At 43.7% G+C, this 60121-nt stretch overlaps 1 protein-coding gene across 1 annotated transcript; it reads left to right on the plus strand.

Moving 5' to 3' along the window:
- Positions 1 to 528: 528 nt before the first annotated feature.
- Positions 529 to 35278, plus strand: LOC134610908 (P2X purinoceptor 4-like). The gene is made up of 12 exons (XM_063454247.1): positions 529 to 749; positions 3570 to 3717; positions 21653 to 21724; positions 23248 to 23320; positions 24934 to 25030; positions 25650 to 25730; positions 28611 to 28752; positions 29655 to 29791; positions 30255 to 30348; positions 32230 to 32295; positions 33370 to 33468; positions 34452 to 35278. The coding sequence occupies exons 1-12, from the start codon at positions 610 to 612 to the stop codon at positions 34482 to 34484; spliced, it is 1182 nt and encodes a 393-aa protein (XP_063310317.1). The 5' UTR covers positions 529 to 609; the 3' UTR covers positions 34485 to 35278.
- The last annotated feature ends 24843 nt before the right edge of the window (positions 35279 to 60121 follow it).

A 60121-nucleotide genomic window follows, 5' to 3' on the forward strand; every position in this document is an offset into this window, starting at 1 on the left:
AAGGAACTTAAAACGTGGAATGTAAAATGTGTCTATTTTTGTGTAATAAATGTTTTAATAATTCACTTGGCTTTTTTTATTTATGTAATTATTTATTTAACTAAAAAAAATCAGGGCATTAGAGAAGAATATCAAATTCCACATAAAAACTATAACGTATAAGAATACCGAGCCACACTGTCAACCAAAGAAACATGCGCAGACACTAAATGATATTTCGCAATAGTTCTAGTATTTAATGATAAAATGCATTAAAACATATGGTAAAATGTTCCTTGCGGTTTGACAACACCTTTATTTGTGCATGGACCTGGAGTGTGCCCCAAGACAAAAATATTCAAAGCTTCCTCTTAAAAGCACGTCTTGAAAATGTTCTTTCAAGAGAGTTAAATTTTTTTTAAAAAGATTAACTTGAAACAGGTTTTATGAACTTTATAAACTTGTTGTGACTTTTCCTTGTTCCGTTTAATAGTGACCGTTAGGTGGCGCTGACGGGACACATTTTGCCCCTCCCCGGCTTATCCGGTCTTATTCCCAGCAGGCAGACAGGTCATATGATCTGAGCAGTTCAGGATTCCCCGTGGTTGGTACCTGGAGCCCAGTGGAGCCATGGCGAGCAGGGGGTTCTGCCGGGAGCTGTACAGCTGTATCTTTGATTACAGCACCCCGCGTATAGCGCTCATCAAGAGCAGGAAGGTTGGTGTCATGAACAGGCTCATCCAGCTGGGAATTCTCGCCTATGTGATTGGGTATGGAATGACACATTGTATCTGTTAACGTTCTATTCCATTTACCTTGTGACCTTGCTGCTTACAGTGATCATGTTAATATATTCATTAATTAATTGGCAGAGGTGGCAGTTGATGATACATTCACGTGGCTTGTTATCTCTAATGATTCTGAATTCCTGATACATAAAACTTTGTCTAATGGAGATGTATTCAGAATCGAACCCACTCTGCGCTTGGGATTTCTCCAATCTCACGGTTGCTAAGTTTGCCATATGTGTACCGGTATCTGGCTTACTGTAATGCCATCAGTCTGCTCTCGGTACCTGCCCAGGGAGACCTTGCTGAGTACAGTCATTTCACCCTAGCTCAGCACCGGCTGGGGTTTGTAGGAGTTTAAATCAGTTGTGTGGGTGTGTATCATTTTACAACTTGTTTGCAGATTAACTAAACGCTTCATTATAGTGAGTTAAAAATTATAGAAGTGAGGTTCGTCAAGACAAAAGCAAGTGCAGTTCTGGGGCAACGGAGCAATCACCGTGGAAACCAATAGACTGTCTGTCAACATTTATCACTTTGCACCCAAATTGGCACATTTGATAACTCTCCCCCAAATATGCACAATTAAGGATACAATGACTGATATAAAAAGTTCTGATGTATTCGTAACTAAAATTCTGTACTCTAAATTATTATTACCCATTGAGGGAAACATTGTTGTATTGCCTTTTATTTGTTTTTGGGTGGGGGCGGCATACCATCCTCATTAGAACTTGAGAAACCATAGTCCAGCATTAAATATGTCTCTCTGTAAATTAAGATGAACAGTTTGAATAATCTCTTATTATTGGGTTTCTTGTAAACGGTGAAATAGTGCCTTGAGTTAAACGTGATGAGTTTGCTATCTTGCCATATGTTATGTTTTTCTACTCAAGTGATGCCAGCCTGCTCTTTGTACCTGCCCTGGGAGAAATGACTCTGTACAGTGAATGCAATGTCACTTTTGCCCTAGATCTAATCTGCTTGTAGAAGTGTTTGAACTGGATTCATTGTCCAATAACTACCTGGATAGCAGCTAACTAATGCCACATAGATATGTTGCTGTGTGGAAGGGTCTGATTAACTAAAGAGTGAATATAGTGCATTAGCAAAAGCACACCCTTAAGGCTAAAATGGCTGGTTTAAAATATACTGTACTGCTGTATTCCTAACTTACCATATATACTCAAGTATAAGTATATTTTTTTTGTGCTGAAAAAGCCCCACTCGGCTTATATTTGGCTTATACTCAACTTACATTGCCATAATGCAGACCAGGACCGCCAGGCTCATTACAAGCCCAGCGGTCCTGTTGGGGGCTGGCCGCGAGCTCTTACTTACCTTTGTAGCAGCTCCTGTCAACTCCGTTCAGCTCACAGTGTAAGTCTCACGCAAGACTTACACGGGGAGCTGACCGGAGCTCCTACAAAGGTAAGTAACCGCTTGCTCCGCCCATCCAGTGGACCGCCAGGGAATGTTACAGCCCCCTTCCCTGGCCAGGCAACCAGCAGGGAGGGGACTAAAATAAATAATTAAATATAAAAATAATTGAAATAATATAAAAAATTTAAAATAATTATATTAACATAATATTACAATAATACAAATGCCCTCCCCCCACCCAGTTTATATATATATATATATATATATATATATATATATATATATATATATATATATATATATATATATATATATACACACACACACACTGCATTCATTATATATATATATATATATATATATATATATATATACACACACACACTGCATTCATTATATACAAACACACACTGTAAATACATATTCGTTTAATGTAATTTTATTGGGATCTAATTTTATTTAGACATTTACCAGTAGCTGCTGCATTTCCCACTCTAGGCTTACTCGAGTCCCAGTTTTTTGTGCTAAAATTAGGGGCCTCTGCTTATATTCGGGTCGACTTATGTACGAGTATATACGGCTAACTGGTTTTATTTTAAACATACTGAATTTTAGCTGCCTAGGGAAAAAGTGAAGTGTTGTAGCATTAAAAGGGAACCGTCTCCTCTCTGGGAACTGCACCATTGAATAATATCACGTTATGGCACAAAAAGGGAACCGTCTCCTCTCTGGGAACTGCACCATTGAATAATATCACGTTATGGCACAAAAAGGGAACCGTCGCCTCTCTGGGAACTGCACCATTGAATAATAACCTCACCAAAGGTCAAAAAGCAAATGAGGAGGAGAAACCAAAATATTGGGGAAGGTTTATTAGTGTCCTATTCTTAAAAACTTGTGCATTGTACTAAATGTGGGGCAGTCACCATGGAAACCCAACGGAACCAGCAAGTAGATTTCATTAGTGATTCCTAATAGGTGTGTTGGAGAAACTCGATTTCATCATCAAACATGCTTGTGATTTAAGTATCCTCAAGGATGTGCTGGTGGTAAATTAGCAAAGCTGACCCACGTATACATTAACTAATTAATGCATTTTGCATTTCTGGGCACAAATAACTATAATATTCAGGTTTCCATTAGCACCAATCTTTAGTTAAAGGAACACTATAGTGTTGGGAATATAAAGATGATTATAGAGCATTATGGGAATTTCAGTCCAATGTAGATTAAAGGACAGTCAATTAGAATTCAGTCTAATATTATGAACATTCTCTCTGCTAGTGTTGGATAAGCTGTGTGTGTGTGTGTATATATATATATATAAATGACCTGCTGTTTCCTAGTGACATTCCAAAATATATATAAGTCCAATATTATAAACACACGTTTAACTTTCTTGTCTGCATATATTCACAGGTGGGTCTTTGTCTGGGAGAAAGGCTACCAGGAGTTTGACACAGTAGTCAGCTCTGTGACTTCGAAAGTGAAGGGCGTAGCAGTGACCAACACCTCAGCGTTAGGCACAAGGATCTGGGATGTGGCTGATTATGTTATACCGCCTCAGGTACATTTACTATACACTATACTAATGTTTACTTGGCTAAGTTGATGAAAGTATTAACACCCTTTAAATTAATAACAAGTTATGTTGAGGAAGCAGGAAGAGTACTATAAGTTTGCTCATTGCATTGGTTATATTTTCAGGATTCCTCTGTTCTGGTCTCTTAATCCTGTTAAAGGAACACAAACATAGTCGTAAAAACACCGTCTAGCATTCCTTCTCTCCCTTAAATACAGTAAAACCTTCATTTTATTCCAGTATGTAGCTGCTGGCACTGCCTCTGATCTGCCTGATTGGATGACATAATCAGATGTCTTGTTCTGAGCCAATCACAATGCTTTCCCACTGGAAAGTATTTGATTGGCTGAGACGGTCAAGGGGGCAGAGCCAGCACAAGCCAAACACAGCCCTGGACAATCAGCATCTCCTCATAGAGATGCATTTAATCAATGCGTCTCTATACAGAGTGTGAAGACACTGACTGTCACTGCCCCAGGAAGCACCTCTAGTAGCCATATGAGGAGTGGCCAGTGGAGGTACCCAGGGCTGTAATGTAAACACTGCATTTTTCTGAAAAGACAGTGTTTCCTGCAAAAAGCCTGAAGGGAATGATTATACTCATCAGAACAAATACAATAAGCTGTAGTTGTTCTGGTGACTATAGCGTCCCTTTAATTTGCCATAGTTGCCCACATCACCCAACTGTATGATGTCAGAGAGACAGTGTAGCTTTCTTTGTCTGTATACCTTTTGCATGGCATCCAGTTGTACTCAGTGACCCCTATAGGGTTTCTCATGGAATTTGATGAGCGGTACAGCAGCTCAGTGCAGTTTCATTCATGACAAAATATGAATGGCTTTTACGTGGGCCAACTATCAATGGTTTGAGTCCAGGGAAACCACAATTTCTGTTGGTATTGAGGTATCGGCACAGCTGGTTTTTATCATAGCAAGTCCTACTTTATTGGTAGGATTCCGGTTTGTAGGTTCTATCCAGCTGTCTGGACAGGCAGAAACTGTAAACTACCTTTCAGTGTACTGGGAACACAAACTCCATGGCCTGGTAACAATGTGCAAGGACTGGGAATTGGAGACGTGAGTATTTTATACTTGTTCCAAGCTAAGGAACAATTTCAGATACAAAGGGCTTGCTTTTCATTTATTTATTTATTTTTAAATTTAGGGGGGATGCACTTGTCCTTAAATAAACAACTGATGGTGTAGATAAAACTTTATATATGGGGACACTGTAAGCACTAAACCAACATTGGACTGCAGGAAAATGATCTATACACCGAAACAACTCCATTAAGGTAACGTTGTGTTGGTGTTTATAGTGTCCCTTTAAAGGGCACCTGTCATGCCCCAAAACACATGCTCATTAGGTTGAGTAGAATATTTTATCTATACGTTGTGCTTCCAGTTTTGCTAACAAATGTTTTTTACAGCCCTATAGTAAAGCACCTATCGCCCATCGACACGGTACGACCCATATTCACCCACCGCACACAGCCTGTATACCCCCCCCCCCCCACACACACACACACACACACAGTCTATATTACCTCTACACACACAATGTGTAATCCCTGTCCACAAACACACTACTGCCACTATCTAGACATGTACCAGACTGCAGCCCTGACAGCCCCATTCACACCATAAGTTGTCTACTCTGACACATAACACCACAAGCAATCTATACCACACAAACGCACACTTTTAACCCTTTCCCTCTTTTTTGTCCTCTGGTGTCCCACATTTAATGAAATCAGAGACAGGTCACAGGTCTTCTGCAGGGCTCTGCAAATGGGCTGCCATAGAGTGACATCGAACAAGCACAGCCACTTTGGGGTGCATGCCTATGATGATGCCAGTGCCCCCAACTATTGGGTTGCTGTGCCTTAAAATGCCCAGGCTGAATTTTTGTCCCATTTTGTCCCGGCTCATGGACACACATACAGGTACACATACAGAGATGTACTCATGGACCTACAAATACAGACACATAGTGACAGATGTACTTATACGTTTTTAAGTTTAACAATTTCCTAGGCTGCACATTGCGCAAGAGAATGCAAACATAAATATTCCATAAACCTCCACAACTTACTTGTGTCTCAGCCATATGCCAGAGAGAGAGTAAATAAAACCGTACAGGCCTCCAACTACTTAAAATCGTTACGGCTCACATTCTTTATGGCAGCAGGAACAAGTGACGATAGAACCAAACTAATCAGGGGGTGCCTCTTAAGTTGTTATGGTACTTTTTGAAAGTAAACCAAAATGTTCAAAGTCTATCTGTTCCTGTCCAAATCAATAAAATTAAATTGCGTATATACGCTGAAGTAATTAAGTCTGACACACGAGGTTCAGGTTAAAATAACTTCGAGAAAGTTTATTGGCAAGTGAAGTAAAAGCGGGCGCGCAGGCCCTTTTAAGAGGCATTTTGCGTCATCATTGATTATTAGAATATCAGCAAATAAACATCATCAATTGGATTAATTGTTAAGTGACGGAGTTAGTGTCTTACCTATTGGTTAGTAAAATTAAGAGGTTAGTCCCGTGCCCACCCATCAGAGGTGGGATTATTCTGGACACGGGTGGGGGACAAGGGGGTCCTAAGCGTCATTTTACACGGTCAGTGATATCAGGCTTTATGTCCAGGTGCAAGGTCTCTTATGAATAGAACATTTCATTACTACTGTGTTCTGTGGCCTTCAAACTATACTATCTTACAAGCTCTTAAGGAGTAGCCAGCAAGTCTTAAGGAGTAGCCAGCACCTCCTGGTACTTGTCCTTGAAGGAAACACGGTCTTTGTCTACTGTATTAATTGGGTTGAGAAGTTCAGTCACGTAATGTAGTTTTAAAATGAACAAGTTAAGTCATGAGGACAAAATGGAGGATTGAAGAAGTCAGGTTAGGAGGACAAAATGGAGGATGAAGTCACAGTATAAAGTTAAAATGGAGTTAGTACGATAATTCAATACAAGCACAATAAAGATTTTTAATAATTCCACATCAGTCCCCCCTATGAAATGTTAGATTCTAAGAGATAAAACTTTATTATATTAGTATCAGAAGACGTGTTAACCCAAAGGCACAGAAACCCCGTGGCCGCTAGCTAGGTGTTAATGCAAAGTGCAAGGCTGTCCCTAGGTCTGACCCTAATAGGCTAACCATCCGTCAGTATGGCTCTCGAACGCTTCACACCCAAGGGTATCCCATGGCAGCTAACCCACCACTTCTCCACATGGGGCCTTTACCATTCACTGACAGATGCTGTCCCTGAGCTAGTCCCTTCCTAGAATTCCTGCACTTTATCGACAAAAGGGAATGTTTGCAGCGGCAGACAGGGTGAGTTGATGTCTTGGAATTCTTGGTCATCAACTTCGAGATGGGTCAAAGTGGGTGCTGCTTGGTCAACAGTCTTCATGAGGGATTTTCTCAGACATGGGAGGACACAACAAAAGAGAAGAGCAAAGATAAAAAGAAAAATTAGTATAGCCATACCAATCTGCATTAAAGCCTTTTGCCATCCTGTCATCCAACCAAACCATCTTTCCCAGGGATCCTTTATCCCAGAATTCCTTTTTAACTCTTCAGACAGGTCATTTAATTTTTCTATAGCTAGTGTGACTTTACCATTAGGGCCTGTGTTTTCTGGGATGTAGGTACAACATGTCATAGTGTCGGGCAAAATCTTACAAACCCCTCCTTTTTCGGCTAAGATCATATCTAGGGCCATTCTATTCTGGAAAGTCATTTGGGATGTGGCCTGCAACTGTTCGGCCAACCCCTGGAGGGCGTCTCTGGTGTAATTGACAAAACGCTGTTGATTATAATAAATGTAATTTATCCAATTTAGATTCTTGTTTGCGGTAACTATGGTAAAAATTGATTCAAATCCTGCAGCAACTTCATCCCTAGCTTTAAACTCATTGGGCACCCCCCTGGGCACTCCAATGGCATCAATATATACATGAGGATCAAAACTTCCTTTCACTGGGGCGTCACGTTTAACCTTAGTGTGGCTGAACTCATGGGTGTTGAGGTGTGTGTCAGAAATAATATGTATAGGCATAATGGCCTTAGTCAAAGTACACTCTCCCCACCATTCTGTGTCCATTCTGGATCTTAGCTGTAAATCCCCACACAACCAATAAATGTCCCCTAGTGACCTAGTGTGATGTTGCAGCAGACGTACAGGGACAGTTCTGTATGTAGCACAATAGCCTTTGGAAAAGTTACCCACAAATTTACCAATACCATCGTACATGGCATAGCAAGTGTAATTACCTTTATATACGGTAATACCATCAGGGGGTTTGACATCGTTGGCTAGGAGAGGATACTCCTTTGTCCATGCAATACATATGGACCTGTTAAAATTATAGTGATAGGCAAAAAGGCTTAAAATACATTCTTCTATATCTACAGGTAGGATTAAAGGTACGGTACCCAGGTGAGGCCGGGCACCTCCACACACGTAACATGCAGTTCTATTATGCTTATTAGCGTTATATTTCATCCATTCTAACCATAAATTTACATCATTAAAACCTGTTTCAGCGGCCATGGTATCTTCAAAAGTGGGGTTAGCAATGGCCATCATGTCTTGAAAGGTCTGGATATGAGGTTTTAATGGGTTAGGGACCATATGGGTGGCCCCTTGCCACTCAGAAGAGTTGCACATATCTTTAAGGTAGAAATGCCCTAACTTTTGGTAGGAACCCTTTTTCCAATACATTCCCATCACATACTGGTCTGCATCTGTTGGACTTGGATGCTCAATGTTAAGGATTAATTTCATTGGTGTACTCCCCCCAGGCTTTCTCAAAGTCATTCTCTGGAGGAGCGATCTACCATGATCATCTACTTTAGCTACGGCACTTTTTGGTTTGTAACCCCAGGCAGGCCCGGCATTCCATCCCGCCGCCCCCCAATGGTCACAATTGTGCCCCCATTGTTTGTCAACTACACAAACATATGGGTCTTTCGAATGAGGGATATCTCTATAGATGCTCTGGATTTGTGGTGTGGGAAATGGGCATTCTACAATATCACAATAGTCAAAGGTATAAGTAGCCACCTGGGTGCATGATGAATTATACCAGAAGGTGTACCCACTAATGTCTTTGGTAATGGCTACTTGCTGGGCCTTCATAAGGCTAATTAAGGAGAAGATGTACCAGAGATACATGTTTGTGCGATATTCGCTTCCTCTGGGGCAGGAGATTTCTTGCAGTGGGAAGCGTGGATCCAATTTGGCCTACCGGCCAATTTGACGGAGGTTGCGGTAATCAGGAGAACTTGGAATGGACCGTCAAATCTCGGTTCTAGGGTATTTTTCCGCACAAACTTCTTAACCAGGACCCAATCTCCGGGGAGTAGGTTATGGGAACCTGTATCCAATTCGGGATCTGGAATTGAAGAGAAAACTTGGGCATGTATTTTGTTTAGGACATTTGCAAGTTCAGTTACATAGTCTACTAAAACATCTGATTGGAGTTGCAACTGCTGCGGATAATAACAACCTAGTCTGGGTGCTGTCCCAAATAGAACCTCATATGGGGACAGTGAATGCTTCCCTCTAGGTGTGTGTCTAACACTAAATAGAGCTATTGGTAGGCTTTCTGGCCAGGGCATCTTTGTTTCTTGTGACATTTTTAACATTCTGGTTTTTAGAGTGCCATTCATGCGCTCCACTTTACCACTACTTTGTGGGTGGTAAGGGGTATGGAAGGCTAGAGTCACCCCTAGAGCAGTCCAAATTTCTTTAGTCACAGTTGCTGTAAAGGCTGGGCCTTGATCACTCTCAATAACTTCTGGGAGTCCGAATCTACATACAATATCTGTAAGTAGGCGCTTTGCGGTTGTTTTTGCAGTGATATTGGCCACTGGGTATGCCTCTGGCCATCCTGAGAACATGTCCACTATGACTAGTGCATATTCATGGGGCCCACTCTTGGGCATTTGGATGTGGTCAATTTGAATTCGTTGGAAGGGGTACATGGGCTTTGCCAGGTGTTTCGCAGGCACCTTAATTGGTCTTCCTGGATTGCATTTTGCACAGATGACACAGGCCTTGCAAAAGCTATTGATCAATGTTGTGATTCCAGGTGCTTCATAATACTTCTGTATGAGGGCGGCCATCAATTCTTTTGACAGGTGCGCAGGCCCATGTGCCCATTGGACCACTGCTGGGTATAAATTTCTGGGAAGACAAAATTTGAAGTTGTTGTAATATATTCCGTCCTTTTGGACAGCTCCTTTCTTTTTCCATTTCTGGATTTCCTCAGGAGTGACTGCAGCTTGTTGTTCTTGTAAGATTCGCAAATCAGTAGGAAGAGTTTGCAAAGCAAAAATAGGGACTTCTTCTTCTTCTTCTTCCTGTCCGGACACTTCTTCATCCACTTCCTGCAAATCCCTGGCCGCTAACTTAGCAGCTTGATCAGCCAAATGGTTGCCCTTTGCTTCATCTGTATCCAATTTCCCATGGGCCTTGACTTTCAAAACGGCCACCTCTTTGGGGAGTAGGAGGGCATCCATTAGCTCCTTGATTGCAGTGCAGTGTTTGACTGGTGTACCGGCGGTGGTAAGAAATCCTCTAGTCTTCCAAATAAGGCCGAAGTCATGTGCCACACCCAGAGCATATCTTGAATCTGTATAGATGTTAGCACGTTTTCCTTCGGAAATTTTGCATGCTGAAGTCAGAGCCTGTAATTCAGCTTCTTGCGCAGACATTGCTGGCGGTAAGGATGATGATTTAATGACTTCATCTGTTGTGGTTACGGCATATCCTGTGTGATATGTTCCTCCTTCATCGGCATATCTCGATCCGTCCACAAACAGGGTAAAATCCGGATCTGGTAATGGGTTCTCATGCACAGTTGGTAAGTGCACTGTTTCCATTTTCATCTGTTCAAAACAGTCATGAGGTGTTTCTGGGTCATAATCATTCTTTATGACTAGATCTTGGAATTCCTTCTCCAGGAAATGGCGTGGCCATGCTTCTAGAAGGTCAGTTGTTGGGTATTTGACAATACCATTTTCCTGTAGCTGTTCTTCGTTCATGGTGGCCCATAGTTTTGCCATAGGCCCAAGATCATTCCATGACCTTGTCTTCAACTTGGTAACAGGAATATGTGGGATAGCAGTATCCCAATGACGGTAAAGGTAGTTAAGTTGTTGAGGTAGCTGGATCAAGACCATGCTATTGCCTTCAGAGTCACAATAGAAGTCTTGTGCAGTGAGCTTTACATCGGTCCGGTGGTAAAGCTCATCTTCATAGCAAGGTTCAGGAGTAATGTTCGGTTTGTACCACATGGTACAGAAGGCGTGATCTGGGCCCTCACAGAGAGGTTTTTCGCCTTCATAAAATGTCAAATGTGGATGCATGACTTTCTTGATACATCCACAGAGCAGGTGAATGTAGGTTTCATCCGTGATAAATCCATAATAGATACCCCCCTCAGGGAGTGGAAGAAGAGTGGACGGATTAAGCACTTGACATCTTTGGATGGAAATGTTGTCAGGCAAAAGAAGATGACACTGTAGGCGCAGATGTCTGGCTGGAGACACGTGCTTGAGCTGGACTTGGTTGACGATGGCAGAGATGTCATGAGGGGCCAAAACAACCAGAGGGTGGCCAAGGACCAGGTCTGAGGTCCTTTCAATGAGTTCTCTTGCAGCAAAAACAGCCCTGAGACAGGAAGGAGTCCCTCTGGCCACAATGTCCAGTTGACATGAGAAATATCCAATAGGCCTCTGGCGACCTCTTAAGTCATTAGTTTGGGTGAGTACTCCTGTTGCGTGGCCTTGTCTTTCAGAGACAAACAATTTAAAGGGTTTGGAGTAGTCAGGTAGGCCCAAGGCAGGAGCAGAAGCAATGGCCCGTTTTAAAGCATCGAAATTGGCCAGGGCTTCATTGGTCAGACAGAACGGGTCAGACTTAAGAGCATCATAGAGAGGTTGCATAAGCAGAGAGGCTTCAGGGATCCATGCTCTGCAGTAGGAAATGAGGCCTAGGAAGGCATGAAGAGACTTTGAAGTCCTTGGAGGTGGAATGTCCAAAACAGCTCTCACCCGGTCCCGAGTAAGATGTCTGGTACCTTGAGATAGGCAATGTCCAAGGAAGATCACTGAAGATTGACAGAATTGTAGCTTGATGAGTGAAGCTTTGCATCCTTGTTCTGCCAAATAGCAAAGGAGACTAAGTGAACACCTTTCAGTAGTGGGTACATCATCTCCACATAGCAAGAGATCATCCACATACTGAAGCAGGACAACTTCTGGGTGCTCAGCTTGCCATGGGTCAAGGATGGTGCCCATGGCCTTAGCAAACTGACTTGGAGAATTTTGTGCCCCTTGGGGCATGACAGTCCAGGTATACTGTTGCATTTCATGAGTGAAAGCAAACAGGTATTGACAGGATGGGTCCAGTGGGACACTGAAAAAGGCATTGGCCAGGTCAATAACTGTAAAGAATTTTGCAGATGGTGGGACTCCAGAGAGCAGAGTATGAGGATTTGGTACAAGAGGGGTGTCCAGGACGGTAGCTTCATTAACAGCACGGAGGTCCTGGACCATCCTGTACTTCTCTGGTTCACCCTTTGGAGTTTTCTTTTTCACAGGAAATAACGGGGTATTGCATTCAGATTTACATTTTACCAGGGCACCCTTCTCCAAGAGTGCCTTGATGTGGACAGAAATTGCAGCGGACTGTGCTGGTTTTAATGGATATTGTGGTTTCCTTGGTAACTTAGCTCCTGAAATAAGCTTTACCACCACAGGGGGAACATTTAGGTGACCTATGTCCTCTGGGCCTGAGGACCATAACTTAGCGGGCACCTGTGTTTTTAATTCCTCTGGGAAATTAGACCTTAATTCTGCTGCCTCCTCACGGGGCTTTTCTAAATGCAGCATCAGAGGCAAAGAGCATAGGGCTGAAGTGTCTGATACAGACAGAGGTGTAAACATTTCTACCTGCCCATCCGGGGTAAAGGTGATGGATGCTTGCAGGCGTGAGAGAACATCAGCACCTAACAGGTTAATGGGGCATGTGGAGGATACTACAAAGCGAGCAAGCAGGCTAGAGCCAACTCGTAGTGGAGTTGTTAAAGGGCTACGTCTTGGCTGGCCATCCACTCCAACACAAGAGACATCAATACTGGACAGGAAGGATGGGTCTGGCAGGTCTTGTTCTCGTAGAACACTACGGGCTGCACCTGTGTCAACTAGAAATGTAGTAGGATGGTCTTCAATGGGCAAAGTCACTGTGGCAAGTGGCCCTCCCTTATCCCCTATAGACGCTGCCATTATAGGGGTTACAGACACAGGCTTGCCAGTTTCCTAATCATCTGGTTCTTCAATAATTGGAATCTTTTTCTCGGTCTTGGGGCCTGGGGCAGGCTTAGAGAACTTTCTGGGTGCCCCGGGTTCCTTTTTAGGTTCCGGACAATCACTTCTGTAGTGTCCCTGAGCCCCACAATTAAAACAAGTTACATCCTCTAACCTGGCACCCCTGGTGCCAGAGGTGATGGGGGTAGCGCGGGCCACCATGAGTGGAGCTGGATTGGGTCTTCTTGGGGTCTGAACAGATTCCAGACCTCTAGCAACTAAAAGCAGGGTATCCAAGGGAACAACCTTGTATTCAGGACGTGCGGCAATGATTCCTTTGCGTATAGAGTCTTTAACACCTTGGACAAACGCACCTGACAGCATTTGTGAATGAATCTTATCTGTAAGATCAAACCCCAAATCTGTGAACATTTGATACAGTCTTGCATGAAACCTTTCCACTGATTCTCCTTTATCTTGAATAACATCAGTAAGGCCAGCAGCCTGATCTGCAAGTTTGTCCTTAGCCCATTCTCTTAATTGGGTGCAAAAAGTTACTCCAGAGGGGTAATCAACATCACTGCTGAGCAGATCTGTACTGAGGTGTCGGGCCATACTTGGCCAATACGCATCCCCTGCTTTGATAGCACAAATGCTCAGTAAATCACGCCATGCGGCGGAATAAGTCTTTTGAATTTGAACTATCCCTCGGTAGAAGGGCATAGGCTGCTTTTCTGGGTCAGGGAGTGATTTCATTAGAGCACTAGCTTGAGTGGGATTAAAAGCAACATATTTAGGAGGGGCCTGTTCTCCCCGACCCTTGTGGCCAAAGGGGTCATCGATAGAACGATGAGTTGGGGCTCCCGCGGCAAGTTCCGATGAGACATGGGACACCCTGTCCATCTCGTCATCATCGAATTCTATGATATTGGCTCTTTTGCGCGGTGCAGGGCCCGCATGAGGTGAAAGGATCGGTGGTTGGGAACGAGCCCCGGATGCAGGGGTGGCTAGCGAGTCATAACCTGGGGATAGGTAGTCACCGGGAATTACCGGCATCAGGGCCGAACTGGGGGCCGCCATATTGGTGGCCGGAAAAGGTGTTACATTAGGGTTAAGGGAAGGAGTGGCGGCCATGTTAGATGTGGGCACACCCGGAGCAACCTGTGCCGGACTGGGCATAACCGGAACTTGGGGAGTGGCTTGTGGAAGGGGTAGTGGATATCCGGGATAGGGCAGGGCCATGGAATAAGGGAAGGGGTAGGGCCAGGCTGGGGAGGGAAAGGAGGTGGGGTATTGGGCTGGGGCGGAGATGGGAGGGGACGGAGAGGGATTGGTAGGGGTGGGTGTAGAGGGAGGAGCCGTGGTGAGGGTGGACGAGGTGGTTGGCTGGGCGGATGCAGAGGGGAGGGGATCATTAATGGAGAGGGATTGTAGGGAAGGGATGGCAGATGAAATGGTAGGGGAAGGTATAGCAGGTAGCGTAGGGATGGATGAGGATGATGGGAATGTCAAAGATGGGGAAGGGGAAAAGAAAGATCCATCAGAATTCAGGACCGGGCAGACAGGGGAGGTAATGGGATGGGTGTTAGGAGGATTGGGAGTGGGGAACATAGTCGGCTGGCTATCACTTATGGCTGACTGAACCTTGGGGATAGACATTCCCTGGGCGCCGGTTTTGGGCGCTGGCTGAGGGTAGACCCCAGCAACACAATTATTATGATACACAAACAATTTCACACCTTTGTGATTTATCTCTTCCTCAACCCAACCTTCTAGCTGAATAGCCTTCGCTACTCTATACCATGCTTCAGCAGTTTTTAATAAACCATTATCTGTAAGCTTGCCTTTCTTTTCTGTCAGTAACCTACGCCAACTTTCTGGTTGCAATCTTCCACATGTCGGTACAGCAATTTTACATACTTTTGCAATCTTTTCAACACCTTTAACCATTTCCTCACCCTCTCTGTCTTCGACTAAATCACATGCTAACCAGCCCTTACTGGGCTTGCTTAAATCCTGTCCCATAATCCCTTTACCCCTATACCAGCGTCCTAGATATAGGGAGAGAGAAGGAAAATTGAACAAGAACGTCTACAATGCTCGACTGCCACCCGAGAATCGTGGGACTTTCTCAGGTGCGTCTTCCCAAAACGTAGACTAGTCACTGAATCCGCCTACCCGGGGTGGTAGACACGGATTGGAGCGAGGTGAGAAGTGTGTGACCAATCACTTCTCTTTCAAGAGAAATGGGAGTGGATAGTATAATAATATAGGAAGTTTAGAAAAGATGAAAGGCAAGGAAAAATCCTTAGAGACAGACACAGGAGTTCATGAGACTCCTAATAAAACAGACAAGACAACAATACAATTGAAATACAGTGCATGCATTACAGTTCAAATAAAATCAACAATAATCCCTTTCCTTCTACATGTGCTTACTCCAAAGTCACCTTTCTCAACCTCGTAGTGTCCCCGCTCGGAGAACGATTTTCATAAGTCTCACTACCAGCGGCCAAGGATAACAGCTAACACCGGTCAGAAATCCTTTACAGCCTCCCTCTACTCTGCAGTCCACAAGAATGTGGCCACGTCTATCCTCACTCCCGTAGTGCCCCTATAAAACCCACTTATAAGTCTCACTACCACGTGATGCGAAAAACAAGCAATACCTGCCTGAATTCCCCCAGGAAACAAAGTCCCCTGCCACAAGGCTAAGTCTCCTACCACAATTAAATAATCGGTGGGCCCTCAGCTCAACTAGAGCCGAAGGGTCCGGGTCAGGACGTCCCCAACTCAACTAGAGCTGGATGGTCCGGGTCAGGACGTCCCCAACTCAACCAGAGCTGGATAGTCCGAACGCGCACAGTGAAGCTAGCTAGGCTATCAAAGTGACACAAAACGGGATCACAGGGAAACTGTGATTCTACACAGATCCCACAGTTCCACAAACTTCTTTTTCCTTACAGCCACAGCCACGAGGCTCCTAAAAGAAGTAAACAGGCAAAGAAGACCCCCCAGGAACACATCCACGGGTCAACCCCTCTTTTTCCTTACAACCACAGCACCGTGGTTCCTAAAAGAGGTAAAACAGGCAACAGAAGACCCCCCAGGAACACATCCACGGGTCAACCCCCCTTTATCCCAAAAGAGGTAAAATACAAACAGACAGACACACTGAAGACCCAGGCAAGTCCCCTCAGGTCCACCCCCCTTTATCCCAAAAAGGGGAAAACAAGCAAGACAGAACCCCAGGCAAATCCCCTGCAGGTCCACCCCCCCTTTATCTCAAAATGGGGAAACAGGCAAACAATTCAAACACAATTCAAACACACCCAGGCAACAGATAGACTAAAATGCAGGTAAACAAATGAGTAACGAGACACCGGGCAAGATATTACCTGTCTTTGATGTCCTCCCGGGAAGCAGTCACAGACACGTGGACGGGTCAATCAAAGGGGCCGGAACGTACCGGTGGCTCTGCAGAAGTCTCTACCGTGTATCTGGAGGTGATCAGTCTCCCTTCCTTCCCCCTGGATTCCTCCGTCCACCCTTGTCTTCCTTAGGACGGCTCACCGGCCGGACATAGCCCGGTGCCCCACGTTGGGCGCCAAGTTGTTATGGTACTTTTTGAAAGTAAACCAAAATGTTCAAAGTCTATCTGTTCCTGTCCAAATCAATAAAATTAAATTGCGTATATACGCTGAAGTAATTAAGTCTGACACACGAGGTTCAGGTTAAAATAACTTCGAGAAAGTTTATTGGCAAGTGAAGTAAAAGCGGGCGCGCAGGCCCTTTTAAGAGGCATTTTGCGTCATCATTGATTATTAGAATATCAGCAAATAAACATCATCAATTGGATTAATTGTTAAGTGACGGAGTTAGTGTCTTACCTATTGGTTAGTAAAATTAAGAGGTTAGTCCCGTGCCCACCCATCAGAGGTGGGATTATTCTGGACACGGGTGGGGGACAAGGGGGTCCTAAGCGTCATTTTACACGGTCAGTGATATCAGGCTTTATGTCCAGGTGCAAGGTCTCTTATGAATAGAACATTTCATTACTACTGTGTTCTGTGGCCTTCAAACTATACTATCTTACAAGCTCTTAAGGAGTAGCCAGCAAGTCTTAAGGAGTAGCCAGCACCTCCTGGTACTTGTCCTTGAAGGAAACACGGTCTTTGTCTACTGTATTAATTGGGTTGAGAAGTTCAGTCACGTAATGTAGTTTTAAAATGAACAAGTTAAGTCATGAGGACAAAATGGAGGATTGAAGAAGTCAGGTTAGGAGGACAAAATGGAGGATGAAGTCACAGTATAAAGTTAAAATGGAGTTAGTACGATAATTCAATACAAGCACAATAAAGATTTTTAATAATTCCACATCAAAGTTAACCGCAGCCCTCCATTAACAATGCCCCTGTATGGGTTGAGTGGCTTAACAATGCCTAGAACTCCAAGATGGCATTATATTCCCTAATACCTTTATTTTTTTTCTGCTAGTAAATCCAATTGTGACCAAGGGTATTGCTCTTTGATTTGCTCCATTGGGCATGCAGATTATTTAGAAAGATAACTTTTAGTTGGCGGGACCTCATCCATGTCTGTGCCCCATGATGGCGTTTTTATTACTAGGAAAATGTGGTACGTATGACTTAAATTGCTACCAAAGCTGTCTCCACACTGAGCAGACTGTTAAGAACATCCATTGCTTAGTACAGGGGTCCGCAACATATGGCACTTTAGGCTGCCAGAGCCAAACCAGCTGTGGCTCATCTGGAGTTCAAGTGTAACTTTAGATATCTGCTAGTGCAACGTGATTGCAGGTGGTGAGGGGCAATCCTTAATATCCACATTTTAGCACTTAGAGGAAGTGATCTCAGAAAACTTCCTCCCAGCACTTGTCAACAGGAATTTGCACTGGAGTATAGCAGCCCACAGGCCTGTCCTTGACCCCGGGGAAGGCACCCACACTGCTAGATATACACAGAGCTGGCAAATAAGACTCCCTACAAATATTACAAACAGCCCACACACAAACACACCGCTGACGATCCACATACATGCACACAAACCCACAAGCAACCCCAAGCATACACACAATGTGACCTATCATCCACACACACGATTCCACAAGCAGCCTGCATACACAGCCCACATTCATAGGTGTAAAGCACAATACCACAGACTACTCGTGAACATATACAATAAAACTGCTCACAAACACACAAATAGAACATTACAAAGCAAATACAGCACCCATAATAAGCACAATTCAGCAACATGTACACAATATTTAAAAAAAAGAAATAGGACCAGCACACTAAGAGCTTATTTTTGCACGGTACTACTAAAATATTGTGTGAATGTGTTAATGTAATATTGGCTTTAAGGTACAGCAATGCCCTGCTCTACTAATGAAAGTGGGTACTGTCAGTTGTATAGTGCCTCTTTTTATCACTTCTTTAGGACCTACCTCTTTCTCAATTTTAAATCTGGTGAGACATTGATTTGATTTATAATTGTGTTTTAATGGGTACATTTTAAACTCTGCTATATTGCCAAGGTATAAAGGCATGTCCCCTTTTGAAGTGAATTTGTAATTATAAATATCTTATTTACCCTTCATCAAATCCTTAATTAACACTGGTTAGGTGTGCCTTCAGGAGAGGGTTGAGGAGCACTGCACTGAATCAATGCATCTCTATGGGGAACGTTCAGCATCATACAGAGCATGGAGACGCTGAATACCAATACTGTGCACTGACATAGGAAGAACCTCTGGTTGCCGACTAAGTGACTGTCACTGGAGGCGTTCCTAGACAGCAATGGGAACGGTATAGCTCTTTTAAAGTGAATATAAGGTACAAATTTAGGGCTCCTATCCCAACAAACCAGAGAACTCTGGCACACCATTCCTTAATGTGCTCTTCCTCCACACCCTAATCGGTTAATAATTGGAAAGTGTGGCCAGAACTAAAACCCCAGATTGTGGTAAACACGGAAACCATGCTGATGACACAATACGTGTTACATTGAATAGTTCACTTTCTAGAGAAACGGCAACCACGAGGACTATTGCATAACTCGTCCTGTTCTACTCTGTTCAGGGACCTCCAGTTATCACCCACTACTGCTGCTGTAACATATTGGTCATACTTCAAACTAGGGAAAACTGGGAGATAAACCATTTTGTGTACAAAGCGTATGGCCACGCATTTCATCTGTCTGTGAGAAATGATACTCAAGAATTCTAAAGCCATTCCTGCACATTTCCTCATTGTTTGTCTATAGGCTTCTTTTAAATGTGTAGCCCATACAAAACGTCTTCTTCTCGGGAAGATATGCAACTAATCGTATGTCATAGCAAACAGTTTGCCTTGTAGCACTTTTACATTGCCACTAAAAATGGATTTTTAATATTTGCTTATTTGATAGAAGAAAAGGTTAAAGGGAAACTCCAGTGCCAGGAAAACTATCAGTTTTCCTGGCACTGGAGGGTCCCTCTCCCTCCCACCCCCCAATCCCCAGTTACTGAAGGGGTGAAAACCCCTTCAGTCACTTACCTGAGGCAGCGGCGATGTCCCTCGCCGCTGTCTCCTCCTCCGCGCTGCTCCTCCTCTGTATTGCGTCGGCCGGTGGGCGAGACTGATCCCGCCCACCGGCCGAGGAGACCTAATGCGCATGCGCGGCAATGCCGCGCACGCGCATTACGTCTCCCCATAGGAAAGCATTGAAAAATAATTTCAATGCTTTCCTATGGGGAAATGATCGACGCTGGAGGTCCTCACACAGCGTGAGGACGTCCAGCGTCGCTCTAGCACAGGTTTCCTGGTTTATAGAAAACTGTAATAATTACACTTGCAGGATTAGGACTAGTGGGAGTTGGCACCCAGACCACTCCAATGGGCAGAAGTGGTCTGGGTGCCTGGAGTGTCCCTTTAAATAAAATGTAAAAAAAAAAACATTGCTATCTGATGGGTGGAAAACTGACATGCATATTTGTAGGTAAATACTGTTTTACATTGCTCACGTACCAACTGACCACATAGTCGCACGTGCCAACCAATCATTTGTGGGATTGGATTACAGGGTAATGAAGATAACCTTTCTATCTGCTTCCCATGGATAGATTGCCTTACCAGGAAGGATTAAATTCACCATCTGTAACAATAGCATATCCATCACCTGTTTACACCCCCTCCCCCAGTTCAATATGTTCACTATATACTCCAAAGTTGGTGTAGTGTATATAAACTGTGACTGCCCTACACAGTATTAATGTTGCACATCCCATTGTGCAAATATTGAAATGAGAGATGTACAAAAACAATGTTTGCCTCAGAGATTAGTTATTGGTTTATACTTTGTTTGCTTAATTCCAATCCAAGTCATATGGTTTTTAAATTTAAAAAAAAAATCCTTCCCATAATGTAGTACACAAGTCAAAATCCATTGCAATTCGACATTAAACACTTGACGCTCAAGTTAGCTCATTTTACAGAACTCATATTGCATATTGTTATTTGATCTAAGGTCCTGTTTCTCAAGATTTGTGTAAGTGCTCTCTAATTTATTTTTTATTTATTTAAAAAAAAAATATTCTATAAGTACAGGCATGTAAGTACACAAATGCTGGTAAGAAAAGCCGACATAATTGGCCTGCACATTTTACATATAAACATATGTACATTTTGTTTAGATCAACAAATGCGCCCAGGGTGTAAGCACTTTAGTCCATTTTAGGGCCAAAGAAACATAATATCTCCCGAATTGTGAGGATGACAATAAATCTGTGACTTGGATTTGCACAGCTGCATAGCTTGATAAACATAGGCCTAAATCACCTGCCTTAGGCCTTAAAGGGAAACTCCAAAACCATAACGCACTGTAGCTTGCTGAATTGCTTTGTGTAAAGTGTCCCCTTCTTTTTAATTTCCAAAAATGCTGATTTCAATAGAAATACTATGAATTCTGAATTAACCTTTTTTACAACTCCCCAGCTGTCAATCAGGTAACCTGTCCTGTTACTTCCTGGTTTGGTTAGTTCAGTGAAGCTAAACTCAAGTCATCAATTACCCAGGTCACATGCCTTGCAAAGACTTCTCATTGGGAAGTCTGTGACTGGACAGCCACAGAACGTCTGGGCAAGGTTAGAAAGGGAGGGCTTGCAAAGGCAGTGGATAAGGGAACTGCATGCATGCATTTTATTTTTTTAATTTTATTTTTTTATTGGTAGTATATCTACTAAACAGTGTTTTAATTTTGGGGCTGTACAGTGTCCCTTTAATGTTTAGTATTCTGGGGATTTTACAATTGTTAATGGATCTAGTTACAAATATTGCACCAGTGCCATAATTAAAACAGTAAAAACACATAAAGGAGATTAAATACTCAAAGTAACTGCAGAGAGACCATTATTGTGACTGTCTCCCGTTCTCCTACATTATGTTGTGGTTTTTGGTTGTCTTTTTGTGTTAATCAATGAGGTACGTAACGTGGATGTTGACAAGTCTCCAATAAACGGTAAAAACAAAAAATCTTTGTATTGTGACCTTTTTATTAAAGCTCACACTAATCATGTACTTGTTTTGTATCTAGGAGGAAAATGCCTTCTTTGTGATGACCAACCTCATTCTTACACAGAATCAGACTCAAGGCCACTGCCCTGATGTAAGTTTAAAATATGTCTGTCTGTAGATCTGTGAGTGGACATGTGAAAGGCTACTCCTCTGCGTTGTTGTTTCAGCCTCCCTGATCCGTTGTCTTTGGCAGTGACTTTGACTGATTCTGGATACAGGATACATTAGTCAGTTGTTGGGAATTTCGAACAAAGCTATTACATGGGGCTCTGTTTGGATACAAAAACATGGCTGTATTATGTAATACTGGAACCTTGACCCATTTGGGATTAATCATTGTAGAGACAGTTGACATATTGTCTCTCTCTCTTACTAATATAAACGTATGACACAAGTGAGTCTACAGTGTCTGAACATGGAGCTCTGATACCACTGAGCAACCTCATGTGCATCATATACAGGGTCCCAAAAGGACCCCTGTAGTAATGCTAGTCTGGCAAATCTATATAATCCATGAATTCAATGTGCCCAAGTGGCAGTGTGAGGGATGAAAACTCACATTTTCAAAAAGAATTGGGAAGCAAAAGATACGATGTTGCTTTATGGGTGTCTTTTTGTCACAGTATGATGAGAACTCTCAGATCCCACTTGGGGTTGAGCTAAAAACGCTATCATTGTGTGTATAAATGAAACCCAGGACACATACTAACTACAGATACCCTGGTACTTGTTAACAAAGCTAATCATACTTGCATCTCTGCCGCAAGATATCAAGCAAAATTAACTTATTTCGAAATCTCCCACGGATGTACATGGTTCAGGCACTAATTTTGATAATGGTCTGCTATATTGAAATAACAGCATCTGTGTCTCTGAGATAATCCCTACAATCTAATCAGACCAATAAATGAAAGGAGCAAAGCTACCAGAAAGGCAGTAATCGTTTTCAATAAAAATACTATATATGTATGTATACACATACGTTATTTTATTTTTGTTTTCTATGTAATTTTATACATAGTTTTCACTTTTGTAAATAACCATCAGGATTTCAAAGTGAATTTAACATTTAAGGCCAAAAAATAGCTAAACTGTAATTTTATTTTGAATTCCCTGCTTGTCTTACTGGTTTGGGTTTATAACTACATTACACCCTGTAGGGCAGATCCCGAGATGTTGTTGAACCACAACCTCCCATGGTGCACCCGCGCACCTTCCTTTTGGGCACATTGTTTTAAATTGAAATCTAAATGGTAAATTCAAGTTAAAATAGAAACGCTGTGACTTTAGATGAATTGGAGAATTTTATTCAGATCCGCTATTTTTCCCAAAATGTTGCCATTCCGATTTCTATTGACTACTATTCAGGATATAGTGAATTCATAATTATATTTATATCGGTGTATATTTGTGGTACTCTGCTGTATTTATATATTAATTTGGCAAATGCCTTACCCTAGATGTGTTCTTATTACATTATTTGTAATAAAGGCAGAGAAAACGTGGCTGTGATCTCCTGCCAAAATGCGTTGATTACTCCAAATAAACATTTCACCAATTGCATAGCTATAGAAACACAGCAGTCAAAATACATTTTGTGTTATCTCCTTCCAGTTACCGGACCAGTCAACCATATGCAACTCCTCACATGACTGTATTCCTGGATTTATAAGCACGCACAGCTTTGGTATGAGTGGCACATATTTAGTAATGTTCTATTTTGGTCTTTACGCTTGATAAGGAACATGACCAAAGATGGTTTGATTTTAGTTTGTTTTTTGAAGATTTCTTGTAGAATTAGTAAAAATTTGTGATTGAAGCAAAAATGTCAAACTGTTGCCACCTGAATAGCTTTACCAAGCACAAAACTTAGATGCAGACTGCTTTACATCCCTCACCCCATGAAAGCTGTTCAATTTGAGAGGGCAGACTGGGCAGACAGGAAGTTAAAGGACCACTTTAATGCCATACTCGTTTTCCTGGCTCTATAGGGTCCCCCTCCCGCTGGGCTCTAGGGTGAGGAAGGGGTTAAACACTCATCTCTCTCCACGGCCGTGCTCCCTTGGCGCTGGGGACTTTCCTCCTCCGCCTTTCCCGTCATCAGCTGAATGAGCATGCGCGGCATGAGACGCGCGCGCATTCAGCCAGTCTCATAGGAAAGCATTCTCAATGCTTTCCTATGGACGCTGGCGTCTTCTCACTGTGAAAATCACAGTGAGAAGCGTGGAAGCGCCTCTAGCGGCTGTCAATGAGACAGCCACTAGAGGCTAGATCAACCCATTTGTAAACATAGCAGTTTCTCGGAAACTGCTATGTTTACAGCAGAAAGGGTTAATCCTAGATGGACCTGGCACCCAGACCACTTCATTAAGCTGAAGTGGTCTGGGTGCCTATAGTGGTCCTTGAAATTTTCTCACTTTTGGGGTGCAGATTGAGTCATGGGATCTCCCATTCTATCTGTGTACTTTCAACTGTATGACACGGTACACTTTAATCTTTTGCGCACCGGTTGACTCGGTTTCTCTTCCCTTACCTACCAGTCCCTCCCTCCCCTCAAATGCTTGATTCTGTTTTTCTCTGCCTTTTATTTTCTCTTTTAGTCCAATAAGTGAGCCCCCTTGTACACCCTGGACATCCTATATCTTATTACTTTGCCAGGTGGGTGGCATTCCCTCCTGCTCTGCAGTAAAGACTCCCTGCTTATTTTGTGAAGCATTGTAAGGATTTGTTACCTTTTTTCATTGGTGTGTGATTTTCAAACTGTACCTCTTGACTTATTTCACAAAATATCAATAAAGACTGGGGAAGGGAATAAAAAGTATCACTCCTGATGCAGTCTGAGAAACGGACATGGGATCTGTTTAGAATCCCATATTGTGATTCCACGTAACAATGACTTTCCTATTGATTAAACGTCTCTAAAACAACCTGCGTGATTCTTTTTACATCATGGAAGCACTGTACTTTTTATTCTGACTAGTTGCATTTTGTTACTAATTAAAAAATAAATTAAATAAAAATCTAAACATTTATCTGCTACTAATCGTCTCCATTCTGCAGCCACGGTTTCCACTGTCCCCTCTGTGCAATAATTGAAATGTAAAGGTACATCTGTTAGAGGAAAATTGCATTGCAATATTGGAGACAAAATGTTTCTGAACTATATCAGCTTAGTTTTTTCTTTTTTTTCTGGTGTCAGTGTAAATAGGGAGAGAATTCCATATGATGAAAATGGCTACAATTACTTCTAGGAGAGAGAGAGTGGCAAGCTATAAATATTTTTTTTTTTCTGTTTTATAGGAGTTCAGACTGGACAATGTGTCGCTTATAATGAAACTGTAAAATCCTGTGAAGTTTATGCTTGGTGTCCAGTAGAAAATGACACAGAATTGCCAGAGTGAGTAGCCTTTTGATCAGCACACACTATCACGAGAGCATACCTCTCAAGTGTCTTTACGAGGGTCAGTCCCACCTTTTGGATCTAAATCCCTCCATCCCTCTTTTCTAGGATCTCCATATTGTTGGCGTGTCTGAGTGTACAGTAAAAAAAATACTCCCAGTAATGTGTCTTTAAACTACAATACATGTGTTTAGAACTCAGTCTGTGTTAATAAGATTAATTGTTCTTGCTCTAAATTAAATTTTAGTTGCATAAATTATTCGTAAATCGCCTAAAAAGAAGTGCAACACCCATGGACACTGCCCATTCACATGCCTAATATTAAAGTGTTCCTGTTTGTCCATTTGAAATGTTGGGGGGGTATGTGAGAGAGGAGATTGGAATCTACCTGGGATACTGCAGGCATTTTTACCCAATACTGCTTTATCAGACATTGGAACCATTGCACAATCAGAGAGCCCCTTTACAAAATGCCACAATAAATACTGTGCATACGGTACATCAATCCAAATGTAGAGTCTATTCACTAGATAACACAATCAGGGCTAATGACGGAACCTTTTGCATTCATTTTGAAATCTGACCTTGTTTTGTTTATTTTTGTTTTTTGTTGCAGACCTGCTTTTCTCAAGGAAGCTGAAAACTTTACAGTTCTTATTAAAAATAATATTTGGTTTCCAAAATTTAATTTCTCCAAGTAAGTGTGAAGTAGGCATACCTTGTTTTTTGTTTTTTTTAAATGATTAAATTAGATCTTCATTTCTGTGCTCCGTGTTTGAAAGCCATTTTTTTATGTTAGAATTTCCAGATGTGTAATTGTAATGTTTAATTCTCCAACTGACATGAGTACGTATTTTACTGAAATAAAAATACTTATGTAGGTAAAAAAAACACAGGAGTGTAATGCCCTCTGAAGTTTAAAATTAACCATATTATTTAGATATGTTTTTAATGCCATTTTGCATGCATCAATGCTATTATCACCATTTTAAACTTTCAAATTCCCTAAACTTCTTCAGCAGACATAAACAAAGAACAGAAAGGTTTGTTTATATGAATTTTTAACTGGTAACACAACCAAGACATTTGAAGTGAATAACCCTTATCTCATTACAATGGCACCTGTCAAGGGGTGGGGTATTGGGCAGTCCTTTAATTTTTTGTTTTGGTAGCAGGCAAGCAAAAACGATCTGAGTGACTTTGACAAGGGCCAAATAGTGATGGCTAGATGACTGGTCAAAGCATCTCCAAAATGGCAAGTCTTGTGGGGTGTTCCTGGTATGCAGTGGTTAGTACCTACCAAAAATGGTGCATGGAAGACCACACATGAACCGGCGTCAGGTTCATGGGCACACAAGTCACACTGATGAAGGTTAGCCCATCTTGTCCAATCACACAGTAGTAGCTCAAGTTGCTGAAAACTTAATGTTTGCTATGATAGAAAGGTGTCACCACACCCAGTGTATTGCAGTTTGCTGTGTATGGGGCTGTGTAGCTGCAGATCGGTCAGAGTGCCAATGATTCCTGTCCACTGCCAAAACCGCATTCAATGCGGACATGAGCGTTGGAACTGGACCATGGAGCAATGGTAGAAGTTTGCCTGGACTCCTGAATCACAACTTCTGTTAGATCAAGTGGATGGCTGGGTGTGTGTGCATCATTTACTTGGGAAGAGATGGCAGCTGGATGCACTATGGGAAGAAGGGAGGCTGGCAGAGGCCGTGTTATGCTCTGGGCAATGTTTAGCTGGGAAACCTTGAGTCCTGGCATTTCTAGGGATTTTACTTTGACACGTACCACCTACCTAGAGATTGTTGCAGACCACACACATGGTAATGGTGTTACCTGATGTCAGTGGACTTTTTCGGCAGGATAATGCACCCTGCCACTGCAAACTTTGTTCAAGAATGGTTTGAGGAACACGACCGCGTTCATGGCGTTGCCTTGGCCTTCAAATTCCCCAGATCTCAATCTGATTGAGCATCTTTGGGATGTGCTGGAACAACAAATCCGATCCTTGGAGGCACCACCCCATAAGTTGCAGGACTTAAACGATCTGCTGCTAACGTCTTGGGCCAAATAAAAAATACAACAAAAACATGTTTAGAGGTCTTGTAGAGTCCATGCCTCCACGCATCAGAGTTTATAAGGTTTTATTATGATCGCACATAAAACAGTGTAGCACTAAACCAACAGGCATTCAAGAGCGCTACATATTCAAACATAAAAAGTTAGACTGTGTCTTGACACCATAGTCTGTGCTAAAAGCATAAATATGTAGTGTTGGTATATTTTCCCTAGTTGTATAGATTTGTGCAGGAGAAATGTACCATTAATTACACTCCACAGCACTATGCAAACAAAAACTGAACACCGATAAAATGTGTGCATATTTCCAGATAAAAAAAAATGCGGAATTAGTAAGCATACAGAAAATGTAAACTGTAGCATGCTGGGTAAATATCCTGGACGCACATATGGTACAATTATATGCATGTTAGCAAAATTTCCAGCTAAGAAATATAGAATCCCATTATACTGTTGGGGTAAATTTAACTCCAAAGTCACAAGAAAAAAAACTAATAAAAAATTGTGCGATATCCACATGAGTTTGGTGTCATCACCTTCCTGGGGCAAGGGTGCTAGACCTGTGGGGAGTGGGGCATAAAACGTGCCTTGGCCACAATGTTGTAGCTGGTCAGTGTATCATTATGTATAATTTCAATATTACTAGAGGAGCAGTTTTAATGTCTAATGCATATGGTGTTGGCCATTATAATTACATGTAAACAAGCCATTTAACAGTAATATATGGAAGGAGGGGGAGATGTTTTGAAGTTTCTCCACTTGCAGCAACAACAAATCCCAGATGCTCACTTTTTTCCAGATCTTGCCAACATACAGCCTGAGTTGCACTATTGAAAATGAAAATGTAAAGTATGTGTGTGTGTGTGTGTAATATATATATATATATATATATATATTTTATTTTTATTGCACAAAAAATGCTATTGCTATACAAGGCAGCCCTTATCACCCTGTTCCAGGTGATAAAGCATTGCAATATGTGGTGAAATTGTCTGACACTTTTTTTGTGGTGTAAATAACTAGAACCAAAAGTGGGATAATTCACTAAACTGTAAATTGTAGTGAATTAAAAATATTGCAAAATTTAGGCACAATTAGCTTGTGAAGAGAGGGAAAAAAAAAGAAACCTCAAACTCCACTATTAAACCATCTTTTCTATTTTGCCTGTTTTTTCATTTTAGCTTTGTTTACTACCATGTGCTGTTTGACAAATCTACCTCAACATGGCTGCTGTGGTTTTTATCTACAGTGAGCAAACACTGAGATAATTTAACCTCCAGAAAGGTTTTGTAGAACCTATACATCCTGTTTCTTTTATTGCACTTTCTATCATAATGGTTGTTTGAATTTCAACTACTTATATTGCTGTGTGTGTTTGTTTTTTGTTGTTGTTGTTGTTGTTTTTTTTTTTTTTTGCAGACTTATGCAGTGTGAATAACCAAGAATAAGACCATAATGCACCTGTTTATTTTTCCTCCCCTCCCCCCAGGAGAAACATTTTGCCTAATATCACCACCAGTTACCTGAAGAACTGTCTATATGACCAAATGCACAACCCTTTTTGTCCTATATTTCGCTTGGGAAGCATAGTAAGTGAGGCAGGAGAATCCTTTCGCGATATGGCTATACAGGTAAGGAGAAGATGAGCTACAGTCTGCATAAACCTAAGTCCAATATAAACTTACAATTGATATATCATGGACTGCAATATTAAAGTTCGGAGTGTTTGTTTTTATTTGTCTATTTTTCTAAAACCTTGATTTTCAGCAAAATAACTAATAAAGTTATGTGATATTCCACTCCTAAATCTTTATTTTATTTTTTAACTTTTATTTTTTATTTTGGAAGTTGTGTTTTTAGGCAACATTGAAAACACAACTTGAAATTAACCAAAGTGAGAATTCAAAGTCAATTTAAAATTTTAAGGTCAAAATAGCCAAAATGTAACATTCTCTAAGCCAGGTATGCTTCCAATTCTGCAAATTCCCACAAAGCAGCGATACTGCACTCAAAAGAGAAGAAAAAAATATGTATATTGATCACTGTACTCAAAACAAAAAATAGGGGAACCTACATCACTGGTAATATTTCCCTTTGTTTGGGATTTGGAGGGAATGTTCCACGTCTACTATAATCACAGCTTTGCCATTCAGATTTACATTCCTTACGACAGTCCTGCATGCTGAGGTGGAGAATTCTGTTAAACCAGCTCTTTCACCTTTTTAAGGTGTTTCCAATGAGGACTTTGCCACTTCCTGTGAGGTGGCTGTGGGGTACAGGGAAAGATGAGTTTTACATACATGAACATTGTTCTGCTGGTCCTCTTAAGCTCCTGATGCTTTATCTTCCAGGAGCCGAAATTGGTGCTTTACGATGTGAGGCTGAACCTGACACACTTTTTTATTTATTTTTTTGCAGCCTATGTAACTATAATATTGGGAATATATTAAGACTATTACGCCCACAAGATATCTTGGTTATGGAAGGATTTTTTTTTATTCCTGATGAATAAACGTTTAAATTTTTCCCCCAGGGAGGTGTGATGGGGATTCAAATTAGGTGGGACTGTGATCTGGACAAAAAGTTCTCAAAATGTGTCCCAAGGTATTCTTTCCGACGACTGGATAGCCGAGAATTGGATCACAATGTGTCCCCTGGCTATAACTTCAGGTTAGCATGGAATGTACCATACCAACACTTAACTGTTAAAGTGGGCAAAATGCTGTGAAATCAGATGAGGTTGGAAACTGTCTGCATTAATACCTTGCAAATGTGTGTAATTATGAAATGTATTATTCCTGTTTGGGTTGGTGGAACAATTTTCGCTTGCCATAGAAAGCTACAGTGGACCTAGCAGGTCTGCTTTGTAAATAAAGATAAAGTATACCAGTATTATGATCGGATTTGTGTGTACACATAGGTCTCGAAATACCCTGGGCTTTATTCCCTAATTTTGGAATTGTGGAGAATGGGGGGGGGAGGGGGGGGTTGTTCGACATAACAATTTTCCATAACTTCCAATTTAGTGACCTTACCCCATGGTGTACTTATTTTAGTGTATTCTGCTGTGTGCAGTGTATTTGAACTCCCTGACTATAGCAAAACCAATCTCTTTATTTCCTTTTTCCTCCAGATCTGCAAAATATTATAAGAACATTAATGATGTGGAATCAAGAACGCTAATGAAAGTCTATGGGATCCGTTTTGACATCCTGGTTTTCGGAACAGTGAGTACATGTTGGGGGGGGGGGGGGGGGGGGGGGAATAAATGTGTGCGTGTCTATATGTCTGCGAATAACATTGATTTATATTGTTACAATGGCACCTATCAAGAGGTGCGTTATATTAGGCAGCAAGTCAAGTTTTGGATTAGGGAAAAATGGGAAAGTGAAAAGATCTGAGTGACTTTGACAGGGACCAAATAGTGATGAATGGGTCAGAGCATAGCCATACCAGCAATTCTTGTGGGATGTTCCCAGTATGCAGTTGTTAGTACCTACCAAAAGTGGTGCAAGGAAGGACAAGCGGTGAACCTGGGCAGGGTCATGGGCGCCCAAGTCTCATTGATGCACGTGGGGAGTGAAGACTAGCCCATCTAGTCTGAACACCGAAAAGCTACTGTAGCTCTAATTACTGAAAAATGTAGTTCTGGACATAATAGAAATGTGTCAGAACACTGCCTATGGAGCTGCGTAGCCGTAGACTGATCAGAGTGCCCCGATAACCCCTGTCCGTTGCCAGAGATGTCAGAACTGGACCATGGAAGATGGTTGCCTGGTCTGATGATTCACATTTTGTTTTAGATCAGATGGATGGCCTGGTCCATGTGTGTCGTTTACCTGGGAAAGAGATGGCAGCATGATGCACTATAGAAGGCAGGCCGGCACAGGCAGTGTTATGCTCTGGGCAATGTTCAGCTGGGAAACCTTGGCCCTTAGCATGCATGTGCGTGTTACTTGTACCACCTACCTAGAGATTGTTGTAGACCATGTACATGACCGTGGTGTTTCCTGATGGCAGTGGCATCTTTCAGCAGCAAAATGTACCCTGCCACACTGTGGAGTTCGGGAGTTGTTTGAGTAACATGACAAAGAGTTCAAGGTGTTGCCTTGGCCTCCAAATGCCCCTGATCTCAATCTGATTTGAGGATCTGTGGGATGTTCTGAAACAACAAATTCAATTCATGGAGGCTCCACCTCACAACTTGCAGGATATAAAGGATCTGCTCCTAATGTCTTGGTGCCAGATACCACAGCACACAATCAGAGATCTTGTGGAGTCCATGCCTCAACTTATAGGAACCGTTTTAGCAGCTTGAGGGGGACCTACACCATGTTAGTCAGGTGGTTTTAATGTTGTAGCAATGTTGTGCCCAAAAACACAGAACTCCTAAATTACACATTTTATATAGTGCATCGAATTTATTTTTAATTTTCTGTTGTATAATAGAGAAACCTTTTTCTTATTGAAATCTAAAAAAAAATATTTTAAAGGGATACTATAGGCACTAAAATGCATCTTAATGAGGCAGTTTTGGTGTATAGATTATGCCTTTGCAGTTTCACTGCTCAATCCTCTGCCATTCAGAAGGTATATCAATTTTGTTCTGTTTATGCAGCCCTAGCAACACCTCCCCGGGCAGTGACTCACACAGCCTACATGAAAACATTTTCATTTTTAATTGGATGTTAACTTGCTTTAGAAGTTTTTATCTCATTCTCTGTAAATTTTACTTTAATCACACACAGGAGGCTCCTGCAGTGTTCGGCTAGCTATTAAAAGAGCAGGAAATAATAAATTCTGAACTAAACAGATTGTTCAATAGAGGAAGTGTAAACATTAGATCTCGCTTTACAGTAAATGTTTAAGAAGACTATGCAAGTCGTATGTAGGGAGTTGGGGCTAGGGCTGTATAAACAAAGTGATTTAACACCTAAATGGCAGAGAATTGAGCAGTGAGACTGTAGGGGCACAATCTATACACCAACATTGCTTAATCAAGCTATGACTGATTTGGTGCCTATAGTATTAGTTTGTAAATGTATTGTATTTTTTATTATTTACATTTTTTTTATAGAAGTGGTGAAATCAAGTTTTTTATTTTTCAGGCTGGAAAATTTGACATAATTCCAACAATGATTAACATTGGTTCGGGACTTGCGTTGCTTGGAGTGGTGAGGTTTTTCTTGTTCTATGCTATTTTTTTTTATACAATTTGTCTAACTTGTGATTTCTTAGTTGTAATACAGGGACACTCTCTCTAAGCACCAAAACCACTGCATCCTAATAAAGTTGTTTTGGTGATTTGAAAACCTTGCCCTACACCCTGAGGAATGGGAACACTGCTATTGTAAGAAAAGGCATGCTAACATTAGACCGTTAAAAAGTGGTCACCAGACCACCATTAGAGACAATCCTATGTGAAGACTTTCAATAACAGAAAGTCCTCATAGTCACCATCACCAAAAGCTTTAATGCCCCCTATAGGGAAGAATTAGATTCAATGACTCAGAGGAGCATCTTATTGGAGGAGTGCAGCACAAGCACAGATCGGTCTCCAATGTTTTCTTGTTTTTTTTTTATTTTTCACGAATGGGACTTAATCTAAACTTCTTCAGGAACACTAACATTTAAAATAAATCACATTTTTTATTGTTGCTTTTCTTTTAATTGCTTTGTTGATCTTTAGCATGGTTTTTATCTAAAAACCATAATCCCAAAAATTTTATATATATATATATATATATATATATATATATATATATATATATATATATATATATATATATATATATATATATATATATTTTATATTGACACTTGGACCACGTTAATAATTTGGGGGTTGGGGGCGGAATTTATTTTGTGAATCAGGTAATTGTACTAAGTGATTACATAATGTGGAGAATATCAAATGTGTGTGACTGAGCTTATCATAAAATGATACTGTAGTGATGAGAGCTGGAAAGTACTAAAATCTAATGTTAAATGATGAAGTGGGCCATTATTTTTGTCTTGTTTTTATAACAGGCAATCAAATACAACAATACGGGTTTGATCAATGTATGTCAGGACATGGTTTTCATAGGCCTGTAGGTTTGCAATATAATTGGAGGGGAAAACGCTCTTAAACTTGAAGGATGAAGAAAAGTTCAATTATTATTTTGTATTTTATCTTTTTCATAATAGCAGAGGATTTTTTTTTTCATGCCTCTTATTTTTTTTTTATTTTTTTATTTTTATTATAGGCAACTGTTCTATGTGACGTCATTGTCTTCCAGTTCTTTAAGAAAAGATATTACTACAGAGAGAAGAAATTTAAACATGTGGAGGATTATGACGAATTGGTAAGACTTCTCATGGGCTTGATCTTCGTGTTCTGGAGGAGTTGTACAGAATGTGCTAGATTTTTCCACATGTTCACATCATATCATACTGCTGTGTGATCCTAACTTCCTGGTTGTATTAATCGCCCCTTTGTTGTTTATATTGGTGGCTTGAGCTGATTTGATGTCCTTTGTCCACTAGACAATCTCGTTGAAGGGACTCTGTAAACAAAGGACTATCATAGTATGTCTGACAATGTATTTTTCCATAGTTACATGTGATCAAGGGTGGAGGATGAAAACTCAAATCTATTAATAGTTGAATTACAAAAATCAATCTTCTCTCTTACTCTGCGTTGCTGCTCTGCTTCAGCGGTTATTTGACTTGATCTGCACTTCCAATCGGTTTCAGGTCTCACTGGGGGCTTGCTCTGCATTACAGAATCTATTCACATACAGTAGATGGTTGAAACAACAGGTCACACCAGTTCAGGTCACTCCTTCCTTTTTGCTGAAACAAAACTGCTTAATATGTTGACAGTCTACATATAATAAAAAAAGTATACATAGAATACACACAAGACTAATAAAGTTCAAACTTTGATATATTAATATATGCTGTTGACACCAAAGTAGACTTTAAAACCCAATTTGACCAAACTTTCAATTGTGCAGTAAAAAGGAATTATTTACATTGTGAAACGTTCCCATCATCCAGCTGAACATTCTGCTAAGCTTTTATTTTATTTTATTAATTTTTTTACCAGTTTTAAGTATTAAAACTGAAGATTGGTATGCTGTGTGTGTTTTTGTAGGATACTTTGCATTTTTAACGTTCCAGTTACTCCTTGTTGCTTCTCCGATTTGCACGTATTGAGTTGGGCTTTGCAGAAACAGCAAATTTATTTTCTTTTTTGAATAAGATAATCGGGAACATGATTTGCTTGATTATTCTATGGTCTACCAGTTATGTTCCATTTAAGAAGCACACATTTTCGTTACAGAGTGGTAATGAAGAAAATGGGTCAAATCCTTGATGAAAAGAGCACTTGCCTATTCTGGCATGTTCATTTGCAAATACAATCGTTTACAAGCCTTGGTGGGCTGCTGCAGTGGACCTGGCCATCGAACATTCCACAAGCCACTTACTCCTCTTGTTAAATATGCTAGACCGATCTGATTGTGATAAAACCCACTAATTGCGGTGTCAGTAGCAACGTGTAGTGCAATTGGCTTCTGTAAAAGGGAAATCCAAATACTGCATCCACAAACTTATTTTATTTATTTTTTGGACTATGCGAAATTAAATTGTTTATGCTCTGATCATACAATTTATTTATTTTTATGCAAGAATGATCTGTCATATTTGTTCTTCATCCCAATACACTGCAATGTGGACAACCACAAAAGAAAGAAATCCCCCCATCTGTTGTCCAACAGGAAGAACTGAGGGGATTTTAGGCATTACAAGAAATAAACCTGTATTAAAGAGCACACACAAACAGGCATTGTTCCAAAAGGGAAATTAATTCACAAACCACAATTAAGAAATGTTTGCTGTTCCAAAGTCTGCATTCACTCCATGTCTTAAAATATGGTGTTTTTATTGCGTGACTTGATTTCATTGCACTCTTTGATAAAACTCACCACCAACCAAAATTGCTTAATTGTTCATCACAGAAAGACTGCCGAAGTTTCAGAAGGAAGCTAGAAAGCTAAAAACAAAAACATATCAAACGTAAAATTAGACCAGCACTTTTTCTAAAATCTTCAAATGTCTTTCTCTAGCATTTTATTTATAATTATTTAAATGTTGTCATCCTTTCAGAGATTTACATATTTTTCTAATCTTGGAATAAAATCCTGCACATTTAAAGTCTCTTGGTTTTGGTGGTCTTTTACTGTATTGTATTTTCTTTTTCTAGTAATGGTCTACAGAAAGATAAGTACATGGTAATGTAAAGGTAAAATACCCAACACTCCAAGCTACACGTTTGGTCAAAATAGTACTAGGAAACTAATAAACAGGATAATCGTGTATTACCAGTCTTTAGGAGTGACCAGGCTTAACCAGGGCCAGGAAAGCAGAAATCACCATTTAGCTGCTTTAGCCTCAAAAACAGACTGATGATAAAGAATTACAGAGAGACTACAAAATGATAACACAAGCAAAAGATCAAAAGACCACTGATGACTGCATAGCCAGGAACAAGCCAAATTAAAATCAGAATAACCAGAACACTGTATAGACACATTCTCCAATGCAGAAAACTATGATCGGGCCTAGGACTGCAGGACTGGTGTTTGTATAGGTACAGATAGAAGATGAAAGGTTGGCATCGAATTTTACACCAGATAATGCGTTCATATATTAATCTGATAGTCACAGAACATCTGTCTCAGTTCTACGACTGGGAATTATAAAAGAACATTCTGGGATTCTGACCGGTGCCAGAATTCCCTCCAGATAGCATGTCTCAATGTACCATGATGCAAACGTGCTTTTTGAAAGTTGCAGGAAAAATGCAGAATCCATTCAAGAGGCATCTGAATGCTGTTTTGAGTCTCGTTCGTGGCAGGTAATTTGCAGTAGAATACATTCTGTGATTTATTTCAGAACACTCATTTTCAGTTTGACTTGTAGGCAAAATTTTGGCAAATAGTATAACAATCAGAGAGGTAAATAGTGAGGGATTATAAACTTGGTTATTGGCATCTATGCAGTTGTGAGGCCACAGGCCAGATCCTCACACTGATGCCATTATATGAGAAGTGCCTTTAGTTCAAATAAGTTCAACATCAAAATAATGGTGGACTATTGTAACAGTAACCGTGTATTCGACACCGCTGGAGATGAATGGTGAGTGTGGGATATCTCCCGAGAGTGTCTTGTGTTTGGTGAACGTAGTACTCAAGGGACAATTTTTTTTTTTTTTTGAATTCTTTATTTTTGATGTGCACGAAATAACATGTAGCCTTGGCGCGCCACAACAGCGACACCTGGGTGAATTGGCAGACATTTGCTGTGCAACGTGTGGCATTAGTTAGACTGGCACATTTTTGTTATTAACAAGATTAACGATGTAAGTTACATTACAAGAGAGGTAATAAACAGCGGACACAAAACAGCTAGGCTAGACATAAGAAACTTTTGTCAGGGGGCGGGGCCGGGCCGCCAAGCCGAGCGGTCGCAGGGAAGAACAGCTCCTGCGGAATGAGATCCATATACGTTACAACCCACGATATACTAGGCACCCAGCGACCAACAACCTTGATCCGCAACGTATGCGGGCTACCGGAGCCGGGGTGAGGCTCGCTCCTGAAGTTCCAGTCCCCCGGAGGCGGGATCCCTGCAGCACCAAGCGGGACCCGACCTGGCGGTGAGTGAGGTGGACGGCCGCCACCTCGCTATCCTGCCCGACGGAGCCGAACATGCGCACAGCACATCGACTGGCCCGGTCCTGTTCCCCCCCCCACCGGACCGGGGGGGTGATCCCGGTCCAAGCCTCACGACCACACTCGGAGGCATTACTTGACCACCAAGAAGGCCTGAGACCCGCAGTCAAGATGGCGGCGGCCACGTGTGTGGGGCTAGTCCGGCAGATCCCGGGGCAGACTGCAGACAGGACCCGGCATGGCAAACCAAGCTGCAAACCTGTGTTGACCCATACCGTACAGCAACACTTAATTCCGGTAACACACCGAAACGCATTACTCTACTCCCGTAGACGGAGCTACCTGTGGGACCACACACCCCTCTTCTGGGCTGGGCGCTCACCGAGAGGATCTCCTCTACAGCCTGCCTGCCCTGGGGACAGACCGCAATCCGGCGGAACCCGGGGCTCACGATCCTGTTGATGGGATCAATGGCGCAAGGGCACGAGCGCCTGCGAAGGCCTCAGGCCGAAGGCTGGTGACCCATGGTGCTGGCACTGTCACAACGCTGGGAACTCATACGACTAAGCAGCTGAGACATTACGGCACACCCGGCGGGAGATGTGAACGAGATGACCGGACACACCGACCACCATCAATGGACTTCCTGAAAGCTTACCCATGTGCTGGGCTACACAACCTAGATACCGCCTACAGGTACACGTCTGTGGGCTGCTTTGGACTGCCTGACAGCCTGGCCACACTCGATTCACGGCTCAGCGGACAGAACCTGTATACCCTGAAGCACAGCAGGCATATGCCACTGGACAATATGTAGTAACAGACGGGACATTACTAATCCAGGCAGTTACCATGCACACTGTCCTATACTTCAGCGAGTTAACATATGTCTCCTTAATATGTCCACTGACTGCTCCACAAAAGTTAATTTGTGAAATATCTTGACCAAACTACTTACTATACCTAGTTTAGCAACGGCAAGCATGGATGGTATTGCATTTGATTTACACTTGTTTACTCAACTTAAAATTGTATGCGTGCTCTTAATTTTTAATAGCTAGTTATGCCCTTCTTCTTGTTACTAAGCCTGTTGTACAGTATTAGCGAGTTTTAATCTGTTATATCATAATAATCACTCGCCTGTTACTGTTGAGAACAAATGTTATTAAGCCATGTCTATCACATTGAAGGTTCATCACCTTGACCTTTTTACTTTTCTTATGTACTCTCTTAAGCGACAAATGTTTAAGCGACAACTGTTTAAGCAACAAATGTCTATCATTTTAATTTTAATTTTATTAACCACGCTTGTATAAAACTGTTTACATGATGTTCTAAAAAACAAAATATGGCAGTCTTTCTCAGAGGTGTTGTTACCTCCAACCTGTGTTACCCCACAATGCCTCCTCTTTCTCTTCTGTAACCCATAACGCATATGCCATAATAAAAGAAAGATTTACAAAAAAAAACAAAAAAACTTTTGTCAGTAAATGAAGAAACAACGGTCTAGGGTCTAGGCTAGCTGGTAGCTTGCGACTGATTAGCCAAGGTGGGTTTTTCAAGATGTATATGCATATTATTATTATTATGGCAATCAGGACAAATGCAAATTTTAAGCGTAGAGTGACATAGGCTATGTATGTTCATGTTTGACTTGTGGCTAGACGTCGAGTATGGCAGTAAGCTGGCAACATAGAACTGGCCTAAAGGGTAAGTAGTGTGAGTCGCAGTATATATTTACATGCTTAGTTTATAGGCTAGGGTGGTTAGCGTTTGACTCTTGTTAAACGTCGATTATGACAATAAGCTGGCTACATAAATCCATAGACAGCCGACATACAGACTGGCATAGAGGGTAAGTGTTGGGAACCACAGTATACATCTACATGCTCAGTCTATAGGCTGTGATGATTAGCATTTGACTCTTGGTTAGACGTTGATTAGGACAGTAAGCTGGCTACATAGAACATAGATGACCGGCATACAGACTGGCATAAAGGGTAAGTGTTGGGAACCCCTGTACACATTTACATGTTAAGGTGATAGATTGCGCAAAAGGGAACTTCGTATGATGTTTGCCACTTGTGGCGCTAACAAGCCGGGTATGGCTGTGAGTCCCGATGGGGGCATGTGTGCCTCACTCGAGGGATCTTGGCACGGTCAGCCAATGCCTCGGCTCGGCAGAGTCATACCGTCCTTGCTTATGTCCCATAGATAGAGTCCCATTGCCAGGGTGGGTGTTACAGGCTGCCCCAGCTTGCTAGGAATCGGCAGGTGATGGTTTTCGCAGGTGGGGGTCTTCTTGGTACCTCAGGTGAGACATGCAGGCTGGCGTGGTGCGGCTGTGCTAGCGGGTCACAGTGCCTTGTGCAGGTACGTTGTGGGGTGTTAAGTTCCAGTCCAGCCCGTGTCACATCTCTGGTTTAGGTGTGTGGGAAAATGCGGCTATGTGGGGCAGGGTCTGGCCAATTCCCCCCTATAGCCCCGGGCTTGTGTGAAGGCCTGCACCTCAGGTCCGCGAACTGGGTAACTCACGCGGGAGGCCGAGTTCTTCCCCTGTGGGGGGCTGCTGTGTGTCCTAGTTGTTGGTCTCCGCTTGCGGCATCGCATAATCAGCATAAGCGGTCGGTGCTCTGGGGTTCCAACCCCAGCGGTCTTCAGCCCAGGTGGGCCCATTATGTGTGCCAGCCTCGTTATCTGATGGTGTGTGCCCAGGGAGGGTCTGGCCTTCCCCCATTCTCCCTCTACCACCACATTCCCCTCCATGGTTAGCACGGATGTCACCTGGTAGGCTAGGCGGGGGATCCGCGGCAGTTCTCGGGCTCGAGGTATCAGCCAGACCATGCCGGACATCTGCTGGTCGGCCATCTTGGTACGCACCGTCCGTTTCACTGCTCTCAGGCCAGAGTGGAGATGTAGCTGTGCGCGGTGGTGGTTGCCTGTGGGGTCCGGGATGACCCCCCCGGCCCAGAGGGAGGGGGGGTGGCAGACCACCGGCCAGAGAACTGGGTGAGCGGCCGTCTCACCCGAGCTCAAGCCCGTAGGCCTCAGGCCTCGATCGGGTGACTTTGGTGCCCTTGGGGGTCCCATCGTGTATCCCTGGCATCGCCATCGCTTGGGTGTTGTTATACTTGCGGTAGCAGGTTGATGTGTGCCCATGGCCCGCCGTTAGCTCCGATTTCCCGGCACCGAGGCAGGAGCTCAGACCAAGCGTGTCTGATCCGGCCGGCGGCCAGGCCCCGCCCCCCCAAGGGACAATTTTTAAGCCTTTTACATACTCCATGTAAGGAGTACGCAACCTTCAGCACCCCAGATGTTGTGGACTAATAATTCTGTTATGCTTTTACAGTCATAATGCTGCTAAAGCATCAGTGGAGATTTAGTCAACAGCATCTGACGTGCTGAAGGTTGCCTACCTCTGCACTGTCATTCTCTCTTTTCCATTTCTTAACCCAATCTATTTGTCAATCTTACAAGCCTCAAACTCTCATCTCACACAGGGCCACCATCAGCGGGTTACAGCGATTACTTTGTTTAGGGTTAGAAGAGGAGCTTGCAGCTCCACTGGATCTTAGGCAAGCCACTCTCCAGCTGCAAAATGGTAAAGGGACACTCCAGGCACCCAGACCACTTCTGCCCATTTGAGTGGTCTAGGTGCCAACTCCCATCACTCTTAACCCTGCATGCAGGGGCGGACTGACCACTCGGGCATATCGGTCATGGACCGAGGGCCCGAGACAGCCAGGGGCCCGGCAGCACAGCCATGCTCCAGCTGGAGAGATCAGAGATCTCTCCAACTGGAACGAAAAAAATATATTTTCCTTTATTAGGTTGCTGGGGCCCCTGATGGAGTGCAGGGCCCCAGCAACCTACCGCTTTGTAAGTCACCCCCCTCTCACCCTCACCCGAGACCTGGCAGCTTCACCAGCTCTCTGCCAGGTCTCCTTCTCACTGTCCCACGCGGCTCTGTGTGATGGGAGAGGCGGGACCAGGAAGTGACATCACTTCCTGTACTCTCCTCTCACACAGAGCGATCAGCAGGACAAGGAGCAGCAGCCTGGGTGAGAAGAGGGAGCAGAGAGAAAGGTAGGAACTACTCACCCCCCTCCCTCCCTATGTCACTGGTCACCCTCCCTCTGTCACTATTCACCCCCTCCCTCTGTCACTGGTCACCCCCCTCTGTCACTAGTAACCCTCCCTCTGTCACTAGTCACCCCCCCCCTGTCACTAGTCACCCCCTCCCTCTGTCACTAGTCACCCCCACTCTGTCACTAGTAACCCTCCCTCTGTCACTAGTCACCCCCTCCCTTTGTCACTGGTCACCCTCCCTCTGTCACTAGTCACCCCCACTCTGTCACTAGTAACCCTCCCTCTGTCACTAGTAACCCTCCTTCTGTCACTAGTCACCCTCCCTCTGTCACTAGTCACCCCCCTCTGTCACTAGTCACCCCCCTCTGTCACTAGTCACCCTCCCTCTGTCACTAGTCACCCTCCCTCTGTCACTAGTCACCCCCTCCCTATGTCACTAGTCACCCCCCCTCTGTCACTAGTAACCCTCCCTATGTCACTAGTCACCCCCCCCCCCTGTCACTAGTCACCCCCTCCCTCTGTCACTAGTCACCCTCCCTCTGTCACTAGTCACCCCCCCGTCACTGGTCACCCTCCCTCTGTCACTGGTCACCCTCCCTCTGTCACTGGTCACCCTCCCTCTGTCACTGGTCACCCCCTCCCTCTGTCACTAGTCACCCCCTCCCTCTGTCACTAGTCACCCCTCCCTCTGTCACTGTCACCCCTCCCTCTGTCACTAGTCACCCTCCCTCTGTCACTGGTCACCCTCCCTCTGTCACTAGTCACCCCCTCCCTCTGTCACTAGTCACCCCCTCCCTCTGTCACTAGTCACCCCTCCCTCTGTCACTGTCACCCCTCCCTCTGTCACTAGTCACCCCCTCCCTCTGTCACTAGTCACCCCTCCCTCTGTCACTAGTCACCCTCCCTCTGTCACTGGTCACCCTCCCTCTGTCACTGGTCACCCTCCCTCTGTCACTGGTCACCCTCCCTCTGTCACTAGTCACCCCCTCCCTCTGTCACTAGTCACCCCCCCCCCCCCCGTCACTAGTCACCCCTCCCTCTGTCACTGTCACCCCTCTGTCACTAGTCACCCCCTCTCTCTGTCACTGTGTCACCCCCTCCCTCACGGCCACTAGTCACCCCTCCCTCCGTCACTGTGTCACTAATCACTCCCTCCCGTGTCACTGTGTCACTAATCACTCCCTCCCTGTGTCACCCCCACCCTCCCTCTGTCACTAGTCACCCCTCTCTTTGTCACCCCCTCCCTCCCTACCTCTGTCATTAGTCACCCCTCCCTCCCTCTGTCACTAGTCACCCCCTCTCTCTGTCACTAGTCACCCCCTCCCTCCATCACTAGTCACCCCCTCACTCTAGTTACAGTGAGGGAGGGGGAAGATGTGACTAGTGATAGAGGGAGGGGATGACTAGTGACAGAGTGAGGGAGGCATGGGGTGACTAGTGACAGAGTGAGGGAGGCATGGGGTGACTAGTGACAGAGTGAGGGAGGCATGGGGTGACTAGTGACAGAGTGAGGGAGGCATGGGGTGACTAGTGACAGAGGGAGGGAGGGGGTGACTAGTGACAGAGGGAGGGAGGGGGTGACTAGTGACAGAGGGAGGGAGGGGGTGACTAGTGACAGAGTGAGGGAGGGGTGACGAGGGAGGGAGGGGGTGACTAGGGACAGAGGGAGGGTGTGACTAGTGAGTCACCCCCTCCCTCCCTCACTCTGTCACTAGTCACCCCCTCACTCACTCTGTCACTAGTCACCCCCTCACTCTAGTCACCCCCTTCCTCCCTTACTCTGTCACTAGTCACCCCCTCCCTCCCTGACTCTGCCTCCAGGTACCCCCTCACTCTGCCACCTGTAACCACCTCCCACACTCTGCCACCTGTCACCCTCTCCCTCACACCCTCTGTCACCTGTCACATATGCATTCACACTGACACTATATACAAAAAAGCACATGTAGTCATCCAGACATGCACAAGTGCATTCACACGGACTCAAATACAAAGTGCATTCACATTGACTCACAATATACACATCCAAAGGAATGCTGTATTATATGAGAGTTATATTTAAAGGGACACTATAGTCACCCAGACCACTTCAGCTCAATGAAGTGGTCTGGGTGCCAGGCCCCTCAGGTTTCAACCCTTCAGATGTAAATATAGCAGTTTCAGAGAAACTGCTATGTTTACTTAGCAGGGTTAATCAAACCTCTAGTGGGTATCATCCTGACGTGCAGAACGTCTATAGGAAAGCATTGAGAAATGCTTTCCTATGGACTGTTTGAATGCGCGCTTGTTTGAATGCATGCGCATTTCGCTCCACTCGGGAGCTAACGTTGGCGGGGGAGGAGAGGTCACCAGCACCGAGGGAGCCCGGTGCTGGATGAAGGTAAGCTGCTGAAGAGGTTTTAACCCCTTCAGCGCAACGGGCGGGGAACCCTGAGGGTGGGGGCACCCTTAGGGCACTATAGTGTCAGGAAAACTGCTTTGTTTTCCTAACACTATAGTGATCCTTTAACATATATTTAATGCACATATATTTGTGCATTCAAAGGGCCTGGGATGTAATTTTGCCCGGGGGCCCCAAAGGCTCTCAGTCCGCCCCTGCCTGCATGTGTGATTATTGCAGTTTTTATAAAGTCCAGACAGCCACTAGAGGGACTTCCAGGTTCTTAAAACACAAAAAAAGTGTTTTAAATGACGCTGGACGTCCTCGCGCTATGCTATACTTTCCTTTGGGGAGGTCTGATGTGCGCGCATGTGCGGCCATTGCCCGTTCCCACAGGGGAGTTGATGGGCACTCTGGTCTGTAGCTATGCAGCAAACTGCGATGCACTATGTATTCTGACACCTTTCTGACACCATTATATCTAATTTGTTTTATTGCAACGCTCACATAACTATATATATATATATTTTTTTTTTTTAATCAATCTTACTGGTTGCTCATACCTTGAGAAGCTGCCAATTTTATGGATAGTGACATTTGATACTATTAATATCACTTTTTTTCTTTTCTGCCTCTAATTATTTTATCTTTTTTATTTGTCACATATCCTCCCACCACTGCTTCCACAATGCAGTCTGGGAAGGGACCTACTCTGTGTGTAATTAATTTCCCAACCAGGTCACATATTGTTAAGCTTTTGGGAGTATTGCTTGTATTCTCAGAGCTTTTAATTAGTACTATAAGGTTTTTGTTTCCTTCTTCGATTACATGAGATGTAAATCATACATTGGGACTTCCCTTCTGAAATTATGCAATTATTTAGAATTCAAACTCTTAATGAAGAACTAGCACTACTCCTTTTAAACAGTATGGAGAGCATGGGAAAACAAAGGTTATTGAGCATTCTTTGATAACAAGGTCATGCAACTGTCTTTGGTGTGTTTAACTTTACCACTAGAGGGAGCACTGTCCCAAGTGGTGTCATACTGGATTGAGAATTGAGAGCACTGCATTAGCAATCAAGGTAAAACGTTTTCACCCATTTACTAAGAATGTACATCGAGTTGTTTTTATTATTTTTATCTTTTAGTTACTATGTGAAACTGTATAATAAAGTGATTCTGACCACCTACACAAGACAAGGCTGTAGAGTACATGTGACCCATTGTGTCTTTCTGCATTAGTTACCTTCAAAAGCATACTTAATCTGTTTATCACTGACTTGTTCATCATCTCATTAATACTCAACTTGTAATACGTCTTATTACATAACTCTATATAAAAAAAAGAGTAAAGTTAATGTGTTTTTTTTTTAAAGCCTTGATAACTTTTAAACACCCACTTTAGTTTAAAAGGAAAAAAAAACTGAATGTGTGATGATTCATGAGCCATAACAGTTCAGAAGAATGTAACTTCACTATCAGTAAGTGAATTCATTTATTATCAATGCCAGTGGAAGAAAATAAATACAAAAATGTTAATAAAAAATGTTAGTAATGGGGGGCAGGGTCTGGTCAGCATGGCAATCAGACGCATTGTGTTTGTGCTCCTCTAAAATCTCAAAATATATAGCACAATCCTAACGTCCGGCACACTCATCCAGCAACTACTGTGATTTGCCTTCTCTCGGACACAAGCAGTGTAGCTTGGGCTGGGTACCTGAGCTGCCATTTTTATTGCCCTCATCAGGCAAGGCCTTGTGAAAGCATTGGGCAGGAGAGGCTCTCCTGCTCCACACAATGCAGCCTCTGCGCATAACGTTCTTGTTGCTCAGTTTCCCCCCTTTTGACCGGTCCCCACTGGACCACGATACTCACCTCCTCCATTAAATATCTGCCTCTCTTGTGTGCTGAATCTAGCCAAGATGTCTGATTCCTGTACTCATCGTGGGTAAAGCCTGACGCACAACCAGCATGGCTCTATTGAGCACGCACTGCTAAAGCTAGAGGCGATATTTGTATGCTTCTGGGCAATGTTGGAAGCAAAAACAGCAGCACCTCCTTGCCAGCCTTAAGAGCAAGATCTTAGAGGTGAGAAGAGTAGAGTGTTGAGTCTTCAGGTACTTTTGTGTGCCCACCTAGGGTTACACCAGGTACTTTTGTGTGCCCACCTAGGGTTACACCCCGAAACATCATCTACACAGGTCGGGGGGACTATTAACACCAAAGTTTCCTGCTACTCCCTATTTGGGATGGATTTGGCCCTATGAAGAAAAAAGAGGGATGGAACAGCGCTATCCAAACTGATCACAATGGGGAGGGGGAGGCTGCACACCTGAAAGGAAGGGTAACCCTCAAAACCCTTCAAAGGACTGGAAAAGCAGAAAACAAGTAGTACAGGGTGCGCCAAGAACAAAGTGAATAAATAATAGATCTGCAATTGAGGTCTGTCCCTGCAATATCTGCAGACAATGACTTTGTTCCAGAGTAACACTTTCAAACTATTTTAGACAGTACTGTAAATAAGACAATTTCTAATACCATTTGAATCATGCATCTCTACGAGGAAAATTCAGCCGTTGAACGGCAGTGCTGGCTACTGCACCTCCAGTGACCATCTGAGTAGTGGCCAGTTGAGGTATCCCTGGGGGACAATGTAAACACTGCATTTTCTCTGAAAAGACAGTGTTTGCATGAAAATGCCCTCAGGGAATGATTGCACTCACCAGAACAACTACATTAAGCCGTAGTTGTTCTGGTGACTATAGTGTCCCTTTAACCCCTTAAGGACCAAACTTCTGAAATAAAAGGGAATCATGACATGTCACACATGTGTCCTTAAGGGGTTAAGGAAGTCCCTTGATTCTGACATTACGAGTGACTGGACTCAAGGAGCCATTTGAATGTCTAGTGAACGTAGAAGTTCAATTTTGATGTAAGTTTACCTGTAACTTACACATATCAGAATTAGGCCCAGCTGAGGATGGCCTATTATTTAAAGAGTCTTTCATCCTAAGTAAATAAATAAACTTTTTTCATCATTGGATAAGGCTTAGTCCTCACTTCAAAAATATATATATATATTTTTTTTTTATCCTTTATTTTGTTTGTGCATATGATTAACAAGCATGTTTGCTGTGCCACAATAGCTGGAGCAAACTGGACTGTATACATAAGAACATATCATTATGGCATTAAAAGCATTGCACATTTTTGGGGCGGAGCCTGGACGTCGAACAGAACAGACGTGTCTGCCACGAGCTCCGGACAAGCGGGCAAAAACAGGGCAAAAAGCGGGGGCAATATGGCCCAAAGTTCCACACGGGTGCATCACCCACGTCGGGGGTGCCCCGCTGACACGACAGACACTACCCTGGGACCCGTTGGAGCTGAGAGCACGGAAATCCAGACACGGCCTACAGGGGCAGGGGAGAGGCGGCTGGTCTCCTTGGCACCGAGGCCCTCCAGAGACCCAACTTCAGCCTACCCCCCCCTCTGGACCGGTGGGGGATATCCCGGTCCCAGCTGGACGCACCGGCCGGGGCGGACGGCAGACACACTGGCAACACGACAGCCAAGGGCAACGGGCCTAAGCAACACTACCAAGATGGCCGCCCACAATGGAACTCGAGAGCAGAGCGCCCAGAACAAGCCGTCCCCACCAACGCGGGAGACTTTCGACTGGCTCTGTAAAAGTTTCTGGGGATTACTGCACGACAAAGGAGCTACTTACCGCTGTGCAGAAACCCTGGTGGCCTCGTGGATCCGACCGGCGAAAAGACGCAGTCACTACGGGCACACATCAAGAGAATCAAAAGCGGCAGTCCGGCAGCGCAGATACCGGCAGTCCATAAAGCGGGAAAAAACACGATGTTTCCGAGACACAGGTACCAGCCGGCGACCACACAAAAGTGAGCCCTCCCTACAAGCGCCACCAACAAAGGCCTCACCAAGCAAGCTTCCCTGCGCTCGACACAGCATGACCCAGCTCCCTGCGACCGAAGCCACAAAGCGAGAGACCGAGCGGCTGCATGGCCAGCGACCTCGCCACAGACTGGGTATTGGGTGACAAAAGGCGAAGACCTGCAATGCCTGAATTGCATACCGCGGCGATGCTGCTGGCACAGAGGACATTGCAGACCATATTCAATGTGGTGGAATTCAGCTCCTAATCGACTAGTATAATCTGACGTAAATTTTTACAATTACCCAAGACGAAAACACAACCTAATAGATTACCAGTTAAGCTCATAGGCACTGTTAGATTACAAAGCAATACTACTTTATTTACCAGCATGACATAGCAATGTTTCTTGTTCTTCAGAGCCCTGCAGCCTATGTAGGTACAGCATACCATATCTATCACTAGCCCAGCAGGTCCTACACAAGTAAGACCCACAATCACTCTGTCACAGAAAACTAGACATGCAACATAATGCTTTGTTTATACCATATACACGAAAAGTTAACCCCGTTTATTCCCATATTACTTGTAAACCTGCTCAGTTACAATCTTATGCATGTCTGAGGGAACTACAGATTGTTTAATCTATATGCATGACCTTAATTAACTAGTGCTTATCTCACGTGCTCAATCTCCATATAAACTATTCGCAATAGAACTGACCTTGCATAATAATATAAAAGGGTGCAAGTATTCCATGTACCCCACTGTTATAACGGTCGTTGAAACACATGTGGAATGCCGTTGGGGTACCACATAAGCGTTGTCATATCTTTTTGCACTACAAAAATAAAGAATTTAAAAAAAAAAGCATTGCACATTTTTAAGTAAGTAATCAGGATGAACAAATATGACATATCACTGTGGAGTATGTGGTTATAACAGATTATTTAGTGGGTAAGCTTGCAAGGCAGATTGCACTTAGTGGTACATGCTAGCTATCATCATTGCTGTCTGTTCTACTCCTTGTTTAAGGTAAACATGTATAGCACAATGTGTGATGATAGACAGAGAATGAAATAATACAATACTAATAAGATACTAACATTGGGAAGGTTAACAATTCACGTGCGTGATGTGTGTAGCAGTAGCTGCTAGCAGATGTTACTCTCGTGAGCTATGTTCGCTGGTTGTGTGATATGTGTGTAGAGAGTGAGTTGTCTGAGCGCTAGTGTGCTAGTCTGCAAAATGTGTGTTAAGAGGGTACACGGTCACATCTTTAGTGCTTGTTAGTTAAATAGGTAACCTATGGGATAAATTATGGAGGCATATACATAGCATGTTCATTTCGTTTAGGTACATTAGCTGAGTTAGTGAGCTCAATATAAACAGTGAATAACAAAAAGGAAATCATAGTTAAAGTAGGTTAGGTGAAGATTAATAAGTATTCATCTTTCTTGGCTGCCTGAGCTTTGAGAGAGTGGTTACAAGTTATGCTAGACTTGGACTAGAACTTGAGTGGCTCTAATAAACACTAAGGTAGCCCTAGCATTTAAGACTAGACTGTAGAATATCCACCCCAAGTGAGTCCCATGTCGCCCATGCGAGGGTCAGAGGTTGCCTGTCAGGGGGCCAGCCTTTCTGCAGCGAGGATGTTGTTTTTGGTACGGGAAGCTCGGTGGCTGCTGTTCTGCTTATGGTCAGTGGCGTCTCCAGCATTCATATTTAGGGGGGGCACATGGGGGGCCAGGGACAGAAGTAGGGGGGCAATTACAAAACATGTGTGTATGTACACACACATACACGTGGAGAACATTTAAAAGTTAACAAAATTCAGATTTCCAGCACCTTGATAAATATGCAAAAGGCTTATTGTATCAATATCTCATGATGCCAGAATTGTTACAAAACTATTTTTTTGTTTTTTTTTAATTCTTTATTTTTGGTTTGTCAGAAAATGCGAGAACACGTCTTGTGCAGTTTAATCGGTTTGCGCAGAAACCGTCCATTGCTTATACAGTATTGTTGTTACATGGCAAAGTTTCATTGCTTACGCAGAAGCCAAATATAGACAGTTAGTATTGGTGTCTGCACAGTCGGTTTGTGTGGATGCCGACCAGCACTCCCATCAGCTGACATTTTTATCATTTATTAGTTCAACTCATATTAAACTTTTGCTCCTTACATGTTTGTTGATCATCTTTCAGGAAAGGAAGAAAAAAAAAAGAAAAAAGAGAAAGAGAAGGTTGAAGACGTAGCTGGGTAGGAGAGGAGAAAAGGAAGGAAATTAAGGTGGGAGGGAGGGGGGGGGGGGTGACGGGGTGAGACCCTCCCTGGCTTTACAAATTACTGGGATATTTAGCACCTGTATCCCACTTGCTGTTGGGTATGTGGGTCTGCGCGCTGAGTTTTTGCCACGGGGGGTTTACTACTAGAGGTACGAGTATAGTCTCGGGCCGTTGTTGATATGGGAGGCCTAATCATGGGCTGCTAGAGGCGCGCTCCTTTCGTGGTGTAGTGGGCTCTGCTGCTGGGGGGGGGGGGGGGTTCAAGTCCCTCTTTGTAGGTCTGAGTATTCTTCCCACGGTTCCCAAACTTTGAGGAAGCGTGGGTATGTGTCCCGGACCTGAGCTGTCAGCCTGTCCATGAGACATGCTTCTTTAATGTTTTGTATTACCTTTTCCATGTGTGGGGTGTCTGCCTGGAGCCACACCAGTGCCAAAGCCCTCCTGGCTGCTAGAGTTATTTTGTTTAGGAGCTTTTGGTCTTTGTTGGGTAGTGTGTCTATCGGTTTGGCTATTAGAAATGTCCATGGATCTGGTCTTATTGGTCGTTTAAGTATTGTTGTCAAGAGCTTGGCCACCTCATCCCAATACCGGGTAAGTCTCGGGCATGTCCACCACATGTGCAGATTTTTTTGTTTTTTTAAATATTTATTTTTTAAATAATATACAACATGCAATTTGAAGGGAATTTAAATTAACACTTCTATATAAATATTTCACATACATAGAAAATGGTCACTTAACAGTGTATTCTCTACACTACAGTTTAAGCATTTTAAAGTGACACAAAGTTGTATTTTGAAATGCTAACTCAAATGAATTTTTCAGAAGAGCAGATTTAGCTCTACTTCCATAAACAACTAAAAATGGTTGGCACTAAAGTTTGTGCGTTGACCTATAGTTGGTGAATACTATGCCAACACAAACTAAAATGACTTGTTTCATTTTCATGCTCACAATATGGAATCCTGGGTACATACATATCATTAAGTCAAAAGCTGCAATATAAGTTCACGTTACTTACAGTAGTAGTGCCACTGTCTGGAGTGTCTGCTCCGCTCACTCAGTCCCTCTGCAAATTGCACTCTCAGGTAGGTAAGGTTTCACACCTTATGTGGGGCCGCACTGCAAACTGTTTGCAATCTCTGGTAAGTAAGGTGACACTGTCACAACACTGTCTGCAATCTCAGGAGTAAGTGCCACTGTCATACCACTCACTGTCTGCAATCAGGAGTAAGTAACCTTTGTCACACTCACACCACTCACTGTAATCAGTGCAATTAATTCACTTTTCTCAGAACCTAGATGTGGCAGAGACAATACCTGCTCCTCTCTGCTTGCTCTGTTCTGCCTCCTTTGCGCTGCTCCTCTTGGCTTGCTCTGCTCTGCCTCCTCTCTGTATGCTGTGCTTCTATTTGCATGCTCTGCTCCACTCCTCTCTGCTTGCTCTGCTCCGCTACTCTCGACTTGCTCTGCTTCTCTCTGCTTGCTCAGCGGTGCTGCTCTCTACTCTGCCTCCTCTCTGCTTGCTCTGCTCTGCCTCCTCTCTGCATGCTGTGCTTCTATTTGCATGGTCTGCTTTTACTCCTCTCTGCTTGCTCTGCTCCGCTACTCTCGACTTGCTCTGCTTTTCTCTACTTGCTCTGCTCCTCTCTGCTTGCTCTGTCTCTCTCTGCTTGCTCTGCTCCGCTACTCTCGACTTGCTCTGCTTTTCTCTACTTGCTCTGCTCCGCTCCTCTTTACTTGCTCTGCTCCTCTGTGCTTGCTCTGCCTCTCTTTGCTTGCTCTGCTTTTCTCTACTTACTCTGCTCCGCTCCTCTCTACTTGCTCTGCTCCTCTCTGCTTGCTCTGCTCTTGTCCTCTCTGCTCCTCTCTACTTGCTCTGTGCTGCCTCTTCTCTGCTCCTCTCTGTTTGCTCTGCTCCTGCACACATACACACCCATACACACACACTGCCTTATACATCCATCCATACATTTATACACACATATTGCCTGATACATATACACACACACACACACACTGCCTAATACATCCATCCATCCATTTATACACACATATTGCCTGATACATACACACCCATACACACACACTGCCTAATACATCCATCCATACATCTATACACACATATTGCCTAATACATAGACCCATAAACGCACACTGCCTAATACATGCTCACTGAATACTTACATCCATACACACATACTGCCTAATACATCCATCTGCACACACATATTGCACAATACATATATTGCCTAATACATACACCCATACACGCACACTGCTTAATACATACATCCATACACACATACTGCCAAATACCAGACATCCCAAGTCTCCCGGTAGTTCAGGGAGACTCTCGCATGTTGAATGCGGTTCCCTGACACCCGCAGATCATACACAATATCCCGGAAATCACACACACAATCAAATCTATAAAGTATGACTTCTGTGCATGTCAAAATGTGTGTGTATCTGTGTGTGTTTCAGTGTGTGTATCTGAATGTATGTGCCAGTGTGCGTTTCAATGTGTGTATCTGTGTGTCAGTGTGTATGTGCCAGAGTGTGTGTATGTGCCAGTATGCGTATCTGTGTGTCTGTGTGTGTTGGTGGAGGGGGGAGAGTGAGCGCAAGCATGTCAGGGGGAGTTGGAGTGACCGCACATGTGCACGGGGGTGGCGTAGTAACTTGTGAAGCCACCTCCCTGAAATGCATTTTTGCATGTTGGGATGTCTGTAATACATACATTTTACATGAAATATATAATTTATAGCTGTGATAATAAAATTTTCATTCATTTGGTGGGATTTTATTTATAATATTGTGGGATTTAATTTCTAGTAATGGGTTTGCAATAATGTTACAGTGAACCTGTCCGACAGGTTCACTGTAAGAAACATTTTTTTCATTATAATCTATCAAATGTATTATGAATATAATTGGTCGCATAGTCACTCGCACACAATGTCACTTACACACTCTAACATACACTCTAACTGAACTATACTGGTTTTTTTTTTTTTTTTTTTTTTCCTTTTGGATCAACAGCAAAAAACAGGTGTGAGGAAGGCTGAACTTGATGGACGCAAGTCTCTTTTCAGCTATCTAACTATGTAACTATGTAATATACACACGTCACACACTCTCACTAACACACATTTATTAAGTATATACACAATGTCACTGACACACTCTCACTAACACACGCTATTATTAATTATACATACAATGTCACATACTAACACATTATTATTACGTATACACAACGTCACTGACACACACTAAGTATACACACAATGTCACACACTCCCACTAACACTCACTATTATTAAGTATACACACAATGTGCCACACTCTCACTAACACACAGTATTCAGTATACACACACACAATGTCTCACACTCTCACTAACACACACTATTCAGTATACACACACACACAATGTCTCACACTCTCACTAACACACACTATTCAGTATAGACACACACAATGTCTCACTCTCACTAACACACACTATTCAGTATACACACATACACAATGTCTCACACTCTCACTAACACACACTATTCAGTATACACGTCTCACACTCTCACTAACACACACTATTCAGTATACACACACACACACAATGTCTCACACTCTCACTAACACACACTATTCAGTATACACACACACACACAATGTCTCACACTCTAACACACACTATTCAGTATACACACACAATGTCTCACACTCTCACTAACACACACTATTCAGTATACACACATACACAATGTCTCACACTCTCACTAACACACACTATTCAGTATACACACACAATGTCTCACACTCTCACTAACACACACTATTCAGTATACACACACACACACAATGTCTCACACTCTCACTAACACACACTATTCAGTATACACACACAAACAATGTCTCACACTCTCACTAACACACACTATTCAGTATACACACACACACAATGTCTCACACTCTCACTAACACACACTATTCAGTATACACACACACACAATGTCTCACACTCTAACACACACTATTCAGTATACACACACAATGTCTCACACTCTCACTAACACACACTATTCAGTATACACACACACACAATGTCTCACACTCTAACACACACTATTCAGTATACACACACACAATGTCTCACACTCTCACTAACACACACTATTCAGTATACACACACACACAATGTCTCACACTCTCACTAACACACACTATTCAGTATAGACACACACAATGTCTCACTCTCACTAACACACACTATTCAGTATACACACACAAACAATGTCTCACACTCTCACTAACACACACTATTCAGTATACACATACACACAATGTCTCACACTCTCACTAACACACACTATTCAGTATACACACACACACAATGTCTCACACTCTAACACACACTATTCAGTATACACACACACAATGTCTCACACTCTCACTAACACACACTATTCAGTATACACACACACACAATGTCTCACACTCTCACTAACACACACTATTCAGTATACACACACACACAATGTCTCACACTCTAACACACACTATTCAGTATACACACACACAATGTCTCACACTCTCACTAACACACACTATTCAGTATACACACACACACAATGTCTCACACTCTCACTAACACACACTATTCAGTATAGACACACACAATGTCTCACTCTCACTAACACACACTATTCAGTATACACACATACACAATGTCTCACACTCTCACTAACACACACTATTCAGTATACACAATGTCTCACACTCTCACTAACACACACTATTCAGTATACACACACACACACAATGTCTCACACTCTCACTAACACACACTATTCAGTATACACACACACACACACAATGTCTCACACTCTAACACACACTATTCAGTATACACACACAATGTCTCACACTCTCACTAACACACACTATTCAGTATACACACATACACAATGTCTCACACTCTCACTAACACACACTATTCAGTATACACACACACAATGTCTCACACTCTCACTAACACACACTATTCAGTATACACACACACACACAATGTCTCACACTCTCACTAACACACACTATTCAGTATACACACACACATACAATGTCTCACACTCTCACTAACACACACTATTCAGTATACACACACAAACAATGTCTCACACTCTCACTAACACACACTATTCAGTATACACACACACACACAATGTCTCACACTCTCACTAACACACACTATTCAGTATACACACACACACAATGTCTCACACTCTCACTAACACACACTATTCAGTATACACACACACACAATGTCTCACACTCTCACTAACACACACTATTCAGTATACACACACACACAATGTCTCACACTCTAACACACACTATTCAGTATACACACACAATGTCTCACACTCTCACTAACACACACTATTCAGTATACACACATACACAATGTCTCACACTCTCACTAACACACACTATTCAGTATACACACACACAATGTCTCACACTCTCACTAACACACACTATTCAGTATACACACACACACACACACACACACAATGTCTCACACTCTCACTAACACACACTATTCAGTATACACACACACACAATGTCTCACACTCTCACTAACACACACTATTCAGTATACACACACACAATATCTCACACTCTCACTGAACTATACACACACAATGTCACTCACACCAGTTTAGTCACACTTTATACACACACACACACTCAGCCCCCTTGGGCTCCATGTGGGCCATACCTGTGCTTGTGCCGTGGAGGAGGATCCATTCTGAACTTACTGCTCGCTCTGCTCCCTCCATGTTACTGAGAGCCCAGCCCCTGAGCAGATCCTGCACACAGGGGAATCCACCTGCCTGTAAACACAGACACTGGAGGGAGGAGGGAGCAGGAAGCAGGCTGTCTCACTGAAGGGGAGACTTCTAGTGCTGTGGAGGAGGAACCATTCTCCAGCCTGCAGGAAGTCTCCCCTTTGTTTCTGCTGGGGGAGCAGGAGAGTGGTGCACAGAGAGCACAGCCTGCTTCCTCCTCCCTCCAATGTCTTGTCGTGTTTACAGGCAGGTGGATTCCCCTGTGTGCAGGATCCATCTGCTCAGGGGCTGGGCTCTCAGTAACATGGAGGGAGCCCAGCAAGCAGTAACTTCACTTTCAATTGGGGGGGCACAAAGGTGGGCACATCCTGATCTAGGGGGGGCCATGGCCCCCTCTGGCCCCCCCAGTGACGCCACTGCTTATGGTCCCTTTGTGGGCAGATCAGTCTGGACTGGAAAGAGATCCCAGAAATTATCTCTGCTACGGGTGGTCAGTCCATATGTTGCGGTCCCCTCGCGGTGGGCAGATTAGTGTGGCAGGGAGGCCATTATATCGTGACAGTTCCTCATTCACTCGGCTCCTGAGGTCTTATTTCCCTCTCCGCTGGTCCCCGCTCAGCGGTCTGTTTGTGTGGCTGTAGGAGAGGTGAGTGCGCCCGTCTGTGATTAGGGTCGCCTGCCATGTGGTCTCCGCCATTTTAAAGGAGGCTTGTGCGCTGGGCCTTCTTTGCCTCCGCTCCGATCGCCGGCATTGTGGTGTTCCAATGGGTCACAGGGTGGGGGCCGAGATCCACCCCCGTCGGCCCAGAGCGGGGGGGGGAGGGGGGGCACAGGACCGGACCCTCCTAGCCCCGGGTTTCTTTCTTTCTTTCATTACCGCTGTTGGGCAGGATAGCTGGGCAGCGGCCGTCCACCTCGCTCACCGCCCGAGCGTTCCTCATCGTGCGACAGGGATCGCCCCTCTGAGAGACTAGAACTTCTCAGCAAGCCTCTCCTCGGGACCAGGGTGGCCTCTCATGGTTCAGCAGCCAGTTGTCTGATAAGCTTGAAGCCGTCGTTTTAAGGCCAAAACTGGAGATTCCTTCAGGAGCTACTCAATTTTGCGTCCATTCAGCCTGGCGGTCCGACCCCGCCCCCTTCAAAAAATATTTAACACTAACGTGTTAACATTTTTATTAACACCTCCTTACCCAGGGGTAAGCCCAAGTTCTGATTTCCCAGCCGTTCAACTAATACTCAGGGCCGGTGTAAGACAATTTGAGCCCTAGACAAGACCAGCTACTGGCCCCTACCCCTCAAAAATGTATAACTTTGTTTCTCTTCTTCCCCAAGCCCCTTCGTGTGTCTTTTTCTCCCTCAACTCCTTTCTCCCCCTACCCACTGTCTCTTTCACACAGCCGCTCTCTGTGTCTATTTGTCTCCCAACCCCTTTGTGTGTCTCTTTTTCCCCTTCGCCAGCCCCTCTGTGTCTCTCTTCCAACTCAACACCTTCTATGGGTCTCTTTCTCCCCCCAGCCCCTCTGTGTGTGTCTCTTTGTTGTCCCAAGCCCCTCTGTGCCACACCCCCCCAGCACTCTGTGCCTCTTCTCCCCAGCACTCTGTGTGCATCTTCCGCCCCCCTTCAATCCTTTGTATACCGCTCACCTCCCCAACTCCCTTTGTGCCTCTTCTCTGCCCCATGCCATGCCAGCCCACCTCCCTTCTACTTGTAGTGTGGCAAAGCCACGGCCCACGGTAGAGGAGCTTGTTTCCCTCTATCCTGACTGACAGGAAACAGTTTTGTGCTTTCAGTCAGCACTTCCTGTCAGACTGGGTAGAGGGAAACAAGCTCCTCTACCAGAGTCCGTGGCTCAGCCACGCCACATACAGATTGCTGTGCATTCCTCTCCGGCTGGTCACCCGGGTATTGCGCCCCTGAGCCAGTGGGCCCTAGGCAGCCACCAAATCCACCTAGCAGTTGTGTCTGCCATGCCAATACTAGATAGATCCCAAGAGGGTATGCTCATAGTTTTCAACCATATTCAAAATCTACTCATAACTCCCCATTCTTCCCATTCGGAGAAAGATCTTGGGTTCAGAGAGGAGCTCCTAGACCACAGTCTAATACACCCTTCTTTCCAAGTAGGGCTTGGGGGAAGATTATTAAAAAAAAAATGTCCATACATGGACTCTTATCACAAACGATACCTGGATACTAGACACTGTCAGAGGTTACAAAATAGAGTTTTGTGACCTTCCACTTTAAATTTGGATCCCATTTCTGATTCAGTTATCCTCCCATGACGAACTTCTAGTTCAACAGGAGATGTCAGATTTAATTTCAAAAGTGGCTATAATACACATGCCTTTCCTGTCCCCAGGATTTATAAGCAATCTGTTTCTGGTAAAGAAAAGTCATTCAGGTCACAGACCTGTCATCAATCTACATTTTCTAAACAGCTATGTAAAGTATCATCATTTCAAAATGGAAGGAATTCATTTATTTCAAGACCAATTCATTTATAATTATTGGGTGATAAACATACATCTAAAAGATGCGTATCTTTCATTCCCGATACATATATGGAGGAACAGGAAAAAGTAATTTACTTGTATGCCATTTGGTCTTTCTTTTCCTCTCAGCTTCTATACTGTCACGGTAATATACCCCAACACGCAGGAATAGTACAGATAGTCAGGAGACAAGAAACCAGGGGTCGTCTTACCGGACCTTAGAATGGCCGGACTTGACGAGAATAAGCAAGACAGAGTCTAGAACAAGCCGAGGTCAAGGGAACAGAGAGACAGCGTAACGTAGAACAAGCCGAGGACTGGTACACAGAGGACAAAACAGCGGATAAGCAAGCAAGGATAAAGAGAGAGCGGAGTCAGGAACAAAGCCAAGGTCAAGCACCAAAAAACCAACTGAACGATACAAGCACTAAAGGGAAACTGGACAGAAACCACGATAGGGCAAGGAGCAAGGGAAACAGGTGAGTATAAATACCCTAAGGTTCACTTTGATTGGCCCCTGTCATATCCACGCCCCCAAAACGTGAGTGTATGGGGAATGTGGCCTGACAGGGGCCAATGGGAGACTGATTCTAATTTAGTCTCCCACTGTCCCTTTAAGAGCGCGCCCGAGACGCGCGGCGCGCTCTTAGTGTCGGGCGGGACACGTGACCGCTTCTCGCGGTCACTGCCCGCCTGACTGATCATATCGTTGGCTGAGCCGCACGCGGCTCGTGCAGGAGCAGGACCGCGCGCGGCGAGAAGAGAGGACCCCGGCCGGCCCCTGGAGAGGGTAAGTACCGCTACAGTACCCCCCCCCTGAAGACACGCCCACCGGGCGGGGAGGAGCAGGCCTGGCAGGAAAACGAGCGTGGAAAGAACGCACAAGGCGAGGAGCGTGAACAGCGTCAGCGGAAATCCAACTGCGTTCCTCAGACCCATAGCCCTTCCAATGTACCAGATATTGGAGGCGACCCCGAAGCAAACGAGAGTCAATTACAGCCGCCACTTCAAACTCCTCATGGCCCTCCACAGAAACCGGAGGAGGAGGAGGGACATGCCGAGTATAACGGTTGCACAGGAGGGGTTTTAACAAGGAGGTATGAAACACGTTAGGAATGCGTAAATTTTTTGGAAGATCCAATGCATACGAGACAGGATTAACCACATGCAAGATACGAAAAGGACCAATAAAACGAGGGGCCAACTTCATAGAAGGCACACGAAGACGAATATTGCGAGTAGAAAGCCAAACCCGGTCTCCCACAGCATAGGATGGAGCCGCCCTGCGATGCTTGTCTGCCTGAACCTTCTGGCGAGCAGCAGAGGCCACCAAAGAACACTGAACCTGCTCCCAAGTATTACGTAGACTAGCCAAATGTTCGTCCAGAGCTGGCATGCCCTGTAAGGAGAATGCAGCTGGAAGAACCATGGGATGCCGGCCATAAACAACGTAAAAAGGGCTGTTAGCGGAGGATTCATGAGCAGCATTATTACGAGCAAACTCAGCCCAAGGAAGAAGGTCAGCCCAATTGTTCTGATGGTGGGACACGAAACAACGAAGATACTGCTCTAGAGATTGGTTGGCACGTTCAGCAGCTCCATTAGACTGGGGGTGGTAGGCTGAGGAAAACGAGAGGGAGATACCCATCTCCGTACAAAACGTTCTCCAGAATCTGGAGATAAACTGGCTACCCCTATCGGACACGATCGAAGTGGGAATACCATGCAACCGAAACACCTCCCTGGCAAAGATAGAGGCAAGTTCCCTGGATGATGGCAATTTGACAAGAGACACAAAATGAGCCATCTTAGAAAAACGATCCACAATCATTAGGATGACAGTTTTACCATTAGAGGGAGGTAATTCAACAATGAAATCCATGGATATATTGGACCACGGTCTCTCGGGTATGGGCAACGGATGTAACAACCCACAAGGAACTCTGTGGGAGGACTTCATACTGGCACAAGTGCTACAGGCATTAACGTAATCGGTGACGTCCTTGCGCAAGGAAGCCCACCAGAAATATCTAGAAACTGCTGAAAATGTCTTAGAAATACCAGGGTGTCCAGCAGTTCTAGTGTCATGATATAATGACAAGATGTCTCGTCTCTCCTGTATATCAACGAATAGCTTATCAGCAGGCCTCTCCCCAGGAGCCAAGTACTGTTTAGCCTGAATAGCTTGTAAGAGAGAAGACGAAATGGAAAGAACAGTAGTCGCTATTATTCTGTCAGGCGGAATGACAGGGGTAACATCGACCTCG

Source organism: Pelobates fuscus, chromosome 5, assembly GCF_036172605.1.
Source record: "Pelobates fuscus isolate aPelFus1 chromosome 5, aPelFus1.pri, whole genome shotgun sequence".
Taxonomy (NCBI): Eukaryota; Metazoa; Chordata; class Amphibia; order Anura; family Pelobatidae; genus Pelobates; species Pelobates fuscus.

What these genes read in the sequence shown, in the direction of transcription:
- LOC134610908 (XM_063454247.1), top strand. Translation starts at nt 610, where the DNA reads ATGGCGAGCAGGGGGTTCTGCCGGGAGCTGTACAGCTGTATCTTTGAT. An exon ending in AATGACACAGAATTGCCAGA is followed by an intron (nt 25,031 to 25,649) that starts GTGAGTAGCCTT and finishes TTTTTGTTGCAG; the next exon opens with ACCTGCTTTTCTCAAGGAAG. An exon ending in TTCGCGATATGGCTATACAG is followed by an intron (nt 28,753 to 29,654) that starts GTAAGGAGAAGA and finishes TTTTTCCCCCAG; the next exon opens with GGAGGTGTGATGGGGATTCA.